Here is a 72,089-nt window from a genome sequence, read left to right as displayed (position 1 = left end):
AATTTGAGAAGAAGACTGCAGCACAAATGAATTGAATGCTAATGACTAGTGTTGGTACTACATACCCTCCGCCGTCATGGCTTGTGGAAAATGTATGCGGATGTATGTTTCAAACTCCAATAAAAAACATTTTACACTTTCTGTACAAGGTTAAAGGGAACAAGTGGTTGAATATGGAGTGAGAGAGCTTGTAAACTATCCCTGATATTATTCAATACGTACATTGAACAAACAGCAAAAAAAAACAAAAGAAAAATTTGGAACAGGAACTAAAGTTCAGGGAGAGGAAATAAAAACTTTGAGGTTTGCCGATGACTTTGTAATTCTGTCAGAGACAGCAAAGGACTCGAAAGAGCAGCTGAATGGAATGGACACTGTCTTCAAAGGAGGATATAAGATGAACATCAACAAAAAAAAAGAGATAATGGAATGCTGTCGATTTAAATCGGGCGATGCAAGGAAATCAGATTAGGAAACGAGACCTTAAAGTAGTAGATGAGTTCTGCTACTTGGGCAGCGAAATAACTGACGGATATAAAATGGCAAGAAAAGCATTTTCGAAGAAGAGAAATTTGTTAACATCGAAAACAGATTTAAGGGTTAGGAAGTCTTTCCTGAAGGTATTTGCCTGCGTTGTAGCGATGTATGGAAGTAAAACATGGACGATAAATAATTTAGATAAAATGAGAATAGAAGTTTTTGAAATGTGATTCCACAGAAGAAGTTGAAGAGTAGGTAGGTCGATCAAGTAAGTAATGGGCTGGTACTGAATAGAAACCACTAATTTAGTACTGCAGAGACGTGGATGGGGGTAAAGTCGTAGAGGGTGACCAAGAGATGAATAAAGTATGCAGATTCAGAAGCATGTAGGTTGCAGTGGTTATTCGGATATGAAGAGGCTAGCACAGGATAGAGCAGCATGGAGAGCTGCATCAAACCAGTCTTCGGAATGAAGAGCACAACAACAACATTACAATGGAAGCCTGAGCGGAAGTCCGGAAAGTTTTCAGAGGTACGAAAGTCTCTCCTACTTATTGCAACTGATGAAGCAGCCCTGGACTAGCGCCTTCTCTGCCACTCTTAACGTGATCGTTTACAGCCTGCGAAAGCACAAGCAGAGTTTACACTATGAAGGGTAGCTAATTTTTACTTCTGGCCCCCAGTAATAGTTTGTGACAGCTACATCTCCCGGTTAAAGAAAGCATGAACTCATTCGACGGTGCTAAAGACCGTATGTTGGTAATCGTGGTAAAACAATGGCTCATTTCCTGACTGGAAAATCTCCAGGTTATCTACTCATTGGTTTCACATAACGTTCACACAAGTTCCAGTCCTCTCCATTCTACATCGATAACTACACTGCTCTGCAAAACTTAAGGACGATATGGAAAAAGTAACGTAACACATTAATTATTAGGTGGAAATGAATGAAACTGCGGGAGGATGTCTCCAGAGATCTTCCAGTCGTCTACAGAAAGCTTGAAACTTCTAAATATATTTTTACTTAAGTTGAAACAACTGAGAAGGTGAAACTTCTACGTTCTTACTTAAATTGCTTAATGCAACTGAGCCTTCTAAAACTGCTAAGTGCAATTGAACGTACTGTCACTCTGCTTGTCTATATCGCTTCAACACTGACCTACAGAATTTTCCTTGACAAATACAGCTCAAACTTATTCCGCTCATTACTGACCCACAATATACAAGGATAGCGCAATCTGACTATTAGTTAACACAAAATAATGGCCCTGACTTAGAAGGAATCCTAACAATAACCCATATATTTCATAAGTCACTTTGTAACACCATAGCTCTAATACTCTACTGATTTTTTTGTTGTTGTTCTGTTTAAGGTTACATCGTTGGGCTTCTGTAAATGTGTTTGAATGGATAACACAAAATTGTATACTCCTCTCTTTGTTAAAACTTTGATGACATGATTTGATTCTATGCAATGTAGTGTATCTGTCATTTAAATTCTTTGTCCCAGTTGGAGGGAGACGAAACTTGCTGTATATATTTGGAATTTGTTTAAATAATTTTGTTTAGAACTACCTATATGTACAAATGATATGTTTTGTTTAAAATGATTATTTGCTGTTACGTAAACTGCTGACCTTCACTTAGGACTCTTAGTTATTCTGTGTGCAAGAGGTAGTGTGGTTCCCCTCGGGAACGGAACTTAGTAGCGCGCGCAAATTGTGGTTGGCCTAGGTAGAAAAGGTGGAACAAGAGTCAGTCGGGGACGAGCTACCAAACTGTGCACTGCCCATGTAAAAGTTGTGTGTTGTGCTGGTTCCGAGAGAGGCTTTTCCTGCCGCTTACCAATGTGTCGGATGGATGAATAAAGAGCCGGAGCTATTCTGGAATTGATGTCTATCATTGCCACCAAGAAGTAACAGAGTCCGGCAATTCTACCTGCAAATCCACCTACCAACATGCAATCGCCACCACATTGCGCAATCACTGTAATGGAGCACTATAGTAATGTACAGTGAAGGATCAGTTCATTGGATGTTGTAGTGTGCACAAATATAAGGTAACTTATAACTGAATTTATGTACCTACCCTGATTTTTTCCCTATCACAACACCTCTCAGGTTCCTCTCCATTCGAACTATGATTACTGAGTGTCCTAGTTTGTGGAAAAAATGAAAGCCTCAAAGCCAAATAGTTAATTAAATAATGTTTTTTGATCTTTGGTAAGAAGGGAGTATTCAGATTTACTGTGGATTTAGTGAAATTGTGGGAGGTGGTAAATGTATCTTTGTGAAAGCCTCCCAGTGATGGAAACAGTCCAAATTAAAGTTTTGTGGAGTTTCAAAGTCGCCTATTTAATCATTTGCTTGAAAGTAGAAGACTGTGGTAATAAAGGCAATTTGCTGTTTCTTTTAAAGATTAAAAGTTCTTAAAACTGAGGCTTATAGAGTTTTGCTTAGTTAATGATCATAGTGCTGCCTGTAGTAAATTTTAAAAGGTGAGTCAGTTTCTTGTAAATTTGTCAACATTGTGTCTCACTGTGGTAAAAGTGGAAAACTGCAATAGTGGAAAGTTACATACTCATGCTTGCTAAGTACTTGTTTCTTTTGGGTAATGAAAGTGCATATTAATAGTGTAATAGGATCCACAGGTTATCCTTTATGCTCATGATAAATAACAATTAAATAGGAAGTCCACTATTTATGAAAACAATTTCTTAATTCAAAAGACAGTGAGAAGTAACCTGTTAGTGAATTCCAATTAATTTTCATTTTAAATAGCAAAGTATTTAACTGAGAGAGACTTAACCTGTGACCAGTTCATAATTTTGCCGTGAACTACATTTATAATTTTATGTCAACTAGGAAAGTGTTTGAAAAATAATACTTAACCTATGACCAATTTATGATTCTGCAGTGAATTGTAATAGTAATGTTATAAAACTTATTCGGTTTCAATAAGTCCTGAAAGCAATAGTGCGTTCCGTTATCTGTTATATTTATGCACATGGTCTGTCCTGTTCCATCAGCTTCCAATCTTAACCATGAACATATGCAGATGTCAGACTTCATTGCACTCGCATGTGGCAAAATATAGGTTGTGTTTGTCCGTTGGAGTTACTCATACCTATTTTCTTAAACAAGAATGTTAATCATTCTCTTGCCTAATTAGGGTGGCGACCGTTTTCTTCATTCTTTAAACAGTGTAGACAGGCAAAATATTGTTCGTTACTGTTCGAATATTTACGTAATTCTGACTTTTAATTCCGATAAGGCACCTCCGTTAGGTGCAACACGTGAAACGTCCCCTTAGAAAAATTATACATGACTGTGCTTGAACTGACACACAATATTTTTTAGTGCAACGCAATCTGAGTTTCAATAATCCCTACAAGAGAATGTCCCTGACTAAATTAACCCATACGTTTCACAAATCACTTACCTCACAAAAATCTTCGTTACTCGAACTACTGCAATGCAGCAAGCGCCACTACTGCCAGTTAAATAAAAGATTCAAACTACTGAAGGCACTAACTACTGATAGGCATAGTTAGCAAATGAAAGATTTTGATAGAGAACAAACAATGTATTTACCTTAATAGTGTTCAAAAGTCATAATATATATATATCAATCCATGATATACAATATTACAAATTTACTGTCCCTGATGGACACACGTCCAGATCGTCCGCTCTCAAGATTCCACCGTCTCTCTCCCCACATCCACCACTGCTGGCGGCTCACCTCCAACTGCGCAACGCTAGGCACTGTTAACATCCAGCTGGCCAACACTACAATGACAGACAACAATGCAAACTAGCCACAGACTGCACACAGCACAGCCAGTGATTTTCATACAGAGCACTACGTGGCATTACCAATAAGAAAACCTAAACAGCCTACTTACATAGCCCCCATGCTCCCCACAAAAAATTTTACAAATTGTTTTGGGCACTGACCAATGCAGATTTGAAAAATTTTTTCATAACTAAAATAACAAAGAAATCAAATGCACACACTTATTGATACAATGTTGGTCAAAAGCTAAAACTTTCTCACAGTCCATAAAGACAGTCCTGATCATTCATCACAGTAAAATTGCAGTGTTTTATTTTTTATTTTTCTCAATGTCTGAGCATTAAAGAAAATGCAAACGGAAGTAGTGGATTTCCATGCAGCGTTGAAGAAGTAGTGTTGTCCTTCCAACGGAAAGACAGTGCTGACTCTTGACATGCAGACAGGTAATGGGCCACAACAGAGCAAACCCACCGCAGAGTCAGTCGAAGTTCTGAAGAATATTGGTAGGTAGGTCATCACAGAGCAGACCACTGTAGTCCTGTTAGAGATTACGGCATTGGTGGGCCACCAGAGGTGCAGACCCACTGCATTCCTTGTAGAAATAATGGTATTGGTGGGCCATCAAAGATTCCGACCCACTGTAGTCCTTATAGAGACGTCCAGCAGCCATCTGTTGCGACTGTGCAGGTGCACAATCACAATCGAAGAGTCTTGCAGAGAATATAGCAAGTCCATAAACCACCACTTGTGCACTCACAAACTGTTTGGTATGTCCTTAGAACCAGCAATGCTGTTAACCAGTCCCTTGCTGAATTATTAACACACGTGCAAGCACTAACAGTCCCAACTTCTCACATACTGTGCATATACTATGACCAACAGAAACGTATGCAGTGAAATGTAACTTACAAGTTACTTAATTTGATGAACTGGTGTCAATTACAATTTTATAACACAAGAATACAATAACAAAGGTACAAAATACATCATTAAAGAACATAAAAATACAGATAACATTTGCAGTAATAGGGGCTTTACAAAAGAATAGAAATAAACATATACATCAGTGTTACAGGAATTATGACATAAGTAAATACATAAAAGATCAGAATAACTTTTGAAACATCAACTTCACACATGAGCATTAAATCAAAACAGAATAAATAGTGTCTAAACATCTTTACAAAGTAAATAACATAGTACTAGAAAAATTCTACAACATAACTCTCATCAGCTAAACACATAAAGACAGGAAAAACACAAATACCCAAGGGTACACAGACACATACTGGGATAACACAAGGGGAAAGGGCAGGGTTTGTTTTCAGTGTAACATTTGGTACTGCAGTCCAACCCAAAACTTCATTCCATAGATCTTTCTTCTTATTTCAACATTTGTTTCCACCAAAAAAAATCCTATCCGAGTATGCTTTCTGTATTTATATGTTCACATATTTCTTACCTCATTATTTATTTTCCATTATCTTACCTCATCATTTATTTCCAAGAAAATCCTACCTAAACCTGTTGTCCCTAAAGCCTACGTTTTTGTTCATATCCTCTTTCAAAATACTTTTTTGGCCAAACCATTTCCTTATAGCTTCTCAATGCAGTTCTTCCAATTCATCACAACTCGTTCTCTTATATGGCCTACCCCATCTTAAGCTAACTTAAATCTACTGAGCTCAGATGCTAAACTAAGGGACGAGGCAATGCAGAAGCACAAAACAATTAACACAAACAGCAATGACAAAAAATGCAAATTGGCAAAGCAAGCATCAGTATATCTAAATTAGCAAAGCAAATGCAACATTATCACTAATATGAGCCAATGTGCAGCAAAAACAAAAATAAATCAGTAGTAAAACTGGCGTAACAGAGTAATACAAAGTGAAATTTAATAGCACTATGCCTGGCAAGCACCAGCAGCAAATGCAATAACTTATATCTAATCATGACAAAGCTCAAGCAGAAAAAATATTACAGTAAAGATGGCCATGTCTAATGCCTATGTCACATCTTAGCACTAGAGTGATGCATCACCTTGACTTACTCTAGCAGACAAGTTACCAAACTGTTAAAAAATTATTTTTGCAGTTCCTGTGAAGGGAAATGTCTATTTGTGCTCTCTTTTCTATGAAAGTACATCATAAAATTATTCTTTACTGGGTCTGTAGACAGAAAATAGTGATATTAGCACATCTATCAAATTTTATTTTGACCAATGATGCTGCAGCTAGAAACTTGATATTAAACAAAATGAGTATATATATATATATATAAACATATGAAACGTCATTCACTAGGCAAATGGCGTCTCCAAAGGCAAAAAAATTCTCTCAACTAGAAAGGCAATAGTTGTAAAACGTTTCTCATCATTTCATTAGGCATTTTAGTAAATATCATAAATTAAGAGCTCCACAGTATAATCATACGTTTTCAAGTTTGAGCATGTCGTATTTGCGATGCTTTCTACAAAGAAATGTCAATAGCGAGGATAATGGCCTCCTTTTTTCTCCACGTGTGCCTCTGAAAGGCACACACTAATGGCTTTTTTCCAGGCGACTGTTGCGCAGCTGGGTGCCCATGACGCATTTCATGAAGGTCACTTAACTTTCTTACCGAAATATTTACGACACCAGTTTGCACTACAGTGACAGTCTCATATAAAAAATTTCACAGGTCGAGAATTTGCGTTGCAAATGTGTAGAAACAAAATCCTATGAATATAACAATGTGCAAAAAATTTTTCCATGCATTGTGATACATTCACGCATTTACACAGATTTCATGACTCTTAAAGTATGATTCTCAGCTTATTGATCATAAACATACCTCAACAGCATAATAAACATTGTCATCATAATAATAACATCATAAAAACTCAGCCAAATGTCAAAAATGTCGTAGCTTTCTGCAATAATTTCTAAACCTAAAAAAATTCTCTGCTCATTTCAGAAGTGTCATCTACATCAATTGTACTTTAAAAATCGTGATCCTATACCAAATATGTCATTCAAAGCTCTCATAGTATCACAATGGTTCCGAAAAAAATATGAACAGTTCACAAAGTACAGACAAAATACAATTTCATAAGTGTGAAGTTATCCAACTGTGTAATTGCATAAACATGTATCACTGATGTAGTAAAAAAGCATGTTTGTCTCTCTCAGTTAAATGATCAGATAGCTGTGTAATTATGTGTTAGAGAAATATGGTACCGATGTGTAAAGTTGTATAAGCAAATACCATATTAGCTAGGGCTCCTTGTGCTTGCCAGACACATGGTACACAAAGTAAGCATGTACCCCCTGAGGATTAATGTAATTATACCCTCAAGTGTTACAGATTACAGCAATGGAATGAAATACATCACGGAAAACCTTTGTATCATTGTAATTCAAAAATCTTTAAAAATAAATGTTTTAAGTACAAAATTAATCACTCAAATACGTGTACTGTAGCGCTAAATTGTGCATCTTGTTGCAAGATAATCTCTGTGGAAGTGTCGTAGTTATCATCCTCCAAAAGCTAAGTTCTGCAGAAGTCAATGTACTTACCTCATGATAAACAAAAGTGAACTGCTTTGTGTATAGATATCTTAGTTCAAAATGGTTCAAATGGCTCTGAGCACTATGGGACTTAACAACTATGGTCATCAGTCCCCTAGAACGTAGAACTACTTGAACCTAACTAACCTAAGGACAGCACACAACACCCAGCCATCACGAGGCAGAGAAAATCCCTGACCCCGCCGGGAATCGAACCCGGGAACCCGGGCATGGGAAGCGAGAACGCTACCGCACGACCACGAGATGCGGGCTATCTTAGTTATTACGCTTACTGCCGTGATGAAGAAAGTACTATAATGTAACATATTGTTGTGCTACAGAAAAGGCTGTGTCTTTGTAGCTATACCGCAAAAGTTACTACTAAAACATGTTTTACTTTCCAGAATAATACAGAAAAAACTGTGCAGATATAAAACAGAAACACCGCAAAAGCAACATTGTAAATTGTCACTCATTAGTAGTGTCGTGATAAAATCGTGTAGCTGTCACATAAACTAATCACTGTGTCATCTGGTATCTCACAGAAAGTACTTTAAATCCAGAATGTATTTTCAAGTAAACCAAAATGTTGCATTAAAATATCATTAGCAGTACCAGTATATGTTCTAAGTATGTAAGTCTTATAGTCGTTACGTAATCGTGCAACTATCAAGCGAGAATATACACATACAATAACACTGTGACGTCTGTTCACTATAACAATGCATTCGTAATTTCTGTTTAAATAAGTTCTCTTGGTTCTTGACTGGATATTTAACTTCAAACATTGTTGCATGTTAACAGAGTCTAAGTATGACAAAGCATACTAGTAATGTAAAGTGAAAAGTTTTATGGCAAAGACAAAGTTAAAAAGCAGATTATCTTTCAATAAACGGTTTTACATGTGAAGTGTGGTGTAAACCTTTACTCTTCCTAGTACGCAAAGTTTCAACTTCAACGCAATTATAATGTGGTATACGTCAGATTCTGTAAGGTTCACTGTAAACTGGAAAGAATTTGTGACTCAAGTGTTTCTTCTTATGTGACAATGAATGAGCTTTACTGAGAACTTTCTGACCAATATATAATTTCTTTGCAGTTGCTTTACCGTGTAGTTTTCTCCTTTGCCTGCTGCAGATTTTATATTTTTAATAGCCAAATCAATTATGTATTTGTGTCGAAGTTTACGTGTATTTGAGAAAGGTACAAGCTCTCTGATTCTGTTCGGTGGTTCTTCATTCTTCAGTACAAGAGTAGGTGGTAAAGCAGTGGAGTCATGAGGCATATCATTCAGATCATTTTAAAATAAGTGTAAATATCTGTCCCAATGCTGATGCTTTCTGTGACAATAAAGTCTGCAAAGCTTATTGATTTCTTTCATAATCCGTTCAGAAGGGTTACAATGTGGTGAGTACAATGAAACAAAAACAGGTTTGATTTTATGGTTCCGAAGCATGCGTGACCAAACAGCAGATCTGAATTGCGGTCCGTTATCTGAAACGACTTTATTAACGTGGTCAACTTCACGTAAGAAATTTTTAACAAAGGCGTTGGATACAGACCGTCCAGTGGCTTTACGTAACGGAGTGAAAGAAACAGATTTTGAAGTAAGTTCAACAGCGACTAGAACGTACGAAAATTTATTCGATGTTCTAACAAGGGGTCCCAAGAGATCAACAGCAGCAAATTCTTTTAATTTAGAAGGAATGATAGGAAACAACGGAGCACGATATGAGATATTAGATGTACCAAATGAGCTTATTAACAAAATCATCTGGAATGCAAAGTACCCACAGCTTGTCATCAACAGTGCAGCATTTGAAGAGGATGTTGTTTCTAACCAGATAATAATGCCGAGTCTGAGTGTGTGTCTTTTCATGCCATTTACTTTTGATGTCTTTCCGAATCAGATCTTTATCTTGTTCATGAGCAATGCCCTTTAAAGATGTGGTGATGAAGTTTTCAAAGGCGACTTTCTGAATGTAAACAATACTGAAATTTTTCTCGATGTTGTCTTCTGTGTTACTTTTCTCAAGCCCAGCCGGTGCGCGTGACAGTGCGTCCGCAACAATGTTCTCCTTCCCGGGAATGTAGACTATTGTGAAGTGGATTTCTTGCAGAAACAATGCCCAACGTTTTAACCTGTCATTATTTAATTTTGAAGACATAAGAAATTGTAATGCACGATGATCACTGTATACTTTTACGTGCTTACCAGAAAGAAAGAAACGTAATTTGTTAAATGCCCAAACGATAGCTAAAGCTTCTAATTCAGTAACGGAATAATTTTTTTCAGATTTTGTTAGCACTCGGCTAGCAAAAGCAATGGTTTTCTGAACAGTAGTGTCATTTTCTGCGGCTTCTTGAAATAAATGGGCACCAAGACCGACTTTAGAAGAATCCGTGCTAAGGCAGAAATCTTGTGATAGATCTGGATGAGCTAGTATTGGCGCGTTAAGTAGCGATTCTTTCAAAGAATTGAATTCCTACTGTGCTTGTTCGTCCCAGTTCCAAATAGTATTTTTTCCAGTGAGAGAACAAAGTTTTGGTGTAACTAGAATTTGCATATTCAGAAAACGACGGCAAAAATTTACGAGACCTAGAAAACTGTGGACTTGTTTTTTTGTGGATGGAACTGGAATGGCTCTGATTGCTTCTAACTTTTCAGGATCCGGCTGAATGCCTTCAAAAGAAATAATATGTCCCAAAAACTTCACCTTTGTCCTACCGAATTCAGACTTTTCCAAGTTAACTGTAATTCCCAATTCTGCAAAAATATGTAACACGCTGTTGAGGATGCGATTATCTTGTTCCCATGAGGCTTCCGCTATCAGAATATCGTCCATATAGAAGGTGATGTGACGTTTTAAGAACTCAGGTAATATGGAATTTAGCCCACGAATGAATGCTGCCGAAAAAATGTTAAAACCAAAAGGAAGTTTTCGAAACTGATAACAAACGCCGAAACAAAGGAAAGCTGTGTATTTTCTACATTCTGGATGAAGTTCGATCTGATAAAGGCTGGATCTGAGATCAATGGAAGACAACACTTTTACACCATTAAAATTTTGAAGTTCTTCCAACGTTTGCGGCCTGTCTGTTTCAGGAATGATAATAGTATTGATTTGTCTCGAATCTAAGACAAGCCTGATCGATCCATTTTTCTTCTCAACAACATGTAATGGATTGTTGTATGAGCTAACTGCAGATTCAATAATGCCCTCGTCAACCATAGATTGTATTTCTGTTCTAACATGGTCCCTATAATGTGCCAGAATTACGTATGGTCTAACACAAAATTTAGCATGTTCACGAACACGAAATTGGTATTGAAATCCGTTGATTGTTCCTGTTTTGTGAGTAAAAACTGTGGAATGGGCTTGTAAAATCTCAAAAAGGTCCTGCCTATCAGTGTCATTACAGTTCTCAAGTGTCTGAATTTTATTCTGAATTAACTTATTAGTATCAAATATGCCGTCGATATCATCCCTGTCAGTACTTGCAGAGTGATTGTTAGTGTCTAGTTCCGTCGAATATTCCGAACTGTTGTCTAACAGAAGGCAAAGCCGATTAATTTCCTCGTCATGGTTTGAGAGCCAATCTTCAAATTTCAAAGCTATTGACTTACCTTCTTTCTCTAAACTTATTTCAGCATCGTGAAAGTTTAAGATTGCTTTGTATTCATTCAAAAAGTCTACTCCCAATATAATTTCCGTCGACAATAATGGAACAATAAGAAAGTTCATAGAGAAGCTGTGGCTTTGACAAAAGAATTCTAAGTTGGTTTGTTGGCGTACATCTACACTTTTTCCCAGGATTGCACCTTGTAATTTAATCTTACGTAACGGAAGAGTGGGGCAATCGTTCGATTTGTTGCATTTGCTAAAGGCTGTTTCACTAATTACTGAAATAGGACTGCCAGAGTCAAGTACTGCCGTAAATTTTACGTCATTTATTGTAATGTGAATCACAGGATATGCAATGTTGTTATGTTTTACATCGTGTTCCTGGAGTAAGATGTCCCTAATGTCTTCCATTTTCACGTAATTACTAGCCACGGCAGCTACGTCGTCAGCTTCATAAGTACGTTTTGTGGCTGCCAGCGGTATGAGACATTGCCTATTGTCTCTTTGATGGCGCGCATCGCTATTGGGATTTGGAGACCTAACTTCTACAAATTCACCTTGTCGAGAGGGCCCTGCCCTGTTTGAATCCCGCCAGTTCTGATGCAATTCAGGTCTGTCGTTACAATCAAATCGTCTGTCGGTAGATTCCATAGTTTCTTTCTTGTCGGTCACGTGGTGGAGAATATCTCCTGGAATCGTAACTGCGTGCTGGACCGGTTGCGTCTAAAGTTATTCTGTCTCCTTGATAATAATTATTTTGGTTCCCATATTGTCTGTCTCTCTGATTGTCTCTGTGATAATTATTACCATGGAGAGGTGATCTTTCCCTGTAATTATTACTACTCTGCCAACGGTTGTCATATGGGTGGTGTCTGTTTTGGTCATGATTTGTGTTGTGAGAATAGCCTTGTCGTGTCCAGTTATTATTTCTTTTATCGCGGAATTGCGACGGATGTGACCTGTAATTGTTGTGTTCCTGTTTTCGCGGTCCGCGATTGTCAGTGTCAATTTCTAATTCTTGTAAGAGTCCCTGAAAAGCTTCAATGTCGTCTTTGCAACGTACTGCCAAAATAATATGTCGTAAATGTTCAGGTAATTCGATTAATCAAATGCGGATGAGTTCTGAGGGGCTGTATGGGTTTGACAGGTACTGATTCTTGTGCAACATGTCTTCTAAATATTTCACAAGACTGGAAAATTCAGATTGTTCGAAATGTTTCATCAGTATGATGCTATGTTTTACTCGGTCTTCTGTAGCTTGAGACCAATATGCTGAGAGGAAGGCATGATAAAATTCTCCTTCACTGTGACAATCGTGAATGACCGATCGCATTCTTTCAGCTGGTTCATTCTCTAAGTAGCCACACATAAATTCTAATCTGTGCTCTAATGACCAGTTGGAAGGAAAACAATGAGAGAATTGACGGAGCCACGTTTGTGGAAGAATGTCGTTCCTAGAATTCTTAAATGTTTTGAATTTACGTGTAGTAATGAACAGCTTATAGTCAAAATCATCGTGTCGGCGAGTAGCAGATCGCTCATTGTTACGCCGTTTCGGAGGTTCCATCTCAAAATTCGGTGTACCTTGCCAATTTCTTCCATAATTTCCGAAGTACCCCGTGTTATTATTTTGTGGCTGTTCCGTATTTCAATGTCCCTCTTTCCGTATTGGAGCGCGAGTGTCCTCTGAAATACGTAGTTGTTGTATTACCTCTGTCAGCTGATCTTGTACTTCCCAGATTTCTCTTTGGAGTTGCGTATTAATTTGATTCTGATTTTGTTTGAATTTCCTAATTTTTTCGCACTCTTCTGTGTCATTAAAGACTACCGGATTTGTGTCATTCAGATTATCATCTACCTTCGTAGATAAATTATTTAGCTGATGCGAAATTTCAACTACTTTCTCTGATAATGAACTAATTTCCTCCATGTGTCTTTCTGAACCAATTTTCAGAGTATCTACTGTGTCCTTTAAGTTTTCCTGAGTTTTTGCAAGTTGCGTAACCGAATCGGTAGATGCAACTGAGTCAATTTTAGCTTGCAAGGTCTCATGATTTTCATGAACAATAGTTTGCAGTTCTACTATGGCTGCTTCGTGATTCTGTAATGCATTTTCATGCCGCGAAAAAATAGGTTGGAAATGATCACAAATTTGTGTTTTTACGTCATTACAGACTTTTTGACATTTCGATTCGATTTTATGTAACTCAGTAGTTAAATCTTCACGTGTTTGTTCAAGTGTGGTGTCTAACGTTTGAAGATTTTGTTCCATTGCGTCTAACTTTTCAAGCTTTTGCTGTGTTTGTCTCTGATTTTGTTCCATTTGTTGCATTAATTGCAATAGTAATGTATTAGTGTATGGAATCTGTTTCTCTATGCTGTTTGGCAGTGCATTTTCACCGGCAACATTCACATTTTGACAAATGTGCCTTGACTCATTTGAGAAAACGGTGAGGACCCAAAACCTCAGTTATTTGCAATATTGTGTTCTGTCATTTCGGATTCCTGAGGCGAGCTGTTGCCGACCGATCGATCGATAATGGTTCCCTGTTCACTATTTGTTTCAGTGTGTACACCATTATTTGCCGCCCGCTCCATTTCCCTATGCACAATTACCAAATTACTGCTTCGAATGTCTGTTAATTCATTACACAGTGGTGCTGATAAGCTACGCTCGTCGTCACTATTATTTCTCAGTTTACTTTGGAGCCTAGTGTTACGTTTTTCACACGCCATTATTGTCACAATACTTCACACGATAACACAGAAGAGCACAACTTGAAGAGCAAAAATAAGAGAAGACATTAACATAGCACTGAAAATAATATCTAGTTCATTGCAAGCGCACCTGCGAAATACTTGGTGCAAATCTACATGCATGCCACAACTGTTTTACGGTACAACAATGAAAGACTGCAACTACAAATGAGATTCTCTCTACAATTACGTGCTAGCAATAAACAAAAGCTACACTAATTACACAAACTACAAGAAAACATCAGAAGATTCCAGTGAGGTATCTTCAGCTAAGGGTCGACGTATGAAACGTCCCCTTAGAAAAATTATGCATGACGGTGCTTAAACTGACACACAATATTTTTTTAGCGCAACGCAATCTGAGTTTCAATAATCCCTACAAGAGAATGGCCCTGACTAAATTAAACTATACGTTACACAAATCACTTACCTCACAAAAATCTTCGTTACTCGAACTACTGCAATGCAGCGAGCGCCACTACTGCCAGCTAAATAAAAGATTCAAACTACTGAAGGCACTAACTACTGATAGGCATAGTTAGCAAATGAAAGATTTTGATAGAGAACAAACAATGTATTTACCTTAATAGTGTTCAAAAGTCATAATATATATACATCAGTCCATGATATCCAGTATTACAAATGTACTGTCTCTGATGGACACACGTCCAGATCGTCCGCTCTCAAGATTCCGCCTTCTCTCTCCCCACATCCACCACTGCTGGCGGCTCACCTCCAACCGCGCAACGCTAGGCGCTGTTAACATCCAGCTGCCCAACACTACAATGACAGACAACAATGCAAACTAGCCACAGACTGCACACAGCACAGCCAGTGATTTTCATACAGAGCACTACGTGGCGTTACCAATAAGAAAATCTAAACAGCCTACTTACACACGGTCAACATAACAAAATTCCTCTCAGAGGGTAGCACTGCTCTGTTGTTTTATACCATAATTACTCTAACAACTTATTTCACAACCTGCCTCCAGCTTCAAGATTATGGTATAGCAGTAGCGGACGGTAGTGTTGTACGTGGCTTTTCCGTGACAGGACTAATTGTTCTGTTGGGGCATAATACGTAATGAACCAAATTTGGTATTTGATTGCATAAGCTACGTAAATGCAGTTGCAGTGTTATAACTTACCTCACAGAAAATCATGACACGAACTACAGGAAACACAGCAAGTAAACAGCCGGCTAAATAAAAGATTCTAACAACTAATAGGCATGTGGTTAGTAAAAGAAAGATTTTGTTGCAGAGCAAACAATGTATTTAGCAGATCTTAGCTTAATCATGTGACATCCATTTCCAAAAATTATATAATCGTCAATAATTCCATTACCCACATTTTACAATCCATGTCCAACCAATATTAAATCTCCATGACGGGCACCCGTCCTGACCGTCCGCTCGCGCTAACACTGCTTCTAACCACCATCACTGCTAACTATTAACTTGTAACTGCGAGTCCGACCAACCACGGAACACGAGGCAGTTGAAGGAACCGAAAAACAGAGATGTGTCAATCAGCGATCAGTTACCTTCACTATGGCGGTGTTCTGCGTTACAACATGGCCCGGAGACAACACATGGATGACATCAGACGGGGAAGAGTAATCAGGAAACTGGAAGAAGGACGAAGAGTGACGAGTGTAGCCCAGGAGTTTGGTATTGCTCACAGCATTGTTTCATATGCATGGGAAGCGTTACGATCCAAAGGTACTGCTGCCCTAAGCTAAGGAGACGATTGACCACGATCAACTAAAGCAGCTGATGACTGGTACATAGTCCAACTGCCAATAAGGGATCCACATCAAACAGCAAGTGCAATTGCCACCATATTTAACAGTACCAGACGGCACGCAGTCAAACGCTCCTCCACTGAGGCACGGTGACTGGTTGGTGGTGGTCTCTTTCCCAAACAACCAGTACGTTGTGTTCCGATGACACCCGCACATCGGCGACACTCTGTGCGCAGGAACGAGAGAATATTCGTCCTATTGACTGACCTGCCCGTTGCCCCGGCTTTAATCCCACCAAGCACGTGTGTGATGCTTTGCGAAGAAGCCTTGTAATACTTCCAGATGCACCAACGACCATCCAAAAGTTGTCAACCGCGCTGGAGGAGGAATGGAACGCCCCACCACAAGAGCTCCTGGTGAACCTCGTGGCCAGCGTTTGAGCACGTTGCAAAGCAGGCACTGCCGTACATTGCGATCACACACGTGGGACCAGCTAGCTCGTGGTCACTTCAGCTATATTTTATTTGACTAATGAAACTATGCAGATGTTTGTAAAAACGATAAGGACATATCGCTTCATGTTAATGTAATACTGCCGTCTTCTGAAGAAGATAGATTTATATCTATTGAAACCTAGGTAAAGATTACTTTATCCTTTGCAACTGGTCGGCTGCTCTTAATCTGATTACGTGGAACCGCTGCTGTTGCGCAGCTATGTTTAAATTACTGTCTTTCAGTTACCTTCTGTACTACAGTATTACAGTTTTTCTAAGTGTGGTTGAAGTTTCATCGAGCTACGTTATTTGACAATGAATGACTCGTCACGGGAAATCTACTTTCGCCGTTAACGTTTCGTACACCAGTGTATTTTCTCTGTACAAGTTGACTCAAAGCGTTGGGCACAAATTAAAGGGGCCGAGTCGAAATACACTGAAGGGTCAAAGAAACTGGTACATCTGCCCAATATCGTGTAGGGCACCTGCGAGCACGCAGAGGTGTCGCAACACGATGTGGCATGGACTCGACTAATATCTGAAGTAGTTCTGGAGGGAACTTTAAACAAGGTAATAATAAGTTGTCGTCTCTTTCTTTATGAATAGATGATGAATGCAGCTAGCCGCTAACTTTGTGTAATGTCTTGTCTGTATAGACGTGTATCTGTTGCCTTTAAGACCCTTTCACCTTCACACATAAATCTATACAGTAATGTAAGGGCCTCCCGTGTCTTGGCTGATCCGTGATAAGACAGGCGAAAGGTTAGACTAATGGAGGATTATTAGTATTATCTCTATTTTCATTCACTCTCTCTCTTTGTCTCCTTTATCTATGTACAGTTTTTAATATAATATTTCATTACGTGAAATCAGCCAAATAGGATCTTTGGTGGAGTCCTTCGTCTTGGTAATCAGCGGCTGGCTTGCTGTAAGAGATCTTTACATTTATTATTACTGTTAAACACTGTGTTCAGTCGGGAGAATCAATCGTGTGGACAATTTGTTCCTTTTACGAAAGATTGCGAATTCCAGATGTGTACGAAGCCTTTTTGGACGATTTAACACAGACTCAGTGATTTCAGGCTCTCTTCGACACAGCTGAAACTTCCCCACTAATTACAGGGCCAACGTGATCATCAAATGGTTCAGAAAAACTCATTCGTTCATTCACTCCGGAACAAAAGTCACAAACCTTATTTATGAAGGAAATTGTGTATTAAATCCATCTCCATTACATGTCCAGATCTCCGGTGATGCCACGTCTTAATTATTTTCCGTTTACACTCTCTTTCTATTCAAACAAACCGCTAGTGGCACAAAAGTTAATTCGCTCGATTTAGCGAGAAGAAAATCACAATATGTAATTCTCAGAAATACGTCAATCCCTCAATCCCTACTCCAGAAGCTGTCCTAGTTACCACTCTAACAACCATGGAGAATGCATATATGCATCTCTGTTATTTCAAAGAATAAACGCGCTGGAAAATACTTCGGCGTCGTCTAGCTGTCGCCGCATATGTTACGAGAAAATCAGATCAGATACTTTTCCAAAGTGAATGAATGTGGATGGTTTGATTGACAATGATTAATTGGTGCGTGGTAGAGGGTATTTTCTGTGGGGACATTACAATGCCCCTCGCAGCGAGCGAAGTTTGTGAGCCTAATTTTGATTTACCGAACACACTTCGCGAGCTATCTATTATTGTGGGTAACCCGGAAGTGATGAGTGTCAGTCCTCCGACTGAAAAAGAAATAATTATGTTTAAGACAGACGAAGAAAATAAACATTGGAAACATAAGAAATGAAGAGACAGGTTCCGCGGCTGTATTGCTTTTACGTGCATCAAGGTGTTATGTTTGCTGTGCACAACCAAGGAAGATGATCTTTCATGAGACTGTTATCAGGGTCTACCCATTCGGGTACTTTCTTAAGCAGGGAAACCTTGGAAAACCTCTTAAGCCTAGACCCCCAGCCTACGGTACATAGAAGATAGGAAAGCCTACAGAAAAGAAAAAATAATTTTGAAATAGATCTCTAAAGGAAAGATAGGGATCGATTTATATAACGATTTGGAGAAGAGTGATTTGTGCCTCTAGCAAAAAAAAATTTACAATAAATAACTGGAGTTTCTTTTTTTTTACAATCTTGTTCCCAGGACAATATCTTGCGATGCTGAAACTCCCCCGGATCTTGCATGTCCCCGACGTCCATATTTGTAGTCGGTCTTCTACGCGGTCCACAATGGGAAGAGTAGAAGGAACAGGGATACCAGATTTCACATGCAACATTCATTCCAAAAGAATTAGCAATGACCGAAAGGGAAACTCTTCCTGTAAAAGAACTGGTTAGGTTCCACCGTCCAAGATTCTCCTTTTTGAAAACAAAATTCCTATGGCTTCATGTATCCTTTTTCTTACGATGTACTGCAAGGAATTTAGCCATTGACTTAAAATTTCCGTTTATCCATTGACTAATGCTGTTGCCGAAAACATCATAATAATTACTCTAGTTTGAATTTTCTTTTGGGCTTCGCATCACCATTTGTGCTTGTAAGTCCAAAAATTCTGACACATTTTCTGTCAATGATTTGTTCTTCGTAATTTAAAGGATTCATGCAACTTGCAGTAGATTTTGGATTCAAATCATCGAATAATGGAAAGTGTGGTTCATTTTATACAAAGACATAATCCATCATTTCCTTGAAAAGTCATATCATTTATCTATACTCATAAAAATTTTATCCTAAATACATATATTTCTCCACTTGATTGCTGTAATGTAAAAGTTATTACTAGTGAGGAATGTGGATTCTCTTCTTTCATTTATTCTCTGATTCATCCGGCATTCATACATGCACATATCTGGAAATGGATTTTCATACAAAATTCCAAAGTGAACAAGACCCATTAAATAACTACTAATTCTACGAATAGTTTCTTTTGACATTCAACAATAAATCAAGAACTCTTAACGTCTAATTATGACACTTTTTTGAAGTTCAACATCAATCAGTTTCCCCTCGCGTTTGATGCGAGTCTCTTACAAAGCATATCTGTGTCGTCTATATCGATTCTAACTCTCGCGCCGACGTCAATTGTTTTGCGCGGGAAATTATCCTTGCGGCGTTAACCGTCACTCATGATTCACTGCCTAAACGCATCACTTCACACGTTTACACATCTAAGCGTGCACTTGAAAGTATATATGAACATTCACTGGGAACCTCTTTTGATTATGCAGCGTCATTTTCGGGAAACATTTCTTTCTTCTTGAAGGTCATTCAGATCCTTTATAAATCTTGATGACATTAGCAATGCTAAAGTTCCATGTTTACCCAAACACAGGTGAAGCCTATCTCCACTGTCTTCTTAGCAGCACTCGATAGTAATAGTTAGTCAATATTTATACAATCTGTGTCACTGATTAATTATTTCAGTTTAAAGTTTTCTAACACTAAACACACACAGTTTATTTTCATGTTTTTTCGAGCGTTCATCTCTGTCACTCGCAATACCATTCCTCCCTATCTTCTAATCTTCATTAAATTTTTTCAAGTCGTTATGGGAAAGTAATCCTTTAATTTTGTTAGATCCCGGGTATGCTAACAGATAAGCCCCAGTTCGGAATTTGTAGAATGATGTATGGGCCAGTATATAATAACTCCCATTTCTTTATACTCTTCTTTATTAAGGATGATTTGGTATGTCTTTTGACTAGTACCTTCTCTCCGACGTGGTACGCCTGTACCCTTTTTATTAATTTGTCATATTGTTGTTTTCTCTGATCAGCCTTTTGTGTCATATTTATGATGGCTTGCCTTATTTTTTCTTTCCAAGGCATCTCAGTTTCCTGAGTTTTGGGCATATGTTCAGCCCAGAAGTTTTCTTCTTTTGCCTCGAACATCAATTCATGAGGTGTATATCCAGTGGAGGAGTGGGGCATGTTGTTGTATATCTGCTCAAATTCTTCCAAATAATTCGCCCACGCAGTCTGCTTATTATGGCAATAGGTCCTCATAAATCGATTGAACTCTCTAAAAATTCTCTCAACCAAATTGCCTTGTGGGTGGTAAAATGATGTTAGTATGTATTTCACACCGACTTGAGACAAAGCCTGTTTCCATCGGAGTCCCGTGAATATCTTAGCGTTGTCTGTTATTATCGCCTTAGGTATACTAACATGTGGAAGATAATCCCTTGTCAATCTTAATACAATTGCTTTGGCTGTAGCCGCCTTTATCGGGTATAGCTTTACGTATTTCGTACACACATCGAGAAATGCCAACACATATCTAACACCTCCTCTTGAAGTAGGTAACGGTCCATACAGATCGCACGAAATTAATTCTTTTGGTTCTCGGACTACTATAGAGCATAATGGGTGCTTAGTCCCTTTTGAATCCGGCTTTGCTTTTTGACAGATTATGCATTTCTTCAAGACCTCATGCACTCTGCGCTTTATGCTGGGAAAATAACACTACACACTTATCTTGTTTGCACATTTTGTCGCACCGAAATGTCCCCAAGTTAAATGGGTGAACCATACGAGTTTCTCTATTTGCGCCTCAGGTATACAAACACACCAACGGACTTTGTTTGGCCTTCCACAGCGGAAAAATAATACGCCATTTACCAGCTTGTAATAATTTGCCATCTGATCCGAAGGTTGCTGTTGTAACCCTTGAATGACACTTCCCCATGGAGCATCTCTTTTCTGTAACTGTGCCATATGCGCACACAAATTGACGTAGTACATCTTATATGGATTTTCCTGCAGCAGCAATACAGGGAATTCTGAGTTATTATTTACTTCAATCTCTTTGGTCAAACCCTGTGGTGACCTTGATAGAGCGTCAGCAATAATGTTTTGCTGTTCTGAGACATGCACGATCTTAAATTGGTATTGTTGCAGAGCGAGAGTCCATCTAGCCAGTCTGGGGTGTAACAGTTTACACGTTTGTAAAAACGTTAATAATTGATGATCGCAATATACGATAGTCTTTGACCCATATAGATAATGATGAAATTTTTTTAAATCCCCAGATGACCGCAAGAGCCTCTAATTCTGTCGTCGTGTAAGTTCGTTCACAGTTGGACAAAACACGACTAGCAAACGCAATAGGACAGAAGGTGAGTTGTCCATTTATCTTGCGTACTTGGAAAAGGCGCGCTCCAATACCCACATTCGAAGAATCTGTTGACAAGTAAAATTCTTCTTGCATGTCCGGATGGTACAAAAGCGGTGCATTTACTAATTGCTTCTTTATCTCTTCGAATGCTTCTTGACACTCTCATGTCCAGAGCCAGGGCACATCCTTCTTCAACAGATTATTTAGAGCTGCTGCGTTCATCGCCTGATTTGTTATGAATCTTCTAAAAAATGAGGCAAGGCCCATAAACCCTTTTAATTGCCTCCTATTCCTGGGTGTTGGAAACTTACTAATCGCAATTAGCTTCTCCTTGGTTGGTAAAATTCCCTTTGCGTCAATTATATGCCCCAGGAACTTGATTCTGTTTACTGCAAAATGGGATTTCTGTAGGTTAGCAGTTATTCCCATGGTTTTGAACACGTCCAACACTCGGTTCAGTAAGGTAATATGCTCCTCCCAAGTTTTCGATGCAATAAGCAAATCATTAACAAACACTGTTATCCTGCTTCTGAGTTCTGGGCCTAGTGCATAATCTAGAGCTGCTATAAAGATTCCGGCACTAATGTTGAGTCCGAAAGGAACTACAGTAAATTGGTAACTTCTTCCGGAATAAATGAAAGCCGTATACTTCCCTGATGACTCATCCAGCTTGATTTGCCAATAAGAGCTCCGCAAATCAATGCTCGTCAAATATTGGACATCCTGGAACCGTTGTATAAGTTCGTCTATGTTTTCCGGATGTGTTCTCACTGGAATTATGATTTTGTTTATTTCTCTGGCGTCGAGTACCAGTCTAACAGTCCCATTTGCTTTTGGCACGACTAACAATGGGGAGCAGTATGGGCTTGTAGAGGGTTCGATCAAACCCCATTTCAACATGCGATCTATTTCTTTTTGAACTTGTGCCTTTAACCTCCAGGGAACAGGATAGAAAGTTCTACAATACGTTTCGTGCGGCTTAACGTAGAGACGGCATATGTATCCCTTAATAACTCCTGGCTTTTCATCAAAAACGTTTTCATACGTTAATAATAATTCATTGAGCTGCTTCTTCTGACCTTCGATAATGCAGTCGGATTCATTTAACTTTTCAAACACTAATTGACCGAAATCTTCTTTGACTTGGAACTCATTAATTACGTGCTCTTTCGAATTGTGGGCCGTCCTGATTACTTGCACACTGATCCCACAATTATATTTTCTCGTAAGGCTTTCTTTTCTCAACAACTCCAACTCAATTTCTTGTTTATTAACATTCAACCAAATTTTTCCTGTTTTAAAATCTATTCTGCATCCGTATTGACGTAGGCTGTTGACTCCGATAATGCAATCTATCACCAAATTTTTCACAACAAGGAATGTGCTTAATATTGCTACATTTCCGACTTCCACACCAAGTACTGACCGCACCTTTACATTAGCCGATCGAGCCCCAACGGCGCCTATTATTCTGCTATTTTGAACTGGAAAAATTGGTACTCGCCTTATATTTCTGATCCTGTTGAATAGTGCATCCGAAATAACATTTGTGATTGCAGCTGTGTCTAAAACCGCCACTATAGGTACGGTCTCCATAATGACTTGCACTTCGGCTACTGCCACCTGTTCCTTATCCTCATCTTGTGTTTCTAAGTCCTCGGTCAGTTCATCTGCCAGTAATCGTCCATCATTATACGTTAACATGGGTACACATATCCTGTTGCCCCTCAGTCAATTGTTGACCGTTCCTTCGGGGCACGAGTGGGTCCTTACAAGTTTGTTGGATTTTGATTTGTCTGCTGGTTGAAATCATCCGTCACTTCGGTAATTACCGGTTGATTCGTAGATGTCCGTCCCCACTGATGTTGGCTATATGAATTCATTCCTCCCGGTTGATTCCACTTCCTATTATCGCTATTATTCCACGCTTGGGGTCTGAAATTTCTTTCGTTCCCCCACACGGGATTGTATCTTTTCCCGTTCCTGTTGTTCCTTGAATAGCCCCTCGCAAGACCATTGCCGGGATTACTATTGAGATTTTGAGGGGTTTCTCCATTACTTAACGATCTCTGTTCATTCCTTCTAAGTGTCGATTGATCGCCATTGGCATAACACATACTTCCACCTTGCCTACCGTTTGGCGGAGGTTCTATCTCCCTATATTGGAATCTGTTATTACAGGCTTTCTGGTTGTTCTCTTCGATAATATCTACATGGTCTAACGTCGTGAGGAACGACTCCAAGTCTTTGTCGTTGCCGTAAATCAATTGATTCCGGATGCTAGTTGGTAGTCTTGCCTTAAGTATGTTTATTATGTCTGGCAAAGGCATAGGTCTGTCCAGTATCTCGTTTTATTTATATATTTTTCGAAATACTTTCTAAGGCTTCCTTTCGAAAAGGAGAAAGGCTCTGGGTAGAGTACCTCATGCCTTAGGCGTTCCTGTACCCCTTCTGACCAGAACTTTGCTAAAAACACCTTAAAATCGTCATATGTCGAGCAAACAGAAGTCATGTCCAAGGCCCAGATTGCCCCAGAACCTTGTATATATCCTGTAACAAAACTGATCTTCTGCCACTCCGACCAATTTCTGGGTAGCACTCCTCTGAAACTTCGAATAAAAACAATTGGATGGACTCCCTTTTGTCAGGGTTAAAAATCTGGAATTGCCTATGCCTTATCATTTTTTCTTCGGCATGGCAAAGGCTTTCGTAATCTCCGTTGGATAAGAATTCACGCGAACAGCCCGCTTGTGGCAATTTTACGTTTGAATTACTTACACAAGTCGGTATTGTGTGCGAATGGGCAGTAACTGGCTCTGTAGTCGCTGCCAACTTCTGCTGCTGCCCTGTATTCATTTGTTCTGAGCTTTGTTGTGAAGCGCGCATCGACTCTTCTATCGTTTGTTCCCAATGCTGTAAATCAGCACCTAACTGCTGTCGCACCTCCTCAAGTCCTTTCGCAAACAAATTCTCTTCCTGTTTGCCAGATAAACTCTGGAATGCTATCTTAACATTTTGCTCAACGTTTTCACACATTAGCCTTTTGTTTTCTAATGTGATTTCGGATAATTTACCCGTTAATACGTTAATTCGGTGGTCTATAACATCTTGACGCTCTGTCAGATGTTCAACACTTTCCTTTAGGTTAGTCTGTGTACGTGCCAGTTCAGGAAGTTGCTCAATTGCACATGACATGGCGTCTTGCTTTTGTCTTAATTGCGGAACCATTTCCACTTGTTCCCGTACAGTATCTATCTTAATAGCCACATACTCCTTCATCTCGACACGTACTCGGTGAGTAGATTCCTCACATTGTGCTTTCACCAATTCTATTTGTGCAGTTAATTTTCGTTCCGTCTCTTCGGCCTGATCTTTGAGTTCCTTGGTCTTCGCCTCTATCCGCTGCTCTAATTCGGAAAAACTGTCTTGTAACTGCTGCTTAATCTCAGTCTGGACTAATTTCATTTCTTCTTGAGTTTGAGTGACTGTCACTAATTGTGCTTTAATAACGGTCTTCAGATTTTCCTGCCCTTCAGTAACTGAGGCTAATTTCGTATTCAAATCATTTTGCCCTTCAGTAACTGAGGCCAATTTCGCGTTAATGTCGGTTTTCAAAGTATTCATGCTCTCGGTTATCATCTGCATCTGTCTCATGATAATTACCAATGGATCTAATCCCTGCTGTGTACTTGCTGTTACACCTCATGCCGTGTCTACAGGGCGTTCTATTGCGCTATCTGTAGCCATCGGTCCTACAACACTTCATACTACGTCATTATTATCAGTGCCAACAGCTGAAGGCTGTTGCGTGCTGCTTTGCTCTGCTTGACTCATCCTAAACATTGCCCTAGTTAAAACCATATAAATGTTCTACTGTCACTATATATAACTCCCTTCTACTGTCACTATATCTAATCCCTGCTGTGTACTTGCTGTTACACCTCCAGCCGTGTCTACAGAGCGTTCTATTGCGCTATCTGTAGCCATCGGTCCTACAACACTTCTTACTACGTCATTATTATCAGTGCTAACAGCTGAAGGCTGATGCATGCTGCTTTGCCCTGCTTGACTCATCCTAAACATTGCCCTAGTTAAAACCATATAAATGTCACTATATATAACCCCTTCTACTGTCACTATATGTAACTCCATTCACACAAAAGTACTTCTGTGTCTACCTTCTTAATGTACATATACAGATAAATGCAACTGGGACAGGTCAATGAAAATACATCTGACATGAACACAGTTAACCAATGTTCAAATATCAAATAACACTAAGCAAAAATGCGTATACTTCAAGTATACTAGCAAGCTTTATTAATAAAAATATAGATCTGGCCTATTCTCTGCGCCCAGCTTTTTTAAAAAAAAAAAATGTTACAATACGGCATCACCGGTCTATTGCGGTCTAACTGTGTTGGTGAGGCAGCAAATTTCCACAGGTCAGTGACTCCGTCACTGCAATTCACTTTGGAGGTGTGGCGGTGGGACTTGTAGTCCCGTACCACCCTCTGACGGTGATAGTACTACATGAGTCAGGCAGAAGAATTTTGCCTAACATGGGCGAGTGAAGGTGTGGCGGTGGGACTTATAGTCCCGTACGCCAGGGCAGGAATGATGCTGCGCCCAGCGTGCTGTCTTTCGGCTTTATTTGTAGATCCAATTATATCACCTGCGAGTCTTTCCTCTCTTTTCCAAGCGTCAGTTAGGTTAGCTCGTCGTAGTTGACATGAAACAGAGAACAAAATTATTTTAGCAACGTCCAAAAACGTGTCCTGTCACGGATTGCCATTTTAACAAGATAATAATAAGTTGTCTTCTCTTTCTCTATGAATAGATGATGAATGCAGCTAGCCGCTAACTTTGTGTGATGTCTTGTCTGTATAGACGTGTATCTGTTGCCTTTAAGACCCTTTCACCTTCTCCTGCGGTAGCGTTCTCGCTTCCCGCGCCAGGGTTCCCGGGTTCGATTCCCGGCGGGGTAAGGGATTTTCTCTGCCTCGTGAAGACTGGGTGTTGTGTGATGTCCTTAGGTTAGTTAGGTTTAAGTAGTTGAACGTTTTAGGGGACTGATGACCATAGATGTTAAGTCCCATAGTGCTCAGAGCCATTTTGAGCCTTTCACCTTCACACATAAATCTATACAGTAATGTAAGGGCCTCCCGTGTCTTGGCTGATCCGTGATACGACAGGCGAAAGGTTAGACTAATGGAGGATTATTAGTATTATCTCTATTTTCTTTCACTCTCTCTCTTTCTCTCCTTTATCTATGTATAGTTTTTAATATAATATTTCATTACGTGAAATCAGCCAAATAGGATCTTTGGTGGAGTCCTTCGTCTTGGTAATCAGCGGCTGGCTTGCTGTAAGAGATCTTTACATGTATTATTACTGTTAAACACTGTATTCAGTCGGGAGAATCAATCGTGTGGACAATTTGTTCCTTTTACGAAAGATTGCGAATTCCAGATGTGTACGAAGCCTTTTTGGACGATTTAACACAGACTCAGTGATTGCAGGCTCGCTTCGACACAGCTGAAACTTCCCCACTAATTACAGGGCCAACGTGATCATCAAATGGTTCAGAAAAACTCATTCGTTCATTCACTCCGGAACAAAAGTCACAAACCTTATTTATGAAGGAAATTGTGTATTAAATCCATCTCCATTACATGTCCAGATCTCCGGTGATTCCACGTCTTAATTATTTTCCGTTTACACTCTCTTTCTCTTCAAACAAACCGCTAGTGGCACAAAAGTTAATTCGCTCGATTTAGCGAGAAGAAAATCAGAATATGTAATTCTCAGAAATACGTCAATCCCTCAATCCCTACTCAAGAAGCTGTCCTAGTTACCACTCTAACAACCATGGAGAATGCATATATGCATCTCTGTTATTTCAAAGAATAAACGCGCTAGAAAATACTTTGGCGTCGTCTAGCTGCCGCCGCATATGTTACGAGAAAATCAGATCAGATACTTTTCCAAAGTGAATGAATGTGGATGGTTTGATTGACAATGATTAATTGGTGCGTGGTAGAGGGTATTTTCTGTGGGGACATTACAAACTGACACCATGAATGCTGCAGGGCTGTCCATAAATCGGTAGGAGTACGAGGGGCTGGAGATCTCTTCTGAACAGCAATTTGCAAGGCATCCCAGATATGCTCAATAATGTTCATTTCTGGGGAGTATGCAGGCCAGAGGAAGTGTTCCTGGAGCCATTCTGTAGCAATTCAAGATGTGTGGGGTTCCCATTGTCCTGCTGGAATTGCCCAAGTCCGACGGAATGACAATGGACATGAATCGATGCAAGTAATCAGACAGGATGATTACGTATTTTTCACCTGTCGGAGTTGTATCTAGACGTATCAGGGGTCCCATATCACTCCAAATGCACATGCCCCTCACCATTATAGAGCCCCCACCAGCTTGAACACTTCCCTGGTGACATGCAGGGTCCACGGATTCATTAGGTTGTCTCCATACCCGGGCAAGTCCATCCACTCGACACAATTTGAAACGAGACTCGTCCGATCAGGCACCATGTTTCCAGTCATCAATAGACCAATGTCGGTGTTGACGGGCATAAAGCCTTTTTTCGTGCAGTCATCAAGGGTAGAAGAGTGGGCCTTCGGCTCCGAAAGCCCATATGGATGATGTTTCTTCGAACGGTTCGCATGCTGACACTTGTGGATGGCCCAGCACTGAAATCTGCAAGAATTTTCTGAAGGGTTTCACATCTGTCATGTTGAATGATTCTCTTTAGTCGTCGTTGGTCCCGTTCTTGCAGGATCTTTTTCCGGCCGCAGCGATGTCGGCGTCTTGACGTTTTCCCGGATATCTGATATTCACGGTACACTCGTGGAATGCTCGTACAGGAAAATCCTCATTTCATCGCTACCTCGGAGATTCTGTGTCCCATCACTCGTGCGCCAACTGTAACAACATGTTTAGATTAACTTAAATCTTAATAATCAGCTATTGTAGCAGCAGTAACCGATCTAACAACTGCGCCAGACACTTGTTGTCTTACATAGGCGTTGCCGGCTGCAGTTCCGTATTCTGTCTGTTTACATATCTCTGTCTTTCAATACGCATGCGTATACCAGTTTCTTTGGCGCTTCAGGATACAACAGCTCTGGAATACGAATTTTTTCGTTTTGGAAGTGATCTTGAGCCCGTTAAAGTTTTGGAATGCGAAGAACCAGTGCTGTAAGTTGTGCGAAGGTAATGTACAGGTTGTTCGTATGTATTGTTTGTGCCTACATACAGTTGGATGCTGCTTTACAGAGCACCTGCAGACTCTTCTGTGAAAGTAGTTCACGTCCTGAATGACACATATCCGAGATGTTAGATCAGAAGGGGACGTCCAATTGCATGGCCACATCGCTTCCCTGATCTATGAACTACTTATACCTGCACAGACAGTCGTTGTCACCATTTTGAACACCTTTTGTAATATTTGTGAAGGTCCATCCTTCTTGTGGACGTGGGACAGCGGCTGGAAATATAAGAAATGGAAATGGAAGACCGCAGTCGTATTAACTGCGGCTGCGATGTTCCATCTCCATTACCCTATGTAACGTTCAGCATTGTTGAGTAAACAGTACATTATCTTTTCTGAACTTTAAACGCTTGTTCCTTGACTGCCCCTGTTGTTCCCGACATTTCGAAGCTTTCACAGGCTCAGGATTATACGCAGAAGCATAAGTTCCTGTTCCAAAGTTGTTATTATTTGGTCCTCTATCAGTTCCTTTAGTTTATGTGCAAACCTCGAATAATGCTGTATATCATAAAAATAAGAGTATAAAATTTTGGGTTCAGTTGACTAGGATGTGAGACTGTAATATCTGGCAGTGCATGTTCATTTCCGCATCTCTTTTCCGGCGTAATTCGTAACAGATTGCTTTATTTCCGAATTGTTAGGTTTCCAATCACACGGTAATTGCGATTAACTGGTCGATTTCAGTTAAATATAAATGAGATGTCCGTTCCGCCTCTATTGGTAGAGTAATTACTTGAAGAATTATTTCATTTCATTAGCATGTTTTTCTTTAGGTACTTAATCCTGCACAGACTAAGCTCGCTGGAGACTGCTTATTGTCAAGAATCCTTAGTCTTGAAACATTATTCAGAAATTCCTGAACATGTGGATGCCATTGAATTTTACACATATGTGTCATTGCCTATATATTCCTTTGTGGAATCTGCGTTTAGAACTTTTTAATTGCTCTGCCACTCAACACATGTAATCTGCCTCCTTAGCAGATATAATCTGTTCACGATACAACATTCTTTTCCGTCATAGCATTCGCCATTTGAAGTGCACAACTGGATTACGGCTTTCTCCAGCTATACGCATCGGCGCTGTTGTAGCACGTTGCTGAATCTCTGAGCACCTTCTATATGGTGGGCAAAGTGAAACTTGCCGGGGAAATACAGGTGTGTATGTACCTTAAGACAGGTAACCCAAGTTACAGGGTGACAATTATTGAAATTTATGAGAAAAAAACGTAAATTAGTTACAAACTATGACGTGCACACACTTTATTCAATATATAAACGTCACTACAGATATTCGGATTTAGGTTATGACGTGTTCGATGTGCCTGCCGATGTTGTGGCGCAGACGAAGAACGAAATTCTGCGTGACCCGCTGAAGTGTCGGAACATCGATGATGTCGATGACCTCCTAAATGGCCTTTTTTCAGCTCATCAATGGTTTTAGGATTATTGCTGTCCACCTTGTCTTTAATACAGCCACACAAAAAGGAGTTGCATGTGTTCAGATCCGGAGGATATGGCGGCCAATCGGGGTCCATGCCAGTGGCCTCTGGGCACCCCAGAGACAGAACGCGATCCCTAAAATGCCCCACCACGCCATTAAACACTCTCCTGCTTCGATGGGCTCGAGCTTCGTCTCGAATGAACCACATCTTGTCGAAATTAGGTCCACTTTGGATAATGGGGAGACAGCATCTTCCGAAACCTTCACGTATTGTTCGGTAGTCACTGTGTCATCAAGTAATATCGCACCGATTATTCCGTGGGGCTGGACATTGCTCATCACAGTCACCCGTTGAGGGTGAAGAGACTTCTCGATAGCGAAATGCGGATTCTCAGTCCCCAAATGCTCCAGTGTTGCTTGTTGACGAACCCATCCAAACGAAGGTGGGCTTCGTCGCTAAACCAAACGCGCATGCACATACTAATTCCCATCGTGACCCGCGCCCAACCATGCAGTCTGAATGTCCTAATGCAAGCCGTTCAGAAGTTATGACGATTTTATATCATGTAGTTCAATAATTGACACTCTGCCTGTCACCCACTCCATGTGTGCAATACGAAAGTTGGGTTCCCTGTCTTAACGTGCATGACATATAGTGCCTGACAAAAAACGCACAGCACCCACAGGTGGAGGGGAAAGCTAGGTGAAACTTCACTGGTAGACAGGGTATGTGATCCTACGTCAGCGATTACAAAATCGTATCAAATTTTCAAAGATCTTGGCAGTATGAGCCCGCTTATCAGATTGAAGTAGCAACTCTGGCCCAAATGCAAATGCTGATTCGGTTGTGAAGGGTGTCATAAAGTGGTTGAATCCTCATCTAAAGCGGCTGGACCACAACTGCTGTAACTGGTCGTTAATGTCCTGGACACTGGCACGGGGACAGAGTAGATATCCGAGCCGGTCCGACACATGCCTGTTGGGGGCAGATCAGGGGATCTTGTTGGCCACATGATTCCTCAACATCAAACAGACAATTCAAAGAGACAAGAGAAGTAACACATGACACGCTGAGTGCCTATGACGTTACAGGTTGTCGTCATAATTAGCTCAAACTCTGCCAGCCGTGATTTGAAGTCTTACGCGATGGCACTTCACACCATGATGCCAAGACTAACATCACCGTTCCTCTCCAAGACATTGGAAGAACGGGGCCCCTCCAGAGTCGCCGGAATATTTGTTGATGATGGTCTTCTAGATAGTGCAGAACCGCCATTCATCGCTGAACACAATACGACGCTACTTATCAGAATTCATGTTTCGTGATCATGCCACAACTCCAGACGCAGCCGTTTCCGTTGTGGTGTTAACAAAATGGTGTCCTTGTTGTTCTTATCCCCTAGTCCAACTGGTGCTAATTTATGGTTAATTGCGTGGGATAACACAGAATGTTACAGGGAGACCATTATTTCTCCTCAGGACGGCAGGTGCTGATGTGAAGGGGTTAAGATGAGCTTGGTGCACAATACGGCGATTCTTCTTTATCTTGGTCAGACATCCTCGACCATAAACTTGATGACGACCATACCTGCCCTCACATTCCCATGTTATCCAATATTGGGCCACTGGCATGTCCAGATGCCTTCACAAATCTGGATACTGCACGATTTGACCAGCTGGCCGAATGGAGTCTCACAATCAAACCTCATTGAAGTTCTGTCACATGCTGATAATGCTGTCTCAGACAAGTATATAGCATCTCCGTCCTCTTCACAGTGATCACACAACAGCTGACGCTGTTAACGCCTCTGGTATATCCTACCATGCCTGGTAACAACATTACTTAGTAGGCAGTAGGTATTCAGGACCAAATACGCACACCAGCCGTTCCTTGGACTGTGGCAGATGGCGACTGCCGGATGACTCCTAAGTCAAATTCAGTTCTTTGAAATAGACAAATCAGAGTCCTAAGCTCCCACACAAATTTATATCTCCCAACCAAAGCCCAATTTTTACTATTCAAACACATTCTCCATAACAATCTTCAGCGATGCCACTTACTCGAAAATTATCAATTAGGGAGCTTCTGATCCAACACTAGTACATTTAGATCTCCCGATCACAACCCAGTTTTACACCAGCCACTAAGCCGAAACAGCCAATCTCTATATCACACGCACACACACACACACACACACACACACACACACACACACACACACCACATTACGTTCCCCCATTCACAGCCCATTAAAACGGAACAGGCAATCACAGCCCAAGAAAATGAGTATATTATTTATCAAAGTACATTAAGATCTAAGTTACAGGTTAAGACACACTTGACGTTTACATCATCATTTTGGATTCTCAAAATTAAGCATCACAATATTGATCCCATGTCTAAATTATCTTCAATATTATCAAAATATGTAAAAATATTGGCCTTAGGCCTACTTGAGGCTCTGTTACTGGTGCTACAAAGGCGAACTTTCATTATCGCACCAAGCATTGTTTTAGGAAGGGAGAAGATAATGCTCACGTTCTGCACTAGGAACCTGTAACTGGTGTTATTGAGCGAATAACGTAGCTTCTTTTATTATCTGTCTCAGGCCTGCTTGAGGTTATGTTGCACAGTTAGTACAAAAATTCACTTTTGTGGAAGGCAGCAAAATTTACTGATCGGAACTATGGCGGAAACGTTATTCAAAACTTTTACATGATTTTCTTTTCTTTTCATAATCAATTACTAGATAAAATAAAGATGTAAAGCACATTCACCCACAGACGTCACATTTTCCGACATTTTAGCACAAGAAACTGTACTAACAATGTCGTGTTTTTGAGATATCTTTAATGCAGTGTATCATTGTATTACGCAAGTATAGCTGCGAAAAGCACCAGATATCACACATCAGCTTCCTAAAAACTTAGATCAACAGCTGCTCGGTTTGCTTCTCTCAAAGAAATTCCACATTCTCTTAGATATGCCGCTATGGTGGACGTGGTTCCATACAGAGAAAAGTTCAATGTTTGACGGACGAAAATTCGATCTTGACATGGAATAAAATAGTACTTTAAAGAAACCATAAATGATCTATATTTAACAAAACACGTAAAGATTTCTCCTAAATCGGTAGAAAACACACGTAGCTCACTCACTGACTCTACTATCGTAACTAACAGGTTAAGGTGCACTTGGTGATGAGTATAGTTCGATCACTGTACCCCACTTGATGCAAGACACAGTATTCCCTCAAATTAAATATCACAACGCTATTTCCGCATATATATTGTCCGTATTATTGCTACATAACAGTACAAGACATACGTGGCTGGCTTGTGGCTTTACTGATCCAACTTGTAGATTACGTAAGGTAAACTTGGCAATGACTAACTTATGCTGTCACACAGTAGAAACTACATGACTTTTCAATGAAATAACACACTGAAAATTTGTTTATGACGGATTCGTATATGTAAAAAACGAGTGATTGCTATACTTTCAACTACAAACTTTTTCCCATTTTTCAAAGTTAGCCAAACATTATAGCCATCCCATGATAGGATATTAATCTTACTTTGCATTGGAATACGTTGCCATCTTCTGATGATAGTGCTAACTTCAGCAGTCGCACAGTGGAAGTCGAGATTTAATACACTGAGTTAGTCTTCACAGGATCAAACACACCACCACTTCTGTAGTTATAAATCATAGCTTCTAGTCTCGTAGTAACATGTTCTTTAGCCGAGGAATGTATACAAAGAAGGGCAGCACGAATGGTCACATGGTTTGACATGTGGGAGAGTGTTACCGAGATGCTGAAAAAACTGAACCGGCGGACTCTTCGTGGGGGTAAGTTCCTATGGGACCAGGCTTACATATTACTTAATCTAACTTAAACTAAATTAGGCTAAAGACAACACACACACCGTTGCCCGAGGGAGGACTCGAACCTGGGGCAGCCGCGCGAACCGTGGCAAGACGCCTAAGACCGCGCGGCTTCACTGCGCGGCCCGGACTCTTGAAGATAGCTGTAAACTAACCCAAGAAAGTCTCTTAACCAAGTTTCAAGAACAGCCTATAAATGACGTCTCTAGGAATATAATAAAACCCCCATGTATTGCAGACATAGGGATCTTTAGGACAAGATTAGAATTATTACAGGACGCATAGAGAGATTCAGTTACTATTCCAGCACTCCATATGTGAAAGGTGAGGTAAGAAAAACCCTAACTGCTGCAATGGGATATACTGTCTGCTATGCACTTTACGGTAGTTCGCAGAGCACAGCTGTAGTTGTAGACGTGGATATAGATGTAAAAGTTTCTTGTAGAGGCGTATCAGTGCAATTTATTAAAAATATAAGATGGCTACCGGTATCATTGTTCATTCCTGGGCTTGTGGTTTGACATATAAATTTGCTATAGACGATTCTACGATTGGATCTCTTCCTCATTAAGCTGTCTATTCAAACTCTCTTATCGTTGACATAAAAGTTTTTCTTCAATGTTACAGCGTCATGTTGTAAAAACTATACTGGTGAAACCAACATTTTACGACGATTGCAGTGGCCTTATTCTTGGTCTACGAGGTCGTACGGAAGACTGTCTAAGTGTGTTAAACAAGGACTTCCACTGCGTGACAGCACATTTATCATTGTCAGTAGATGACAAATACTTTTTACCGCAAGTTAAAGATAATACGAACTTGCAGCAATCTCCGTTGTCTGTCCTATGTGGTCTGTTTACTGTAATTGAGTGGACCATAGGCCGCTTTGAACATCACTGCTGGGGCAGTTTTTGTACATAGGCTTTCAGCTTTATAGTAACACGATACGGATGGTTTGATAATGGAAGCAGCTGTCCGAATCTAGTCACCATCAAGAAATAAGAAACATATTTCTTAATGCATCTTATTACGGAGTTTCAAACATTTATTTCACGTAGTAAAGATCATAACCTAGGCATGGTGTCCTAAAATATTCATCTGACTGAAAAATTGTTGACACTGAGTAGCTGAAAGTACATCAACCCTATTTTCTTACCTACATGAATGTGCACTAAATAATGTCGAGAAATCGATTTTTCTATGTACACAAGATGGGACGAATAAAAGTGGCCCGGACAACTGAGCACGATTGGACGTGAATGTATGCATATAGCCACACGCCGTGACGTACACACCACGTGTACGCCGGCCACGTGATCCACACCGGTTCAGACTGTAGTGCGGGCTGTGTCAGTGTGAGTGGAGCAGCGGAAAAGTTGACGATGGTACTCACAGTGGAGCAGCGGGTGTTCGCTGTGGAAAGTTACGTGTCAACAAAGTCTTGGGAGCGCTGTGGTCAGTTGTCTGCTGAGAAGCTCAACAGCGTCAAAGTGCTAGCGAAGAGTGCCGTTCAACGCCTAGTCCAATGACGTCAGACAGGATCTGTTTTGAACAACTGACCAAAACATTTCGCAACGTGCTCACACACAAGAAAATGTGGCTGCAGTTCGCCAGAAAATGGCTCAGAGTCGAACCAAATCAACTTAACGCCTGACGCGAGATATAACACTTTCATGCCGATGTGCTCTTTGACCATTTATTATTGTATATATACTTGCTTTTATCTTTATGTAAATTTATATGTACACGATCTATGAATTAATTTGTCGCTGAGGGAATATTAGGGAAACGTTAGGTTTTTGTCAACGAATAAGTATCGTTGGAGTAGCGGCGTCTCTGGACGTGGGAGGATGTTACGTCAGAGCGCGCACTACACAGAGAGAGAACTCTGGTGTGAGACTTGGTGAAGTGCAGACGCATGGATCGCGTGCACTGTACTGGAGGAGTGATTGTTTAGCGGCACGTGGCAAGTGATGAGCGTGGGCGGTGGAAATATTGGCTGCAGCAACATAGAGAACCCGCCACGCCAGTATCATTGCCAATAACTCCCGTGCTCGCTAATTATCAAGGAAAGGAGCCAGCAGCAGTATGGTCGTCAGCAACTTCGTCACAGCGAGAATAAACTGAAGTAAGATTGAAATTTCCTGGCAGATTAAAACTGTGTGCCCGACCGAGACTCGAACTCGGGACCTTTGCCTTTCGCGGGCAAGTGCTCTACCATCTGAGCTACCGAAGCACGACTCACGCCCGGTCCTCACAGCTTTACTTCTGCCAGTATCTCGTCTCCTACCTTCCAAACTTTACAGAAGCTCTCCTGCGAACCTTGCAGAACTAGCACTCCTGAAAGAAAGGATATTGCGGAGACATGGCTTAGCCACATTCTGGGGGCTTCTGTAAAGTTTGGAAGGTAGGAGACGAGATACTGGCAGAAGTAAAGCTGTGAGTACCGGGCGTGAGTCGTGCTTCGGTAGCTCAGATGGTAGAACACTTGCCCGCGAAAGGCAAAGGTACCGAGTTCGAGTCTCGGTCGGGCACACAGTTTTAATTGCCAGGAAGTTTCATATCAGCGGACACTCCGCTGCAGAGTGAAAATCTCATTCTGGAAACATCCCCCAGGCTGTGGCTAAGCCATGTCTCCGCAGTATCCTTTCTTTCAGGAGTGCTAGTTTTGCAAGGTTCGCAGGAGAGCTTCTGTAAAGTTTGGAAGGTAGGAGACGAGATACTGGCAGAAGTAAAGCTGTGAGGACCGGGCGTGAGTCGTGCTTCGGTAGCTCACATGGTAGAGCACTTGCCCGCGAAAGGCAAAGGTCCCGAGTTCGAGTCTCGGTCGGGCACACAGTTTTAATCTGCCAGGAAGTTTCATATCAGCGCACACTCCGCTGCAGAGTGAAAATCTCATTCTGAAGTAAGATTGCTGCATCACAGCTTATTGTCAACTAGTTTTGTAACGGCGTTACTCAGCTTTGTGGTGTTTTGCGAATGAATAATTACCTTAGTTTAATCAAAACTGTTTACCCCTGATTCTCCTAGAATCATTCACCAAGTAGGTTCCTGTCCTGTTCTATTGTTACAATAATCCGAGTACCGTTTATGAAAAATGAAAATTGCAGTGCCAGTTAATTTTGCTTATAAACTAAATGATTAAGTTAGATTACAGATTTGAACTTAAAGCATTCAGTAATTTCCGTCTCAGTAACTTTAAATTTCAACTTTAATCTGAGGCGATCTAATTGTTGCAAATAGTAAATCAACTAATCAAATTAAAATGATTCCTGGCACTATGAACAAAAGCACTAACTAGAATTAATGAGTAAGTGCAAATATCAGTGATTATTGTAATTTGTTGTTAGTAAAGTTCTGATTCACATTTTGACTTGCAGTTGTGCTAAAGTATAATAATTACCTTTTGATACAGTAATTATCAATTTCTACTTCCCTGTTCAGAAGTCAATAGAGTTTATTTTAATTATTTTTTTGCCATTTTCCAAAATTCATATGAAAATAATAGACGTTATTGTGAAGTAGCGCGTTACTTACAACAGCAAGTAACCATTAATCTATGTGTTATCTTGTATGCTTTCAAAATTTCAGCTCTATTAGTTAATGACATTTCGAGTGTAAGCTATTTTCTTTCTCGCTTTATTTCGTAAATGCTTTAATTGTTTTTGCTAACGTGCGTGCAGCCCTCTGTCCCCGCGCGTGTTCGAGTAATTCTTGACATTGACTGTTCGGCTCATTAATTCACCTACCGAACAGAAATTTTGCCCAATTGTGCTGGTGACCGTATTTCTTTTAGCTATAATTATGTCAGTACCTCTTATTACTCTGTTCCGATCCACGTGGTACCCCTTCTCTTTGGCACAGTACGTGAATGATAGCACGATCCTTTCGAACAACCATACTAAATTTTACAGTAAGTAGGCGGAATAAGTTGTCTTAGAAGGCATCTTGTTGTTAACCTCACCCTCATTTATCGACTTTATATTAAATCTTCGGAACGATAGCCTTTTCAAAATTTTATTCAAATTGTTTAGGCACATGCTTAAACGGTCATATATTTCTAACATTGTCGATAGAAGGGAAGGGGGACCTTACAAAGAACCCGGCATATGACGTCGATCATGCGGACTAATACTCCAGTTGGACCTTCCTGTGCATTCCCACCAAGTTGCTAGCAGACGTCTGTCCGGGCGCGGCCCCAGCTGGCTACCCAGGTCGCATGCTCTGTTAGTGTGTGTTTACTATGTGTGTGGGGGGCCTCAAGTCGAAGGCGTATCGCAACAACCCTCATAGTCTTCAAGAACTGCAGAAGAAAATTCCGGATGAGACTGCAGCAGTTCCAGGAGTCTAGCTTCGATCTGCCCTCAGCAGCTTGCTGATCGGGGCCCAAAAGTGCCAAGAGATGAATGGTGATCACTTTCAACATCTGCTATAGTCAGGTGAGTACTGTATTTTCTTTCCTCTGCTGTGTTTCCTTGTACCCAGGTAGTCTGTTCTCCGGGCCTCGTTTATTTTCCGACGCAGTGTAATTCTATTCAAGTTGCATGCAATTTCTACTGTGTAGCAGTGTAATTTAGCATTACCAACAGAAGATGACAAATTGTTTGTGCCACAGGATAAAGTTGTAACCCTAGCAATAGCGACTATAACGTTTTGCTCCCTTTGAGACGTAGATGAAAGTGGTTAATTGAAAGCATAGCAAACGTCGTTTCTTACCTATACGAATGTGCACTAAATACATTTTGATGAGTCTACTGTTGAGTATGTTATTTCATCGAAGTGTCATATAGTTTCCACTGCGTGACATCACAAATCACTCATCACCAAGTGTACCTTAACTTGTTAGTTAGATGCAAATTGCCACAATCTTGTACAGTTGTAGAACAATAATACAGACAATTTATGTGTGGAAATAACAATGCAATAATTAATTTGAGGGTCTATTGTTCCTTGCACCAAGTGGAGCATTCAGCGTCACTTTTTCCTGCAGGAGTTAGCATTGGTCAAAACTCGAAGGAAAATTACTAAAATTGAATGTCTGATACCCAATACCTGTTGAGATGTAGCCCGTTTTACTCGTGATGAGAAGTGTTTAGGACTCGGCGGTGCAGGCAGTCTGAAGAGATGCTATAGTAAATTAAAGCAATAAACAAATTTGCGCAGATGCAAATCATGAAGGTGAGGCATCAGGATCCCTTCAGTATCACTTTATGGGGAGCAGTTGTCGATGTCACACTTATAGAGTCAGACACATAGTCAGACGGATTAATAAGTGCTGTGCATTACTGATTTCCGAGCAATGAATTAGCAGCTCTATTGGAGGACGCTATTGCTGAAGAAAGACAACGATTGTGATTTAGGCATGACGTGGCCTAACGCCATTTTCTGTATATCATGCGACATTCCTCACTGCAAGGTTTCATGGGCAATGGATTTCGTCGGTGAAGTCCAATAGTATGGCCTCGCCTTTCACCGCGCGTGAAACTGATGGCTTTCGGTCTATGAGGACATTTAAAGGCATTCGTGTATGCCCAAACATTAGAGACTGTGCTGACGTTACAGGAGTGGATGCTCATTGCATGCAACGCATTCCGAATGGAACCAGATGTATTTGAAAGAGGGCGTGAATCGCTGCGATGATTCAAATGGTTCTAAGCACTATGGGACTTAACATATGAGGTCATCAGTCCCCTAGACGTAGAACTACTTAAACCTAACTAACCTAAGGACATCACACACATCCATGCCCGAGGCAGGATTCGAACCTGCGACCGTTGCAGCACCGTGGTTCCAGACTGAAGCGCCTAGAACCGCTCGGCCACCCCGGCCGGCAACTATTTACAACGTACCAAATTGGTGTAGAGGATGCTGAGAGGAACAACTAGATATGGGACACTTTTGGTCCATCAAACCGGGAAACTATCACAAACTGGTCTACAATGTAATCGTAAGCTACTACGCATGCGCGTCGTGCGGTATTTTCAGTATTCTCTCGCTCTCTCTTCGCGCAAACTATTGGTCCTAGAGAAAATAAATGACTAGGACTTTCTATTGTACGAAATTTAATGTACTTTAATTCTGCATTGGGATGCGTTTTCACTAGACGCCGCTTTTCTGAATTAAAGAAAAACGTACGAAATTGATCTTCAAACGCACCACCTTCCACACATTTACCCCATCCCCCCTTTGCCACCGGCCGCGATTTTTAGTGTGTTGTTCATGGCACTCCCTATTACTGCACAAAATATGCGACTACACTAATTATTTTTAATTTTCGACATTTTTTTGTCTTTATCGTTTGGGCTATTACGCCGCCGGCATTGTCGGCTCCCTGCGACATCACTAAACTCGCTCAAAACGTGAACCTTTGCAAATGGGCCATTATGTTATAACTAGATTATCGACAGTCAGTCATGAGCTACGACCCAATGCACAATAAAACTATTCTTGGCAAAACGTAATGCTGGTTTCCTCTGTAGAAGCACACAGCTGAGATAATGCATCCACGCGTTCGGTGGCGCAACGGATAGCGTATCCGACTGCAGATAAAGAGGTCACATGTATGAATATTGGAAGGGTTATTTATTTTTAAAAGGTTACACGAATTACGAAAAAAAGCGTTAGCAAAAACTGATTCTAGCAGTTGTTTGGATTGTGTAATGTATTATTTGTAGCTTCACGTTAGTCTTAGTCTGAGAAATGGGCAACAGAGGATAAATGCATTTACTTTGCGAACAAATAATTCTCTTTTTTTGGAAAGCGCTGCTAGTAGTGAAGAGATCACCATACACCCACGGTACAAAGAGGTGTAGGATGACGAGGCTATCCGGTGAGATATAAAGCGTGTATAACATGCAGGTGATACAAACGTAAGCGCGTGAAAACAGCAAGGAAAACACAATAATATTCTGTTTCACATCGCTGTGGTGAAGTTTTGTAACTGTGATTTGGTTTTCGAGGACTGTCGAGTCGTTTTAGAAATAAGTTAAAACGTTCTTTCGAACCAGCGATCTACGGACATCATCTTATAAACTTCGACATTCTACCGCTCTAGTAACCGAGCTACGGATAATTGAGGTGTCTGTGGGTAAAAAAATTTTCACTAGGCGTTTAATATCGTTGAAAAGCGCTATCCTTCGTTGTGACAGTGGGGGAGCATATCTCGGAGGTAAGTTAATGTTAACTTCACAGTGCAACACATTTTTAATTAAATTAGTGAACCTGTGCGTCCATGTGGTGGCAATGCAATCACATTTACGGATCTTCTCATTCCCTGGGACACTTAAAACAACTTTTCAGGGATTTTTATAGATGTACTTGTACAGTATGGTACTGCACACCATTTGCAACCCATATTCCGAACGTAAATTCGAAAACAAGACATCACTGTGAATTAGTATTACGACAGCAGGAGCAGCGGGCTAGCCGGTGGCGTCACACACGTCACAAGACCCCAATGGAGTTTTTTAACGGACTTTCAAATTATTAGAATTTCATTTTCATTTTTATGAAAGAATACCGAAATTCAAGAGGAAAAAATGTATGTCAGGAACATAAAATGACATAATTAATCATTTAAGACCATTTGCAGAAAACGTTCGACATCCTTCATTCAAATACCCTATTAAAAGTAAAATCAGTTCTGCATTTCATATGGACACACAAGGGTCATATTGGAGTTTCACTGCGTCCTTGAAGTTCCTTTTCATTCTATAACTTTATTTTTAATTTTACATACTGTTTTTCATTCTCTAATCAACAGTATCATCAACCACATGCGCTCCTCGTTTTTCAAATCAGTTCCGTGTTTCCAACACAATCACGCTTACAATTTTGACGGGATCATTTCCTTTCGACGGCATCAGGATTTAGTCCTCCATCTCCTTCTGTATTTTTTGCTCAGTTTTGTTCAATTTTCCACACTTCTGAAAAATGTCTGATTCATTTGTCTTAGACATATGTTTTTGGGTGGGGTCCGTCTTTAACAAAACAATTTTGTTTTTTGTCCCAGACATGTTTCACTGCAGTTGCAGCATCATCAATGGTTTTGTATTATTACGGCTGTTAAACATAAGGAATGTTCTTAATGTTTAAATAAATATAAATATTAGTTTCTAAATCGTAATTACAGATTTTTGAAGAGCACATAAAATTGCGTGTTCATACCCTCTTACCACATGATGTGGTTTTTCCTGCTGTATTACATTTTTACAGTCTGTTTTTCATTACAGCTTGTCACCTGCAACTACGTACAACTTTATGTAGGCAAAATATTTACGCAAAAATCACGATTTCAAAACTGTTATGGCTATGCCTGAGATTAATAATTTTTGTGAAATGTTTGTGTGTGTGTGTCTGTGTGTGTGTGTGTGTGTGTGTGTGTGTGCGCGCGCGTCTATTTACATTATGTTCCACTTACGGTTTCTTTTTCGTCTTCTTCATTGTCAGGTTCTGTGAACTGAGTTGTCACTGTCACTGTCACTTTTTACCGACTGTAATAACAAGATGGCGGACAGTGGAACAGTTGAAGGTGTGAAAACAAGATGGCGGACATTGGAACAGTTAAAGATATCATATGTCAATGTTAATGTTAAAGCAAACACAGACAAAAGAGCTTCAACCCAAGATGAACATTAGTCTTTGATTTGTTACAGTTTTTCGAATTAAGAATTTAATCTGCGTTACACTTCTTATCAAGAATTTAATTAGCTTAACTGCAGTGCCATAGTTGTCTGCGTACCGCAACGGCATCTGCTTAGGGCACTGCGAAAGTGTTGACCTCCCTGCTACCGTTGAAATGTTTATTTCGTATCTCGTTGCTTGTGGTATATTAAACCGCGTTTCTCACATCGTATGTGTTATATGCGCTGCTAAATGTCTGCCTTATTTCATGTTTGATCTACCGGGTGATCAAAAAGTCAGTATAAATTTGATAACTTAATAAAAATGGTTCAAATGGCTCTGAGCACTATGGGACTCAACTGCTGAGGTCATTAGTCCCCTAGAACTTAGAACTAGTTAAACCTAACTAACCTAAGGACATCACGAACATCCATGCCCGAGGCAGGATTCGAACCTGCGACCGTAGCGGTCTTGCGGTTCCAGACTGCAGCGCCTTTAACCGCACGGCCACTTCGGCCGGCGATAACTTAATAAACCACGGAATAATGTAGATAGAGAGGTAAAAATTGGCACACATGCTTGGAATGACATGGGTTTTTATAAGAACGAAAAAAAAAGCACCCCATCTTGCGCGCGTCGTTTGGTGATGATCATGTGCTCAGCCGCCACTTTCGTCATGCTTGGCCTCCCGGGTCCCCAGACCTCAGTCCGTGCGATTATTGGCTTTGGGGTCACCTGAAGTCGCAAGTGTATCGTGATCGACCGACATCTCTAGGGTTGCTGAAAGACAACATCCGACGCCAATGCCTCACAATACCTACGGCCATGCTTTACAGTGCTGTTCACAACATTATTCCTCGACCACACCTATTGTTGAGGAATGATGGTGGACATATCGAGCATTTCCTGTAAAGAACATCATCTTTGCTTTGTCTTACTTTGTTATGCTAATTATTGCTATTCTGATCAGATGAAGCGCCATCTGTCGGACATATTTTGAACGTTTGTATTTTTTCGGTTTTAATAAAACCCCATGTCATTCCAAGCATGTGTGTCAATTTGTACCTCTCTATCTACATTATTCCGTGATTTATTCAGTTTTCAAATTTATACTGACTTTTTGATCACCCGGTACATATACTGCTGCCACTCTGCTGTAAGACAAACAGGCGCGTCCTGTCGCCCCAAGGCCGACTTTAAACATTCCGCGAAATAAGCAGCTCTAATCACAGAGTTTCAACGCAGGATGTGAAAGCTTAGCAAAAGCACTGCAAGATAAACACCACAGGGGAGGTTTCGAATATTATGTTATTAACCGTGCTATGCACTCGGGAGTGTTTTGTCCTGCTACAAGCTGCAAAATACACACACACACACACACACACACACACACACAGACTCATGCGCGCTCTCACGCACACATAAGGCAGTTGCTTGTTTGCAATACATTAGGTGGAACTGTATATTGGCCTGTGTTAAAACCCGATGGACATATGTAATTTCAGGAGGAGTCAGATAGTGGAATATACACTTTGGTGTTTACCTATCACGAGCATTTCGTAATTTTCAGTATAACGGAGAAAGTATTGCCGCATTAATTGAATGTGGACATTCGCATGTAGTGATATCACTCACATTAAGGTTACTGAAACTGTAGCGTAAAAAATTACCTTGAGTTCAATGACGTAGCTGAAGTGATCCACGAAATTTCCGGCCAGTACCACCGATCTCCATGACATGAGTATTTTAGAACATATCCTAAGCTCAAACACAATGAAATGTCGCACGAGCATTATGACCAGCTTGGATTCCGAAAACATCTATCATACGAAACGCAACTCGCGCAGTTATGATGTGCCATCCTCTAAGCCATGGGTCAAGGAAGACAGGTAGACACAGTAGTTCTTGATTTCCGAAAAGCATTTGACTCTGTGCCACGGCAAGGCTTTTTAATAAAAGTACACTTACATGGAAATTTGTGCCTGGTTTGAGGATTTCTTTGTAGGGAAGATACAGGGCGCTATAATCCTTTTTGGAGGGCCATTGACAGATGTAAATGTAATTTCAAGCGAGCCCAAAGGAAGTGCGTTTGGATCCTTGATTTTCATGCCGTATATTAATAACTTAGCTGAAAATATTAATACTAACCTCAGACAGCGATAAATGATACACTCATCTGTAACGAACTACTGTCTGTAAAAAACTGCACAAATATTCATTTCGATCCAGAATTAATTTTCAGTCTGCAGTTTTGTGTGAGCTGATTTTAAACTTTCTGGCAGATTATATGATGTTATACCCTATAGTATGGCACCATTTTAATTATACTTAATTATTTATTATATTACCTACTAGGCAATGTGAAGAAAATAACTTAGTAACATAACGAAATTAAGCCGGCCGCGGTGGTCTCGCGGTTCTAGGCGCGCAGTCCGGAACCGCACGACTGCTACGGTCGCAGGTTCGATCCTGCCTCGGGCATGGATGTGTGTGATGTCCTTAGGTTAGTTAGGTTTAAGTAGTTCTAAGTTATAGGGCACTGATGACCACAGCTGTTAAGTCCCATAGAGCTCAGAGCCATTTGAACCATAACGAAATTAAGCCATAACATGCTTAGTTACCTAGTCCTGTCACGGACTGGGACATATGCGAAGAAATGGTTCTCAGAGATCTGCTTTGAGTAATTTCGATCATGAATTTCCGTTACTTAAACTCAAAATAAACCGTTCTACTTCCAAACATAAAGAAAGTAACCACATCAGAGTTTGGCAACAAAAACACGAAAAGAACATAAAACGCGGAAAATCTCGAAAATAAATAAGGAAGTTGCTATTATTTTGTTCCGTTATAACTGTAAGGGCCAAATAAACACACACTTCGTCTTGATATGTTGTAATATGGCGTCTTACTGAATGTTAGTACAGTTTGCGTAACGGGTAGCTGTCAGATTCAAATTTCCAGCTATAGCGTGCCTTGCAACAATAGCGGACGAGGCGCCTAACTGTGATTGGTCGGCGTTCAGAATTTAATGGCGGACACCGTAACTTACGCGGAAAACAAAATACGTAAATGTGCTTGATAAAACATTGCACAAATTCATAACAGCAATCCGTCCGAAGGATACATTAAAACACATGCAATAACAGCTACGATAAATTAAGGCGACAGATGGAGATAGCAAAAATGATAATGACTGTTAGTGATAGAACCCACAATATCAACACAGACTGCAAACACACTTCACTGAAATCAAATTTATTTTTAACGAAAGGAAATAGTAAGCAAAGCTCCTTTCAAAAGAAAATAAAATTATTCTTGAAATCGTGTAATATGCTTCGACTCTATACGGGAGGAGATCGCTGCAGCCGATCTTTGTAGTCGATGCGTTTGATGTCAGTGGCAGCTTGTTGGTGGTGGCGGCGTAATTAACGTAGATTCACCAGTCATGAAATTGGCATGGAAACAACCTCTTACATACCAAAGGACTCTCCTGGCGGTAATATTATCCTCCATATAATCCCTTTAGTCACAGGCCAGTTAGATGTAGTTATTTTGTACATCCAAGTTCGCACGGTTTTGCCAATAGCGCCTCTTAAATTCGCGGCTCCGTTATCAACGACCCGTACGCAGTTTCAAAACAGTATAAAATTCAATCTGACTCGCCGATCCAAAATTCACAGTCCGTCCACTTTTTGCATGAGTCTCACGATCGCAATTCATCGTTCTGGCGAAAAAAAACAGTATCACACGTAACAAACAGCTTAAAACTCTCCATGGCGATTGTTAACGTTTTAGAGCGCGTGGCAGCTCATTAAGCTACACACAAAGTAATGAATTCAAAGTACTGTACATTAGTTCGTGCAACTCAGTTACGTGTGAAATAGTTCCCTTGCAACTACGACAATCACAATCCATTCGCGTAAGCATTGTTACTGTCGTAGTCAATGAAGCTCACAGTATCCACAATCCAACATTTTGTTTCATAATGTCCACGTCGAATTCTAGTTTATACCGTGACCGAAAAATAAGAACGCTGTCATAAATTTTCGTGTAGTTCTGTCTGACACGATTGTAAGACACGCTACATACCCACTCAGGGCCACTCTTCGACTGCCAGCTACCGACGAGTGTCTCGCATCACAGTTCATGCAATAGCTCTGCGTGTTACATTTGGTTTCACGCAGCGCTTTTCACAAAAGAATAACAGAGGTTGCAACATACGTTGATACTTTTGCATACTCAATTAAAAGACGTCCACATAGCGTTGTTAATAAAGCAAAAACCGTTACATTTCATACTACAGAACAAACGGAGAAATATTCTGAACCGTCAGAGACATGTGTACAGGGAAAATGAAGCAGAAGTAAAGAAAGAAGGGAAAGAAAAAAGAATTCCATCTCATAATTAGCAATATTTCCACAGCCCTTCACGCTAAGTTTCCACCATTGTACGACTTGATGAACACATAGACTGTAACAAAGCGTTTGAGCTCAATGGATTGTATTGTATACGTCTTCTTTGTATTCATAGGAGTTCATATATTGTATTTCAGCTGTGTTCGATGTGGTATGTATTTGAAACATCCACTCCAAAACGGATCCACAGCCCACAAAACGTAATTTTGGTGACAGCAAAATACGAGGGTAATTCTAAAAGTAACGTCTCCTCTTTTTTTTTATAAGTACATAGACCTATTTATTTCTACAATGGATTACATCAGATTACAGCTTGAGCATTTAGCTATTTTTCGACATAATCACCATTTCTGTCGATGCACTTTTGTAGACGATGTGGAAGGTTTTGTATGCCCATGTCATACCAGCTGGCCGCCATGCTGTTCAGAAAGTTATGGACCTCTACTTTCACCTCGTCATCGGAGCTGAATCGCTTTCCGGCCAAATGTTCTTTTAACCCAGGGAACAGGTGATAGTCACTGGGGGCCAGGCCAGAACTATAGGGTGGGTGGGTGGGTGATTGTGTTCCACTGAAACTATTGCAGGAGAGCAACGGTTTGCCGAGCGGTGCGTGGGCGAGCGTTGTCATGGAGAATGTGTACGCCCTTGCTCAACATTCCTCTTCTCCGGTTCTGAATTGCCCGTTTGAGTTTTTTCAGAGTCTCACAGTACCTGTTAGCGTTAATTGTGGTCCCAGTGGGCATAAAGTCGACAACAATACCCCTTTCCTATCCCAAAAAACGGTTGTCATGACTTTACCGCCAGACTGTGTTTGTTTGAATTTCCGCGGCTTTGGCGAAGAAGGATGCCGGCACTGGCGTGATTGTTGTTTGGTCTCAGGTGTAAAGTGGTGAAAGGTGGCTACACTGAGCCACTGCGCCAGAGATTGCGCCAAAGAGTACTATTAAGCCGCCTCCACAGTGCTTGTTGAGAGCTCGTAGTAGTCAGTGCTTGTTGAGAGCTTGTAGAAGTCAGTGCGTGGGCAGAGCTCGTAGAAGACAGTTCGTGTTGAGATGTGCTAGTGGGCAAGGCTTGTCGAGATGTTGTAGTAAGGAGTGTTTGTTCCATGTTTTATCCAGTTATTTGATGGGAGAGATAGCAGATGTTATTGTAATGATCAGAGTGCATTTCGTCAATATATATGAAGGTAAAAACCACAATGTTCTTTTATTATTTGTGTGTCTGAAATAATGCGTCATTACAGGTTCAGTCAACAAAGCATCTGGCTTGTGTTCTTGTATTAGAGTGAATTCTGGTTTTCTTGCGTAATTATAGTTTTTCTAATTTTATTTTATCACGTCAGTATAATTGGTATTTAAAAATTCTTGTCTTGTTGGAGAAGAACCGTGCCAGATGTGTACGTTGAGTCACACTCCCACATACAGAACAGTTACTCTTGTGCTTATTGGTTTTGTAGGTTTTATAGTTGCTGGGGACTTAATTAATTAACTGTGTTTACGAAAATCTTCTTTCATTGTTTGTTGCAGTCAGATTGCGTAATAATTCTAGTCAGGGCCAACCGATTACGAGAAACAGCGTAATCGGACATATAGTTACTAAAAAGTATTTTCAATCATATATAATTAAGCCCCCATGCACGTGGCGACCGCTGCTTCGGATCGTCCCTTGAATTCTTCTGATTGTAAAAATAGTAGACAGTAGTATTGTTGTAGTAATTTGAGTTTAGTAATTGTAGTCTATTTTGCATGTGTAGATTTGGTAATTGTCATTCTTCTAATGGTATTTTCCAAAATTTAAATTTGTAGTCTTGTCTATGGGTTTGACAATTTAGTGCAATTATTTCAATTGTTCGTTAATCGTGTTTGAGGGAAACATCTCGTGTGTATGGTATTGTTGGAGATAAAGAGTCATTGTGTGTAATTTTCATATAGTGACGAGTTTGGTATATTTTGTAAATGATTACGCGATCAATGAAAAAGGCGACAATGATGAATAGTGAGAATGACGAAATTGTTGACATGGCGAACTCGCCAACACAGGACAACAGTATGATGAATAATGGAGTTGAAAATAATGTAATAAGTCGGGAAAATAGTCCGGAACCATTTCAAAATTTTTCGCAATCAGATAATTCACAGAATCCGAGATTAACGATAGAAGATTCTGAAATAGTATCGAACACTGATAGCTTTACAGCTATGACGAAAGAAGTCGATTTTGCGGGAAATGTTAGGGGTGAAAAGAGTTTCGAACCAGTTACTATGGAGCAGTTGATGAGTGCAATATTAAATTTGGGAACACGGTTAGACTCACAGGGATCACAAATAGGAACAATTAAAACTGAGATGGGAACTTTACGATCTGAATTAAAGACTGATATGGGAACAATGGAAACACGGTTTAGATCTGAATTAAAAACACAGATGGGAACAATGGAAACACGGTTAGACTCACTTGGATCACAGTTAGGATCTGAATTAAAAACAGAGATGGGAACTTTGGAAACACGGTTAGATTCACGAATAGGGACATGTTTCAAAAATATGAAAGATGAATTAAAGAAAGAAATCAGAGAAGAATTACAACCGATTTTGAATGCTCACAATAATAGATTAGTTGCAGTAGAGATTAGACAAAGGGAACAGGATAGAGAACAGGAAGAAAGAGATCGCGTGATAGTACAGAAATTTTCAGAGTTAAATTTACAACGTGCAAAAGATAAGGAAGAAATATTTGAGAGAATCGAGGAATCCGTGCCAAATGACAGATTAAATAACCTAACACAACAATATGAACAGTTAACTACCAAGTGTGTCAATACTGAAACCCGAGTCACGACACTTACGGAAGACGTAAATAAACAGAAAGAACAAATAGGTGACTTATCGGAAAGAGTTGAGGAGATTTCAGATAAATTGACAAATCTTAGTTTACATGGGGACAGAGATTCGGATGATACAGCTCCATTACCATTCGCAGAAACCGAAGAGTGCCAGAACATAAATAAACATGTTGAAAATCAGGGAAAATTTAATGAACGCGTTAAAAGGGAAGTAGAAGCATTACGAAAGCAAGTCAAACAGATCGAAGGTGAAATTGTAGGAAAAGATAGCAGAAGAAATTCAGAATCACAGGTAGCAGAGGGGTTTGAAGAAAATAATTTGTTTCATTTACGGGATGAACAAGAGAGCGCCAGGCGCGCGAACTTTACAATAATCGTCATTGGGACTGGAACAGACGCGGTAGGTCTTTGTCGCCACGAGGCGAAAACTTTGACTATAAACACTTTCTGACTGTTCGGAAATTTAAGATCTTCCGCAACTCTAAGAATGACATACATCCATGTGCATGGTTAGATCAGTTTATGTACGCACTTCCACCAAATTGGCCACTAAGACACAAACTGGAAATTATGTGCGGCTATTAAAGTCCTCAGGGGATTCACTACTCTAAGTGAATATGTGCCGTAGCGAGCATAGGGCCCCGAGCTGTAGTGGTGCTATTTCTCTTTTAGTTTTCTGTACCGCTGCCTACTCTTTTACTATTCTTTGCATCTGTCAAACCAACTCTTCGACTATCAATCTATCTAGAGAGTAAGTAAATAATAACCTGATATGACTAATTTACTCAAAAGTGACTTTGGAAATTACCATTTGGACTTATTGTACCTTCAGCAGCATTCATTCGTAGCTTAAATGAAATTTTACCTGTTTATCTTCGCGACAATATTACTTCATATGTTGACGACATTCTTATTGCTAAACGTTCTTGGAGTGAGCACAACAAAATTTTGGATTCATTATTACGTATTTTTGCACGAGTTGGCATTACTGTGAACTTGGAAAAATCTGAATTTGGTCGTTCATAGGTGAAATTTCTCGGTCACATTATTTCTACAGAAAGTATTCTTCCTGATCCAGAAAAATTAGACGCTATTCGTAATTATGCTGTTCCTACCACAAAACGAGAGGTTCGTAGTTTCCAAAATTTTTGTGGAATGATATACTTTTGAAAAAATTTTGTGGAATGACATACTTGTGAGAAACTAACAGCTAGATGTAAACATGCGGAGAGTACAAGGATACCGCGCTGTGTTTTGGCGGCGGCACATACTCAAAGCAACAGTCAAGTCTGCGCGCCGCACAAGGCAGTCGTTGACCGCGAACAATTGCTTCCTACGTCACGCGCCTACAGCTGATCGAGCGCTCAGTGCGAATGCACTGACAGCCGTAAACAAATACAGTTTAATTTCTGCGACTAAATTCAGTATAAAGCTATAGTGAGTTAATGAGTTCTGTTATTAACATTCAGTATTTTTCAGGATACGGTTGTATAAAATATTTAAGAACTTCAGGTAAATTCTGTGTGTCTCCGACGTTAAGAGGACTTGGTATCGAGAAATTTTCAGGAAGAATGTAATTTCGAAGAAGAAACTAATAAACTAAAAAGGGTAACTATTAATTGAGTTCATTTTTCAGGTAACATATTTCCACTTAGGTACGTACTTTAGACGTAATTTGCTGCTCGCGATTACGTGATTCATACTTTGTGCTAATTTCATGTTCTATGAAAATTACTTGTGAAGCGACGTGCTTGCGTACGTTAACTGATTTTGACAATGATTACACTGGTCAACACTCATTTTCTTGCCAAGGATATTTGAGTGGCTTTAGGATGGGTTAGTGGTGCTGAGGACGAATATAGCAACCATTTATGCAGTTTGGCTCTAGTTTTTGAGATAATGCATGATTTATTAAAAAAATTAGAAAAAATTGCTAATACTGAACTCGAGCGCTACAAACTACAATGAAAAAAGAAAATAATCTTTATAAATAGCTTCTATGAAAACCTGATAGGCATTTGTCCACGTATAAAACATAATTGAAAAGTTTCTCTATAAGTATATCATTTTCCGTCCATGACGAACCGCTTCCTGCACGCTTTCCTTTTATAGGTCTCTTCAGAACAGTCACGTTGCAGATTCCAGCAATAATCTGCCATCATATGCCTGTCCCATTTTCCTTTATATCTTTCCTCTATTCCTTTCATATCTTGATGGAACCGCTCTCCTTGTTCCTCACTGAAATCACCTAGATTACGAGGAAATCGATCCAAGAAGCTGTGAAGGAAGTGCAATTTTATGCTCATGTTAGCTCCTAAGTTTTGAAAGTTAGTGAGCATGTTTTTGACCAGTTCCTCGTAATTGGGAGCTTTATGATTGCCCAAAAAACATTTTACAACAGCGACAAAACTGTTCCAGGCCGATGCTTCAGTGACAGTCATGACACTTGTAAAATTGGTATCGTTGATGAGCCTGCGAATTTGAGGACCATCAAATATTCCTGCCTTAAGTTTTTCACTACTGAGTCCAGGGAACGTATTGCAGATGTATGTGAAGCAGTTACCATTTCTGTCTAAAGCTTTGGTGAATTGCTTCATTAGTCCTAACTTAATATGTAATGGTGGAAGAACAATCTTGTCCCTACTAACCAGAGGTTCATTAATGATGTTTGCTTCACCAACAGCCATATGTTCCCTTGGAGGCCATGTTTTCTGCTTCCAATGTTCGTGCTTTGCCCTACTATCCCACATGCAGATAAAACATGGGTGCTTTGTATATCCACTTTGTTGTCCAAGCAAGAAGTTCACCATTTTCAAATCAACACAAATCAACCACTGGTGCTGCATATACTGAATTTTCTGCAGAACCATCTTGATGTTAGCATAAGCTTCACAAAGTTTTGTTGAGTGGGCAATTGGAATAGATGCGTAACGATTGCCATTGTGTAGGAGAACACATTTTAAACTTCTAGTGGAACTGTCTATGAAGAGACGCCAGTCCTCTGGTCTATATTCCGGCAGCCCCAATTCAAGTAAAAGTCCAGGTATATTGCTGCAATGCACTATAACCTCTTCTTGGTTGAAGTATGGAAGAAGGTTTTCTTCTCTCGTCCGGTAAGCTGTTATTTTAACACTTGGATGAAGACAGTTCTTTTCCTTAAGCCTGGATGCTAAGAGTTCTGATGCTTGCTTTGAAAGATTGAGTTCTCGTATCAAGTCACTGAGCTCCTTCTGGTCGAACTGCTGGAGTTTTGTCTCACATCCTTCGTATTCCGAACCACTACTTGTACATTCCTCACCGTGCACATCGTCATCTGATGAGGTCAGCGTGGGTAATGTTGTGAAGGTTGGCACAGGAACATCGTTGCTGTGCACCACCGGTCTTCTTGCTGACTCCAAATCGGGATATTCCCACTTTCGTTTTTTGAACCTATTAAAACCTTTCACATTAACAATGCAAAAATAGCAATCATCTGTATGGTTCTTCTGCTCTCGCCATACCATAGGCACTCCGAAGTTTAAGCTTTTCCTTTTTCGTTTTGTCCACTGCCGTAAGCACTCCACACAGCATTTACAAACTTTATGGGGTGCCCACGCCTTGTCTTGATCTCCAAGTTTAATTCCGAAAATGCCAGATACGCTTCCTTCACAAAAGGAGTGATATTCTTCCTGTTCTTTTGAAGAACGTATTGACCACAAATGTAGCAGAACTCATCTGGATGGTTCACGCAAAGACGGCGTGAAGAACTCTTGTTTTCCTAAAACAAAATTGCACAAATACTACATATTATGCAGAACTTTCTTGTATTTGCATGTCAATCGCATCCAACAAACATCATTAATTGTTTTGTGTGAAATGAATACTCACCTCTTATTTGCTACGTCACGATGAAAAGGTTCTATCTCCTTGAAGCTGCACTGCACATGTGTGTGACTTTCGACCATCGCCATTTTTCTTGTTTACACTGAACGCTACCTATCGGCTGTTGCGGGGATTACCTCGGCCAACAAATGAATGTCGAGTACCGCCGAATTCAAATCGGCACAACCCTCAATATCTTCAACACACGCACCGCACAACAGGACTGAACGCATGCTGACAGTGTGATGTTTGCATGATGTAATCCTCAACCACACAGATGCACTCCCTGAGCACAATTGTTTAATAAAGATAGTACAATATCACTAATTAAAAAACAGGTAGCAAATACATTACACCATATATGGACCCTGCAGTCGACATTATCCACATGAAACTCTCATTTCCACAAATAACCTATATCTCAAAAACCAGAGCCAATTTGGAAAAAGTACAAATATACTCGGAATGAGTATCATAACAATATCCCATTTTCGTTCAAACTTCCCTGGCAACGAAAAAAAAATTTTATTTTGTAGAGCTGTGGTATTAATGAACTGGGTTGTAACTTGTGTATATTTTGCATCGTTTGGACGCTATGCTTTTTCACTGATGTCATATTTTTTTATTATGTGCCTGCTGTGCTTATTTATTTAAATTATAATTGTCACCTGATTTATTGTGCTGATGTGGTTAGGTATGTAAGTTATACTTTGTGATTTATCTGCTTGCGCCTTCATGTTTACTTATTAGGATGACATATGAACATTTATTTGCTTATGCTGATATGATGCTAATGACATGTTTACTGCTTTGCGTATGGATTGCATATTTATACATATCTGTTGTTGTCATAACTACTCTTTAATTTGGTATATAGAAATGCTGATATACTGTGTACAAACAGAGAGTTTAGGTCACACTATTGTATTAATTATAGATTGTTCGCTTGGCAGAGCCTCGTTGAAGGAATTGTGCTGCATCCACTTGTTGACATTCTGTTCTCTACTGGTATATTTACTCGCTATTGCTTGTTTTGCTTACGCTCAGCGCCTTATATTTTAAGATAAGAAAATGAACTGCTATAATTCGACGAACGACATTGGTACAAAGAACTTCGTTGAAGTCACATGAGCTGAGGTTTTATGGAAGCTGTATAAATTTATGCTAATAGGAAGGAAGCTAACGACATGACATACCAACACTAGGTTTAGACCATTAACAATTATTACACTGCATTCTTCGTGAGCAATTGAAATACGAAGTGAAACTTGACACAAGAAATACTTCACATGTTTGCTTCTGCCATAATTCTTGAAGTGGTGTACACACTGTGAAATATTATGATCATTCACATTCCGTAATCGTACTTAATTACTGAGAGTTATTCGAACTAAGTCTGTTAGAGGTCATGTATGCATTTCTTTTGTTTATAATTCATAATGAGTAGAAGATTTGGCTCAGATGGATTACACAGAGGTTGTGTGTTGACAATGTGTCTTCGGATTGTATGGGATGATGAGGTTTGCATTAGGATTTTATCTGTACTTGTTCGAGGAGACTGACTAGAGGAAAGAGTTGTTATGGAAGTGAAATGATATTGGTAATAAGGTTTATATGTATCGACGCATTGAAGAGATATTATTGAGGTATTATTGAGATTGTGTGAAGTTGATGATTATTGGAGTTTTGGTGGATAAGAGGTAAAGTAAGTGAGGAGCATATATTGGCAATAAGGTTTATATGTATCGACGTATTGAAGAGGTATTATTGAGGTATTATTGAGATTGTGTGAAGTTGATGATTATTGGAGTTTTGGTGGATAAGAGGTAAAGTAAGTGAGATGCATATTTTTTTTTGTTGGTCTTATGGAACAAGGAGGATGAAGATAGCAGACTAGAACACTAAAGTAGAAGGAAGATAGTCTATACACACACTTTGTTAAGTCACTAAGCAGTATATACTTTTTTTGAAGAGAGGAAGTATTTGCATATCTTGGCTCACTGACAGTTGTTCAACAACAGTACATTTGATCTGGCTTGGCAAACATTGGTCTTGACATGATGACTATGATGTTGACCTAACTATTATTGACTGCTATACATTGCTGCCACTACTACTTGATACACATGATGAACATCAAATTTTTACAGAATTGCATTTACACAGTTAACACTATTCAGTTACACAGTAGTACTTAATGTGGATGAAAGATGAGTGAGTGTGTTTTGTGTGTTTTCCTTTCCTAATACTACCCACCTATCTCCTAAATATTATTTTATTTGTTTGTAGTGGCTTGCACTGACACCCATAAATATTATAGGTTTACTGATATTTGAGTATTTGTAATAGTTAATATGACAATTATCTGACATCATTTGTGTGTTTATTAGAATTTATATGTTTAGTGTAAAAGCATTTGTATGTGTATTCAAACTACTGTTCATGCCTGAACTGTCTGATTAGTGATGGTAAATATTATGAACTGTTACCTGCACTTTTCAACGTAATGTGTGACACTTAGGAATGATTAATTTCTGCTGATGAACTGAGTGATCAGTGATAGTGAATATTATGGACTGTTACTTGTACTTTATCTACATGATTGGTGTCACTAGGACATGTTTAGTTTCTGCTGATGAACAGTGTGATTAGTGATAGTGAATATCATGGACTGCTCTCTGGACCTGCTCATCATTGCTGGGTGCAACTGATGGACTACTTGTATGGAAATGAAGTCACTTCTTGCTGTCTGCACCTACTCAACATTACTGGGTGCCACTGATGGACTGCTTTTTACTCAAATTATGTCACTTGTTGCTGTGTGTACCTGCTCAACATTGCTGGGTGCAACTGATGGAACTGCTTCTACTGAAATGATGTCACTTGTTGGTGTCTGCACCTGCTAAACATTGCTGGGTGCAACTGATGGAACTGCTTCTACTGAAATGTCACTTGTTGGTGTCTGCACCTGCTCAACATTGCTGGGTGCAACTGATGGAACTGCTTCTACTGAAATGATGTCACTTGTTGGTGTCTGCACCTGCTCAACATTGCTGGGTGCAACTGATGGAACTGCTTCTACTGAAATGATGTCACTTGTTGGTGTCTGCACCTGCTCAACTTTACTGGGTGCCACAGATGGAACTGCTTCTACTGAAGTGATGTCACTTGTTGGTGTCTGCACCTGCTCAACTTTACTGGGTGCCACAGATGGAACTGCTTCTACTGAAATGATGTCACTTGTTGGTGTCTGCACCTGCTCAACATTGCTGGGTGCAACTGATGGACTGCTTCTACTGAAATGATGTCACTTGTTGGTGTCTGCACCTGCTCAACATTGCTGAGTGCAACTGATGGACTGCTTCTACTGAAATGATGTCATTTGTTGGTGTCTGCACCTGCTCAACATTGCTGGGTGCAACTGATGGACTGCTTCTGCTGAAATGATGTCACTTGTTGGTGTTTGCACCTGTTGACCATTGCTGGGCTGGAATTATCAACTATTTTTTTTTGAATAATTAAAAGAATTTTATGTGAACATTTGTATAAACTGATTTTTTGTGTATTGTGTAAACTATTATGTAAAGCCACATGTATGAAAAGAATTTGTATTGCCTACTGTATTTTGTATATTAGGTTATTGAAAGGTCAGTGCAAAGCCAAAATTTTAACTAATTATGTGATATTTAGGTATTAATATTATCTTTTATTTTTGTCTGTATTTTTGTGGACGAATTTGGTGGTATTTTCACCACCAATGCTGGCAAAAATACCATCAAATTCTGGCCTGTGGAGGAGGGGTATATGAAAGGTGGCTACACTGAGCCACTGCGCCAGAGATTGCGCCAAAGAGTACTATTAAGCCGCCTCCACAGTGCTTGTTGAGAGCTCGTAGTAGTCAGTGCTTGTTGAGAGCTTGTAGAAGTCAGTGCGTGGGCAGAGCTCGTAGAAGACAGTTCGTGTTGAGATGTGCTAGTGGGCAAGGCTTGTCGAGATGTTGTAGTAAGGAGTGTTTGTTCCATGTTTTATCCAGTTATTTGATGGGAGAGATAGCAGATGTTATTGTAATGATCAGAGTGCATTTCGTCAATATATATGAAGGTAAAAACCACAATGTTCTTTTATTATTTGTGTGTCTGAAATAATGCGTCATTACAGGTTCAGTCAACAAAGCATCTGGCTTGTGTTCTTGTATTAGAGTGAATTCTGGTTTTCTTGCGTAATTATAGTTTTTCTAATTTTATTTTATCACGTCAGTATAATTGGTATTTAAAAATTCTTGTCTTGTTGGAGAAGAACCGTGCCAGATGTGTACGTTGAGTCACACTCCCACATACAGAACAGTTACTCTTGTGCTTATTGGTTTTGTAGGTTTTATAGTTGCTGGGGACTTAATTAATTAACTGTGTTTACGAAAATCTTCTTTCATTGTTTGTTGCAGTCAGATTGCGTAATAATTCTAGTCAGGGCCAACCGATTACGAGAAACAACGTAATCGGACATATAGTTACTAAAAAGTATTTTCAATCATATATAATTAAGCCCCCATGCAGTGGTTGCCCAGGTTCCGTCACCCGTCACAATTAAGTCCAGAAAGTTGTCCTGTTCGACTGCAAGGCGATGAAGAAATGCGCGGGAAGCTTCAACTCGTTGCCGCATGTGGTCCTCAGTCAGCATGCGTGGCACCCATCTTGCGCACACCTTCCGGTAGTTCAATGTTTCCGTTAATATTCTGTGAGCGGTGCTTCGGGAAACCTCAGGAACCAACGTGCAGAGATCATACAGGGTGATCCGCCGATCTTCACGCACGCTTTGCTCAACCTTCAGCATTGTCTCCTCAGAAATTGACGGTCTCCCACTCCTATGTTCGTCGTGAATTTCGGTCCGACCAGGTGCAAACTCTCTACACCACTTACGAACATTTTTGACATCCTTGCACGACTCACCATACACTTCCGCCAATTGGCGACGGATTTCAATCGGAGCAGTGCCCTTTGCGTTCAAAAACCGAATAACTGAGAGCAATTCGCACTTGGCGGTAACATCCAACGGGAGCTCCATTCTCAACGACTGCCAAGCCAAGACTGACCGCCTCGCGCCTGCACAATGGACTGAGGAAGATAACCTCGACTGGGGGCGAAGTACTAGCGCAAGAAAGCGCTACACCTTTTGGCATGACGGTTTGGCTAGGAAAATTTTATGGCTTTATCGTTCGGCTTGACTCTTTGTGCAATTTTTTTTTTAATAAAAGAAAGATGAAAGGATAGTGAGAGAGACAGTGAGAGAAATGGAAAACGAAAGGCCGAAGTGACTGGCCGGTGGGTTAAGCTAAAGGCTCCGCTACTGTGGTAATGGCCTCGCGTGGTGGTCGTTACTGAAACTGTCGGCGTTTACGTTCAATGTCTGCCATGGCTTCGATAGTTTCGCGGTCCATCTTCCTCCTACCAGACCGGTACTCTTCCTTCACGAATACGTCTATAACGTCGACTAAGGCATCCCATTGAGAGGGGGTGAAGATGGGGTGTGAATTTAGCAGGGCTATTTCCTTCTTCGTGAGCACTTCCATAAACGCGTCACGGTATCTGTACGTGCGAAAGTGGAGCGGTCGATGGGGGAGGGAAGGTATGGGCTGGTCTGGCGGAGTGAAGGGATGATATGGTTGGTCGGCATAGGGGTAGGACCTGTTCTTCAGTGCCGCGGCAATGTTCTTCAGGACGACCTGCACGTTGGTCACGTCAGGAAATGGGAGGCGAATCCTCCTCTTCTTCGTTGGCTTCTCGGCTTGCGAGGAGACAGGAGGCGCCTTAGCGCCCTTGCTTGCGGCTGCCACCTCGGAGGGGGGCAGCCCAGGTGGCACATCACCTGTTTCCATGGGCGCCACCTCCTGCATTGCTGCGGGAGGGGGAGCGGCGGTTGTTTGCGTGGCCACGTCGAACCCCACCGGACGACTCACAGCGGGGGCGGCGGCGGGAAATGGCGGGTTCTTCTTGAGAACCCGGAGCTCATCGCGCAGCTGTTGGAGCTGGCGATGGACAGCTGCGAGCTCCTCCTTCAGGGCGGCCCGTTCGGCCGCAAAGGCGGCTTGGAAGCCGGCCAGAGCGTCATCGGTGGCGGCCTCACGTCGGCGCGGCGAGCACCCCTCGCCGGAGCGGGGGGGGGGGGGGGGGGGGCGGGGCGGCCGTCGTGGCGCTCGACGCCGCCGCAGGACGTGGTGCGGCTGACAGACGGCGGAACTCCCGAAGGTAGGCGCAGCTACGCGAGTTTGCGGCGTGTGACCCGCCACAGTTCGCGCATCTGCTGGCCATACCACGAGGCTTTGGACAACTGCGGGTGTCGTGAGCCGCCGCGCACTTCAAGCACGCGACGGCGTTCGTGCACTCCCGCGCGGCATGCCCCAGCTGCTGGCAATTGTAGCACTGGAGGCCCTTCCGGTGCTGCTGCGTTCGCCTGCGCTTTGGCGGACGTGGGCGGCGGCCGGTGAACCCCATCGCATGGATGAGAGCTTCTAGTGCGGCGGCAAACTGCTTCACAGCCATAGCGTTACGTGCGCGGTGACAGTAGCAAGTGTGTCGCAGCGAGTCGAGCAGCGAATACTAACTCGGAATGCTGACCGCCTCAGCGCGGCGTGCGCATGTTTATGCACAGCGCGTGAAGCAGTGTAACCAACTGCCACATAAACAGTTCTGTACTTACAAAAAAAAAAGACCTTAATCTTGTGATTACCCTCGTATGTTGATACTCGTACTGTAACACAACCAGTGACAGCCAGTAGAGTCCTCGCAGGATACGGTGGCTGATGCGCAGTGACCGATTTTCGCCCAAAGCCCTGAGCGAGATCATTTGTTGTTCGCAAGGGGAGGCCGACAGTTCTTGCCCCCTTTCGGCCGGTGGGCAATGACAGAATCAAGGCGTGCACCCCGTAAACTTCCTCAAATTATTTTACGGGAAAAAGTCGGTAAAAAATTTGTTTTTTTGCGTTACTTACAGCTTTGTATGTCAGCTTCATGATGATGTGCCCAACGTTTTGTTAATGGTCAGTTATTGTGACATTGGCATGGAAGTAGGACACTGCGTGAAATTCTAAAAAGTTGGAAATGAAAAAAAGGAGTCGCCATGATTTTGCGTTTTGGTGCGTGTTTCCTAATATGTTACTGAGTGTGAAATTTAGATAACACTGAATTTTTCTTCAAACTTGGCTGGAGGTCTATCTGTCACCAGTCTTGAGAAATTGATCTGGTATAGCACACTCATTTCTGACGGCTCGGCGCCAGCGATAAAGCCAGAGTGAAATATCAACAGCATTCCGCATATTCCATAAACGGTTTGAGATGTTGAAATGAGATTTTGGCAAATGACAGTACACAAAGAAGAGAGTATTTTGTCATGTGGTTATTATGGAAAATTTCATTATCTACTGTATTATTAAAATACAGGAAGCGATAGACTATTTACAATTTGTACAGAAACCAGATGGCAGTCATACGAGTCGAGGGACATGAAAGGAAAGCAGTTGTTGGGAAGGGAGTGAGACAGGGTTGTAGCCTATCCCCGATGTTATTCAATCTGTATGTTGAGCAAGCAATAAAGGAAACAAAAGAAAAGTTCGGAGTAGGTATTAAAACCTTCGAAGAAGAAATAAAAACTTTTAGGTTCGCCGATGACATTGTAATTCTTTTAGAGACAGCAAAGGACTTGGAAGAGCAGTTGAACGGAATGGACAGTGTCTTGAAAGGAGGGTATTAGATGAACATCAAAAAAGTAAAACGAGGATAATGGAATGTAGTCGAATTAAATCGGGTGATGCCGAGGGAATTAGATTAGGGAAAGAGACGCTTAAAGTAGTAAATGAGTTTTGCTATTTGGGGAGCAAAATAACTGATGATGGGCGCAGTAGAGATGATATAAAATGTAGACTGGCAATGGCAAGGAAAGCGTTTCTGAAGAAGTTAAATTTGTTAACATCAAGTATAGATTTAAATGTCAGGAAGTCGTTTCTGAAAGTGTTTGTATGGAGTGTAGCCAAAATGGACGATAAATAGTTTAGACAAGAAGAGAATATAAGCTTTCGAAATGTGGTCCCACAGAAGAATGCTGAAGATTAGATGGGTAGATCACATAACTAATGAGGAGGTATTGAATAGAATTGGGGAGAAGAGGAATTTGTGGCACAACTTGACCAAAAGAAGGGGTCGGTTGGTAGGGCATGTTCTGAGGCATCAATGGATCACCAATTTAGTATTGGAGGGCAGCGTGGAGGGTAAAAATCGTAGAGGGAGACCAACAGATAAATACACTAAACAGATTCAGAAGGATGTAGGTTGCAGTAGGTACAGGGAGATGAAGAAGCTTGCACAAGAGAGAGTAGCATGGAGAGATGCATCAAACCAGTCTCTGGACTGAAGACCACAACAACAACAATGCTGAGAGAGGAGGGAGTGTCAGTGTGGAAAGGACGGAAAATTAATAAATACTGGAAGATAGCAAACAGTGGTTGTGGTGTAGAATGAGCGAAGGAGACAATGAAGATGTGAGAGAGACACTGTGACAGTGGAAGACAGTTGACAGTGACAGAACAGTACTTGGAAAAGATTGAAGGAGATAGTATCAGTGGGAGAGGAATAAAGATAAGGAGAACGTGGAAGTGAGTGAGAGCCAGTCATAATGAGAGAGAGAGTCTATGACAATGACGACGAGGTAGAGAGAGATAGTGACAGTGAGAAGCTGTGTGAAGTAATTGGTGGGAAATTAGCAGTAATAGAGAGCAAGAGGCAGACGTGAAAGTGAGAGAGTCAGTAGTAGTATGGCAAAATGGAGACTATGGCTATGAGACACGAGACAGTGTCAATTAGAGAGCACAAAGAGATTGTGACAATGAGTTGGGCTGAATGAATGAATTAGAATGAACAAGTGGGGGTGGATGGGTATGAGCGACTAACAGTTATGGACTCGTGGCTGTGAGCGAGTTACAGTTAGGGGAGCTTGGGAGAGTGACAGGTGGGTTGCGTGTTAAAAAGAGCGCGAATATGTTTGCATACCAAAATTTTTGTAAAATTTTTAAATGTGTTGAGGAAGATCGAACCTCAGTTTTCAGTCAGAATCTTTTAAACAAGCGCACATTTGGGTATTTCTGGATCGAGAGGAGCATTTTTCCGCTTGTTTTGCAACAAAAGGAAAAACGTAATAAGATGGAGGGAACCGTGGAACTGAATATTAACACTTTGCCGCCCACACATCTCGTACAAATTTGGCGCCAGCAGCGCTAATTCGGATTACTTGGCTTGTCGCCGGCCGCTTGTCACCTCTCCGTTGATGACAATCTTCAAACACATAGACTTTTGCGCGCTTTAATTTTTCCGGAAATCCTCTATTTTGCCGTATCGTTGCCCAAACTCGAATTTTCTTTTCAAGTAAATTCTCTGCAAGTTCTACATTGTTACAATAATTATTCATGTAGAGATGATACCACTTTCCATAAGAAGGCGTCAATAGTTCCTTCAATGTTTTTGCTAAAGGTTGACCAGCGCCGGAATATATCTTGAATGAGGAAGTGTACCCCGTACTCGAATCACATAGCATCCGAATGACTATGCCTTATTTCGTAATTTTCGACAGACTGTAAACTTTAACTTTTAGCTGTCCACTCCACGGTATCATTCCTTCATCAATTGAGATGTTTTGACTTAGATTAGATGTTTCTTTAAGCTTTTTGGAAAATTAATCAATTACGAATTGCACTTTGAATCGGTTACAGGACATCGTTTTGCGAAATACCGGTGTGTCTATCAACGGATTCGTTGCCCAGTAATCATCGATCCTTGCTTTTCTTACAATTCCCATAAGGATAGCAAGCCCAAACCATTTTCTAAGTTCGGGTGCCGTAACGTCGACAAATTTGGCAATTTTTTAAATCCAGTTTCCTTCTATTCCAGCTTTGACTGTAACACTCGGTTTCGTTGCTAATATATTCAAATAGATCTTTACCAATACACAATTCTACGATATCCACGACACTCTGTGTATCTTTGGGAAATGGGTATGGACCCGGAGATCCTTCAGATTTATTATTGGTCCTCAGTAAATCATAGTCTGTCTTCTTCGTCTGATTCATCCGAATCAGTTGACAACCGTAGCGTTCGCCGAATTCTTCTTGGACGTATTACACTATCTTCCGACGATTCTGCTTCACTATCATTTTTTTGATATCCAGTGTCTTCTTCCCAACGGCCAAGTCGTCCGGAACGTAAGATAAGACGTCCGCGCATTCATCGTAAATAATCGTATCGTCTCTTTCGTCTGCCACCATGAAAGTGCACAAGTGCGAGGTGCCGGGGCTAGCAGCGTATTTACCACTAAATTCTTCTAGAATCTTCATATGTAAATGATGCTCTAAGCCCCCCCTCCCCCCCCCCCCCCCCCCCCGCACTATTCTAACTCCGACTTTTGTTGTTGCACATGGATTAAGAAGAAACGCGAACTGACCGTAATCGACCCTGCAAGTGGAGTAGAAAAGAGTTTGGCACCTGCAATAATTTCATTTGATAGAAATTAATTAAATAAAGGAAAGTTTCATTAACATAGTGAGAAATGAATGGGTTGCTCTACCGATTAACAGAATGAAAGTTCTGTCCAAAATAACAATTTGATTTATTAAGACTAAACTCAAAATAATAAACAAAACACATGAAACATTTACAATACATCAAATTGGATACTCAAATAAATGCTGTGAAGGTGAAGTTGTCCATAAACTAGATTGTGACATTTATGACGAAGTGGTATGTGGAGCCAATGCCTTGCAACTCAAATCTTAAGAGAACCACACAGCCAACTCAACATTAATTGCTGCTACAGTAGTGAGAACTCAGACAATGAACACCCAAGACAGAACAAAGTTAGAAAAGACGAACTGAGCTCTGACTATCACCTAGCAAAATCCCTAATCTGCCGGTGCTGCGGACATACATTACCAAGCTGTCTTCTTAACTGCAAGGACTCGATCTGGCATACCGGAGGCGATGGCTGGTTGCTTCGACGTCCCGTCGTGGTGATGATAATGTCGTGAGTATAGCCCGAAACAAATTCTCCAGTCTGGTTGTTCCAGACTAAAGACTTCCTAGCAACACAAATACGCCTCTGAGGGAGACGAAGAAGGCCCGCCATACAATCACTGACGCTACAGTAATTGATTTTAACAAGCGAAGTCACACAGTAACTCTGATACAGTGAACTTTAGCCAAAACTGCCCAAGACAGACAACATAGGCCGCTTATACGCAGAACGCTCAATTGCCAACTGTACTCGGAAAGTTACGTTGAAGTCGAAACTTTGGCAACTTCGTCAAACAGTTACAATCAAATAAAAGTATATTAGACAGCCAACGGAAGGCAGGCTGTCCAGAGCAGTGAGAGCTCTGTCTTGTAACCTACTCCGACCGAAAGGCGAGAGCCGACTACCTCAAGGGCACCCGTACAAACCGAACACCGAACATTCCCGCCTCCACGACAGTGGCCGTGGGTAAAACGTTCCAATCAGCAACTCGAAAAACCGGCGGAAAATTCCACTCTATTGCCGAAGCACTACCTTTCCACCAATGGAGATTCTTGGCGCCAATTTCTGCACCGATTTGGCTACGTCACGGAGCTATGCCCTGAGCAAGCCAATCACAGATACGATTTTGCAGAAAACGCGGGAATTTGCCTGGGGACACAAGTCATTCCCACGCCTCGCTGGTAGCCTGCTAGAAACGGTTTTCACTAAGTTTCTGCGAAGTAACGGAATCTCTAGCCCAGCCGCCCCTTCTGGCCCATCTGGGCGTGTCGCTCCCGCTCTTATGACAATGTCGGCGTCTGGAAAGCATCCACTCGACTCCCTCACACCCATCGGCTTAACCCTTTCAAGCTTAGGAGAACTCGTCTGTCACTGGACCACCCAGGTGACGAGAGACGCTGCGTGGGAAGTCCACGTGTGAAGGAATAGCAACTTTTCACCGCATGCAATCAGAGAGGAAAATCGAATTACTCAGAGTAAGATAGAAATATGAGAGGGGGGCTTACGCCACCTCTCACAAGTACTAATGAAAACAAAAAATATGTTGACGTGTGTAACTTATTGTAACCTAAACAAATCACCAACAAAATGAAAAAGATACTAAAGTGCTGTCACCGGCCACTGCGCGATACTATGCTCACGACACCACTGTGGTGTTACCGGATGGCAAAGTGTTAAGATAATGTAGGTGTGATAGAAACTTTCCGGCAGCAGTTTTGCTTTCGGTATTGTAAGGTGAAGTGATAAGTAATTTTCTTGGACAGTTCATTGACGTAAAGCGATAACTTACTCTAGCGACGGTAACGGGAGCTGTGTGTGCGACTTTGAGTTTGATGTGGTGGGCTATGACTGAATGCGAACCCAATAGTCATCTGCCTACTGGGCAAGAATTCAACCTTGATAGTTACAGGCATCGTCTCTCTGCTGGGGCTCGATTGCACACAGTCGCTTTTTGGGTACAATTAACACAAAATTCAGGTGGCGTGCAGAATAGTTACGCAAATATGTTCTTGCAAAGAAGAAATATAGCTATCAGCTGCAGCTAATAATGCTATTTACACAAATAACGCCGTTACCGGTTTAGAAACGACGGTTTCACCTTTAGACGTTCCCCAAGTACGGTGGCACATGGCTAGAAAACTAGATTCGCATTCGGGAGGACGACGGCTTAGATCCGCGTCCGGCCACTTAGATTTTTATGTTTTCCGCGATGTCCCTAAATCACGCCAGACAAATGCCGGAATGGTACCTTTCTAAGGACACGTCCGATATCCTTCCCCATCCTTTTGCAATCCGAGGCTGTGCACCGTCTATAATGATAGCGCTGTGCACAGGACGTTAAACTTTAATCTTTCTTTCTTCTTTTTGACAGCTGTTCACGTTTACATTACATTTGTTGCTGTGGACATTAGTTGTTGAAGTGGAAACGACGAAAGTAATATAAACTTGAGCATCCGTCTGAAGATGGACCTGTCACTTCGAAACCGATAATGGCGCTATTTGTGTAAATAAAAAGCATTATTAACAGTGGCTGGTGCTGATTTTTTGCTTAGCGAGAATCATCTTGTAGAAACTTTCTTATTGTCGCTTGGAACCAATTAATTTCCCGGTATGTCACTTAGAACACTCTTAAAGTATTTATTTTCCAATTTGTCTCATTATTTTTGAGCAGCGTAGTTGTACGGTATCAGAACACATTCTCAATTTTTTTGGACACAGATTAGTTTTTTACAGGTGGAAATACACTTTTTTTTTCTTTTTTGAGGCAAATATCAGGTATGGCATTTAGAATGTTGTCTATTTCAACTATTCGTATGCTATCTGAAGCTCACTTGTGGTTTTGTTAGTATGTGTGAAATCCATAGTGTCTCCTGTCTAGTTTAAAGGCACATTTGCATGCTGAGCTTTTATTTGCAGAAAACGCATTTATAAGCAGTGAAATAAAGAAATAATTTGAGCCATATATATAGTCCACGGCTGTATAAACACTGTGTGCAGCCGCTGGAAACATTTGAAGATTTCTGATCGTGAGATTATTGGCGGAATAAGAGGCATCTTTTGTTTTCTAATTCTTGTTCAGATATGACGTATTTTGGTTCGCCACCATTAATACTACATTATTTTATTAGTACATTAACGAGTTTGAAACGTAACAGTCTAACTGAAACCTATTTAAACACGTAAATTTTAACCATAAACAGTAATTTCTGACGTAGAGGTGTATGGAAATATGTACTTGTGAAAAAGTTACGAAGGAAATAATTACAGAATCTTAATTACACTAATGTGTAGAAGTCCGTTAATTGGTAGGAACATTTTATATGATATGAATCTTCTGTAATTAGTAAATAAACAAGTGTATTGTTAACATTTGATACCTAAGCGTTTATATACGCTTCAATTTGTATAGACACTAGAATTCACTAGTGTTTAATATATAAGAGTCAAGGTAGTCATTGAAATGTCTCATTTGTTTTAGGATGAGAGTTTTAATTGTTAATTAATTAAAAAATGTTTCTAAACAATGCCGAGGATTGTTCGGGATTGTTAAGAAAGTATAAATAGTTACAGCCATGTTGGCAATGTAGGTCAGTACTTTGAGCGTATTTAGGCAGAAAGCATGTAGCTTGTTGACCTTGATATATTTCATTACTGTAAGAATGCTGCAATTTATTTCAGCTTTGTCAAGATGCCTTTATTTAGTTTGAAATTGAAATGAAATGAAATGTCGTGTGGCTAGGGCCTCCCGTCGGGTAGACCGTTCGCCTGGTGCAGGTCTTTTGATTTGACGCCACTTCGGCGACCTGCGCGTCGATGGGGATGAAATGATGATGATTAGGACAACACAACACCCAGTCCCTGAGCGGAGAAAATCTCCGACCCAGCCGGGAATCGAACCCGGGCTCTTAGGATTGACAGTGTCACGCTCACCACTCAGCTACCGGGGGCGGACAGTTTGAAATTGTAATAAATATTTTCTGAAACACAATACGAGATTGAATTTTAATTTTAACTTTTCCGAAGTTGGAATTTTTACATTGACTGAGAATTTGGGACTTCTGCTGCGACAAATATGTTATAAGTTGCAACCAAACAGCACTCGTAATGGCATAATGCAAGTCTCAATGTAAGTGTCGTAATTTGTGTTTTATTTCAGAATATACGGTTATTACTAACCTATGTATGTTTTATTTCGTATCTTTAATCATTGTAAGGTTGTTGGTTGACTTGGCATGGCAGAAGATTCCGTACTTCTAAGCAAAAAGTCGTCCAGCTCGATCCACCGTCGACTTCGGGTGCTGTCTTAATACGAAGTCCGATTTTAGTGAAAACACAGAAGAAGAAACATGGTTAAAATACATGAACTGACCTTAACAAAAAAGCCATGCTCAAGCGCCGAGAGTTTGCATGATATTTAATATTAATTACTGTAATTCTTTGCATTGTCTCGATCCAGGTACGAACGAGCATAAAATTAAACTAGCCTATTAAACCCGATTGCAAATCGAGAATCTTTTAGTTTCATATAAGCAGCAGCAGCAGCACATTACGAAATGTGTACACCAATAATATCATCTAAAGAAATTCTAAGCGTCTCAACAACAAAACTCTGAAACTCAAACTCACTATGGTCCACACAGTCACGACCACAACTAAACTTCGAGATATGTCTTCTTGAATTCAAAGACATCTTCAAAAATAATACAAATCAACAAAAACAAAATAAACAACGTCGGTCTATAGTCCATAATAATTAACCAGCTAAACAACTTTTCAGAAACCAACTACTCAGCGATAAACATGGCAAACTCGCTATGCTGTCAGCATTTCAACACTCAGCGTCAATACGTCGGTTCTCTACGAGGCGCCCAGGCATGACTCACGACGCGTCCTCACAGCTTTACTTCCGCCAGTACCTCGTCTCCAAGCTTTTAAACTCCACAGAAGTTCTGCATATCCTGAGGGACTAGCAGTCCTGGAAGAAATTATATTGCGAAGATATGGCTTTAGGAGATGGTTCCCAGAATGAAATTTTCACTCTGCAACGGAGTGTGCCCTGTCATGAAACGTCCTGGCGGGTTATAGCTGTGTGTTGAATCGGGACTCGAATCCGAAGTTTGGAAGGCAGGAGGTAAGATTCTGGCGTTAGAAATGTGAGTTCCCAGTCTGGAAATTTCACGTCAAACTGGCTCAGATAGCCGCGCTCGTTAGCATGCCGTTAGGGAATACGGGGAGGTGCTTCGGCACCAGATGCGGTGGCCTCTATGCCGGCCAGACTTGACGTGGTTTTTAGGCGGTTTCCCACATCTGACTAGTTGAATGCCATATTGGTGCCCACTTCCTGCCTGAGTTACGTCGTTCGCAAACATTTAGAAAACATTTACACACTTTCAAATGGGATACATTAAAGCAGACAGATGTGGAATGGGTGGATGAGAGATGGCCAGAGGAAGAGCACCCGTGACCCTATGTCCCTAACAATGCCAGATACATATTAACAAGTCAACCCCGAAAATAGAAGGGCAAATGACACGAGAAAAAAGAAGGGACAAAGTTTCACATCAGTGCACACTTCGCTGCAGAGTGAAAATTCATTCTGCAGTTACATGTCTTTTGACACAGTTTCTGCAGTCGCCATTAGCGCGTGTTAGAATGGCAAACAACACTAACGGAAAATGAGACATATTCCTTCGACCACGATCCGCTATCCTGAAAGTTCTCAGTGGCTGCACTGACGCCATTGGAGGCCAGAGCACTAACGATGCCGACACTCCCCGAAACATGTACATACGAGGCAGAGCTATAAAATAACGGGACTAGAGCTGTAAAACAGTTTACTTCCGAAACATACATTTTTATTTATTGTCACCCTCAAAACAATGCTGTCCTTTATCCCTACAACGCTCCGTGATAATTCTGCATTGTAGGAAACAGTGCTGGAAGTCTTCCTCTGTGAGCTCCTTGACGAAAAAAAAAAAAAATGTTCAAATGTGTGTGAATTCCTAAGGGACAAAACTGCTGACTGAGGTCATCGGTCCCTAGACTTACACACTACTTAAGCTAACTTATGCTAAGAACAACACACACACCCATGCCCGAGGGACGACTCGAACCTCCGGCGCGAGTGGCCAGCTCCTTGATGGCAAGTGCCACTTTTTCAATTACTGTTTCAGCAGACTGAAATCTTGTTCCTTTTGTTGAAAGGCGTCCCGGGCGTGAGCCATTTTCAGCGTCTTCTCGGCCATCTTGGAAATGCTTGAACGACGAGAAAACTTGCGTACGTGATAAATAATCTTCGCCATACACTTCTTTTAGTAAAAGACAGGTTTCAGCAGCGTACTTGGCAAGGAATATAAACGTGCATTCAGTATTCTAGAATTTTTTCAACAGTGGGTTGTCTCCGTATCACACCTACACTTATTACGAAAAGTAGCATCGTTGGGCTAGTCGAGTAGGTCAGGCGAATAAAGTGGGCGGACTAACATTGGGATGCTGTACTTCGCTATAAACTTCTTAACAGCCAATGCGGTATGAGCAGGTGCGTTGTCTCGAAGCAGAACCCATCACCGGTTCTTCAATAATCCAGGTCGTTTTTTTCTTATTTTCTCACGGAGTTGAGCAATAACATCAAGACAACAATGTTGATTAATAGTCTGGCTTTCAGGAACCAAGTGAAGATAAATTATCCCATGAAAATCGAAAAAAAAAGCAATCGTCATCGTTTTGAATCTTGATCTACTCATTCGAGCTTTCTTCGCTCTCGGTGAAGTTGGGCCTTTTCGATTCATGGACTGGCGCTTAGTTTCTGTATCATAAGTGAATAAGCAAGATACGCCACATGTTATCATTTTTTCCAAAAAATTAGGATCATTTTCAATACTATTCAAATTGTTGGTTCAAACATTTTCACGAGTTTCTTTCTGTTCGACCTTGAGACTTTTCGTCAATAGTTTCGCACGCACTTTTCTCTTTTAATGTAAAATTTGCTTTACGCATTCTTTGTCAATTCCTACGCTTTGAGCAAGCGATCGAATACTCAGCCGACGGTCATATCGCATCATATTTTCATCCGTTTTTGATGTTGAAGGGTGTCCCGGGCGTGAGCTATTTCAGCGTAATCTTGGAAATGCTATAACGACGAAAAAACTTGCGTACGTGATAAATAATCTTCACCATGCACTTCTTTTAGTAAAAGATAGCTTTCAGTAGCCGGCCGGTGTGGCCGTGCGGTTCCAGGCGCTTCAGTCTGGAACCACGTGACCGCTACGGTCGCAGGTTCGAATCCTGCCTCGGGCATGGATGTGTGTGATGTCCTTAGGTTAGTTAGGTTTAAGTAGTTCTAAGTTATAGGGGACTGATGACCACAGATATTAAGTCCCATAGTGCTCAGAGCCCTTTTTGATAGGTTTCAGTAGCAGTTTTTCCAAGTTTCATGTGAAACTTCACGACAATTCGTTGCTCTATCATTTTTCTGGCAAAACAAAATAAATGGATCCCTGATACGCAGAATCAGTGATGTATTTCGTTCCAAAAACGGACAAACAAGCTATGAAGCAGTTGGTCATAATGTTTTCACTCGTCAGTGTAAATAGTG

Source organism: Schistocerca americana, chromosome 8, assembly GCF_021461395.2.
Source record: "Schistocerca americana isolate TAMUIC-IGC-003095 chromosome 8, iqSchAmer2.1, whole genome shotgun sequence".
Taxonomy (NCBI): Eukaryota; Metazoa; Arthropoda; class Insecta; order Orthoptera; family Acrididae; genus Schistocerca; species Schistocerca americana.
The sequence above is the reverse complement of the archived record's forward strand: the minus strand, read 5'-3'. Positions refer to the sequence as shown.